Source organism: Astatotilapia calliptera, chromosome 23, assembly GCF_900246225.1.
Source record: "Astatotilapia calliptera chromosome 23, fAstCal1.2, whole genome shotgun sequence".
Lineage (NCBI taxonomy): Eukaryota > Metazoa > Chordata > Actinopteri > Cichliformes > Cichlidae > Astatotilapia > Astatotilapia calliptera.
Genome location: NC_039323.1, coordinates 7,862,778 through 7,913,713, shown reverse-complemented (window position 1 = coordinate 7,913,713; position 50,936 = coordinate 7,862,778). Strand labels below are relative to the sequence as shown.

Below are 50,936 nucleotides of genomic sequence, written 5' to 3'. Positions count from 1 at the left end.
GATGGTCTCCGTCTACAGTAACACTGATCCCCTCAATGCCATCTTTAGCTCAGTGATACAAATTATGGTGAGTGTACTAAAAGTCTGGCTTACCCCAACTTTCCATTGTGACTGTAGAACTCCAAGGTTCTTTTTAGCTTTTGTCAAATATTTAATGGGTAATTAAAACGTCTTCCCGGTACTGCTGGATTTGGCCTAATATTATATAAGTGTGTCCTGAAAAATCTTTTTTTTTTAAACTTAAGGCAGCTTTAATCAGTGTTATTACAATGACAGTTGCTCACATGACTGCTTATATTTAAGTGCTTGCAGTTCTGAACCTAAAGAGTATTACTGGCTTTGCATTGTCCTCACTCTGAATGTTTTACGATCCATAACTGCAGTTTAGAAAAATAAATATTACCTGCAAAGCATCAATCAGCAGACGATGTTAGCATCCAGCTGCTGAATACCATCAAGTGTTAAGGAGCTGAAAAGCAACGGTTTGGTGGTACCAGTGCATGATGTAGAGCTGGGTTCACATGTTTTTCCACCATTTTACAAAAAAAAAAAAAAAAAAAGGCCCCCTTAAATTGGGACCCAAAGTGACATAAGTGTCTACACCAAGACACTGTCAGATACAGCCTCAATTTTCCTCCCACAGAAACAACACCTACTTCTACTGGGAACACTTCATGATATTAGATTCTCTGCCAAAATGTGTGCTGGTTCTCAAAAGGCACAATGGTAGAACTGGCTCAGCACCTCGTCTGCGGAAGAGAGGTTGCAAATGAAATCCCAAATGTAACTCATACGTTTGTTTTCTAAATGTAAAAAGCCATAATATATCCATGTCACTGCCATCAAGGGGCCAAATAACGTTACTGCAGTTCTCACAAGACAATCTCAGACCACTCAGCACAGCTACAAAAAGCAGAGCAACTGGCTTCTCCCGATAATCCACAGAGCTCAGAGAAGGGTATAATGGAATAGGATGGGATCTTTGTATCGGGTTGACAGGATGACTGGTGTCTCCCAGAAAGTCCTAGAGAGAGTGGATGCTTTTTGTTCTGCGTGCCCAGCTAAAACAGTTAGATGCCTTAAAACTAGATCATGTCTCTTACTAAAGTATTTAATGGGTTAGTATTTTATATTTACATACATCTAAAAGTATAAATGTTTACAGGTGAAATAAAGCATCCTTGGGTGCCAACACAGGCGATATGGATGGCTGTGAAATGGAGGGATCTCAAGTTCTAAAAATTAAGAAATGATGATATGAAGGATAATGTTAGCAGATCTTACTGTTGCATATGTTTAGCTTAATGTTGCCTCCATTCTATTCACAAATCTCACACATTGATTTCAAGTCTTAAGTGCTTGAGCACATCTTTAAAAAAACTAAAGTATTTTTCTATCATTCTGTCGATAATTTTGTGAAGTTGTGTGAAAATAGGCGTCAAGGATTAAACAAACTGTGACACAACAAACAGCATCGGCACTGTCTGATGCAGACACACAAACAAACATCCCCTAGGAGAAAGGAAGTCTGTGAAAATATCAGCCACTAAGCATTTTCAGGTCTTTTTTTCTGAGTATTAGAAAAAAAGCATATTCAAAGCTGCAAATAACAGACTATGCATTTCATTTCATGCATCATATAAAATATTACCGTATTTCCCGGACTACAAAGCGCACCTGAATATTAGCCGCACAAGCTAAAATCAGGGGAAAATCCTGTTTTGTACATACATTAGCCGCACCTGACTAAAAGCCGCAGGTGTTTCAATGTTGACTTATCATATGTAAGAGAATATGCACAAAGGGAATTGTCAGGAAAGAGATGGCTGTTTGGAGACACACCCCTTTTATTAATATTTTGAAAAACAAGTTATGGGTACATATTTGCACATGTAGTACATAACAGTAACCTACAGCACACCAGAAAAATAGATTCGGACTACCTTTTAGGCTCAGGTGCAGTGACACGGCTTTAACAAGAAGAAAAGTCAGTCATTCACCATCTTTCTCTTCTTCCTGCGCTCTAAAACCACCAAAGTCCTCTTCTCCAATGTCGGAAACGAACAGGCTCAGGATGGCTTCGTCATCCACTCTCCGCTTCTCTCCTTCGTTGTCACTTTCAAAACCAAAGAAATCCTCATTGTCAGTGTCAGAGTCGAACACCTTCAGAAGGGCCGTGGCGGTGTCCTCCTCTCCATCATGCAGCAGTCCGTTGGTGGATGTTTTCGCACTTTTCCACGCTGTCAGAATCCACCGGTGGAGTTGGGCATAACTTGCTTTTCGCAAGTTTATCGCCGCTCGTCATCCACGCCTCCCGCTGAATGCGTAGCGCTACTTTGAAGTTTGTTTTTCGCGCTACTTCGTACGGCACTACGTTGCCTGGCGGACGGACATGTGACTAACATACCACTCTTGAACCCCGATCCTTCCGCCAGGCAACGTAGTGCCGTACAACAGCGGAACAAACAAAACAAATCGTCTTACGATATCACAAAAATCATGGAAAATCCATAGAAAAGCCGCACCTGACTAAAAGCCGCAGGGTTCAAAGCTTGTGCAAAAAGTAGCGGCTTATAGCCCGACAATTACGGTAGTTATTCTTCAGTATATTTACAGTATATATTACACATGATATTCTGTACAGTCAAAGTTCAATCTACACCACATTCTTAAAAATATTTTCTGACCCATAATTAGTTTTACAAGAAAAACATACAAAACAAACAATTGGTTGTTTTGTAGGACGTCCTCGAAGTGAAGCTCTCCACCGCACTGACGGGAGAACTGTGAAATAATCCTGTGAGGGTGACTAGAGCACACATGCGCGCCTGCACACACACACACACCCAAACACAGACACACACGACACAAGGGGAGGCGTAAGGGGGAGTCTTTTGCAGGCCTTGTATGGCCCTGTTTTCTTGGAGGGAAGGCTTCATTCCACAGCCAAACCTGCTGCCACAGCAAGCCCCATCCCGGGTTCTCTGGTGTACTCTGGGCTCAGGAGTGAAGTGCAAACAGCACAAGATTCGCGTGAGAGAAGCAGAGCAACAGAGTGTCCACTTCTCATCCTCTGAGGTTTCAGTGGTGCACTTTCAGCAGAACTGCACTTTACACTCCCATCAACCACACCTGAGTTTGGTTCACTGCACTTCTGATAGGCTTGGGCTAGTTACTGCGGCTGTGTCGCTGAGCGGTCAGACAAACTATCTGCTCTGTGAGGAGCCAGCTGCTGTTGCTGCTTTTGTTGTAACTGCTTCTGCTGTGTTTGATGCTGTTGCTGCTGCTGTTGGGCTGCTGCAGTGAAGGTACCCTGCTGCTGCAAAGGGAACGCTGCCTGCAGGATCAGCTGGGTGGACTGGTTTCCATGAAGGAGTCGAGGAGCCTTAAGTGAAAAAGTTACATTAGCTTAGTCGGCACAGCCTAACGAGCCAAGATGTAACTTAAAGCTGCAGTAACTAGGACTCTGCTGATTCACTGTAAAGCAAGAAAGGCAGGCAAATCAGTGTCTGTGTAATGGCTGAACAATACACAGACACTGAGACATGAGTGCGCATGCTGCGTTCTTCATGCTCTATTCAGGGTGGTCCCTTGGCTAAACCAGAGGATTTCTAACCATTTAAAAGTATCTGAAGCAGACCATTATTTAGAGATTACAGATTATTGAAATGTAATAGACTACAACAAGCAAAAGATCTGGACCGCTATGTCTCACCATACTTAGCCTTATGATTGTAGTGCGACCAAAAAAAAAACAGGCTTTTGGAGGCCATCAGTCAAAGCATATCAGTTCCTCCTCGTATATTAATTATATTAAAAAAAAATAGTAACTTGTGGCATTAAGTTAAACTTTAATTTCTAGATCTAATTTGTCATCCACCATCCTCTTGTTGTGGTTAGAGTCCGATTGAACAGTGAGTAGTGATATGGAACTGAAACATCGTTGTTGTCAACAGGAATTCATCTAAACTAAGCTGCATCTTTCAACATTGTATTTTAATCAAAATCACATTTTGAAAATGTCCTCGTCTGTCAACAGATCTGAAAAAAAATATTCACATTCAACTCCATCTCCTGTGTCAAGTTCTTTGAGCATACAAAGAATTTTCAATTTATATAAAATAAAATTCATTAGGATATTTTAAATCACGTAAACAGCAAGCTGCCTGTATGCGAGCCAACTTCATACAGTAAAACTTCACCTGATAAGTGGTTACTGTGTCAGTGTTACCTGTAGGAACTGTGTTTGCTGCTGGGTCAGTGGAGCTTGCCCTTGCTGCATGGCTGTGACCTGAGACTGCGGTTGAATCTGTTGCTCCTGTTGCTGTTGCTGCTGCGGAGCCTGTTGGGAAATGCTAATTGTCTGCGTCTGGCCCTGCTGCGGTGCAAAGGCCGTCACCACTTGACCCATAAACATGGTTGTGGGGACCATAACTGCCCCACATGTCATCTGCCCTGTCACTAGCTTGGTGAGCAGCTGGGGGCCTGCAGGAAACCTGTAAGGTTCAGGAAGTTAGTCAGGTCTGATAAGTCTAATTAACCCAAATTGACATAAGGTCAATATATATGACCTTTTTTCACTATAAAAGTGCACTGTACCTAAATTAGTACTACATTAAATTGAAGTATTATGCACCACAGAGGGTGCCATCAATGAACTCGAGCACTACTTAATAACATTTTCATTATGAAGAAATATAACAAATAGATTTATGTGAAGATTCACACCTAATCTGAGCCGAACGGTCCTGTGCAAATGTTGCCACAGCAGGAGTGTTGGGTCCAGTATTCTGCGCCAGGCTTGTGGCAATCTGAACCACGTTAGCAGGACTTTGCTGAGGGATCATCATCGTGTTGTAGAGAGATGCAGGCAGTGGATTCTGTTGAGGCTGCACTGTGTGCGACGACCTCTGAGGCTGAAATAAACAGAACCGGAGTCTATGACACGAGCATGCTGGATGGAAAAATCTATAACAAACACAGCTAAGCTATGAATTCAGCGGGTCAGTGAGAGGCAAAATGAGAACCGTTTAGCCTGTCTGACCTGCGAGAGTGCTGTGTTCTGTTCCCGTAGGAGTGTTTGCTGCTGGGATGGGGGCTGCACAGCATGTTGTTGCTGTATGCTGTTTTGCAGAGATCCTGCAGAAACCACCTGGCCCTGCATGCTGAGTGTACCCCCCTGCTGCCCACCATTCCCCTGGGCCATCTGTACAGAGCTCACATTTAGTCCTCCAGGCCCTTTCTGCAGGAACATCTGAGATACACATCACACATTCGAACTCCAGCTCTAATTATAACAGCAACACATCCATCATGTAAGCTGAATATAAAACAATTAAAAAGAAAACCTTTCATATATTTACTAGGCTATGTAATCATTCATTTGCAACACTTGTGCGCAGCTCTTCAGTCCTACCTGCAGACTCTGTCCCTGCACCCTCTGTAGCTCGTCCTGGATCTGCCGCAGCTCATCCTGCTGCCGCTGAATGTTGACCTCGATCATTCTGGTCCTCTGCTCCAGCTGCTCTTTCAGGTGCTGCATGGCTTCTAACTGGCTGGAGAACTGGACCATTGACTGTTAAAGAATAAAGACATAACAGTATGGCAGTTTATTTTAAATGTTCCATACGTATATTTTACAAATTGTTAAGGCTCAGGTCACATTCTCTGAGTACAAACAACTTCTTGCATGCTGACCACAGAACACATTTTAACCAACAGTGACCACTGGCTTAAAAATGTAACCAATTCAAACTGCAGCTCCAAGAATATCTGCTTAACGTTGGCAATAAAAGCAAGTGAATTTGTGAACACCCATAAAATTCTCAGCTTTAAAGCAAAAATAAACATATTTACAGCCTGCAAACTTTCCTTTGTTCTCTACAGCCAACTGACGGTTCATGACAACTGTGTGCAGGGGCTATATTTTTTATTTAACTCACCTACATTTTTTAAAGACTTAAAAATCCAACATGCTGACGGTCAGACTACAGGCTACAGTAGTCCACAAACCAATAGGTGGCATCATAGGGACTACGTCTACGTTTTATATATAAATATAGGCATTCCTGGGTTAACAGCCCCATCATGTCAGTGCGTGGGAGCTATACAGAGCTTTGCAGATCCATGTTCATTGGCTGTCCCATGTCATAAGGCAGTGTCAAACAGACACATAGGCTACTCTTGTTCATAATTGTGCTGTTGGACCTTCAGTTTATCAAGTGCCACACAGAAGACATAAGACATGATGGATAAAGAAGTTCTTTATAGTGAAGTGAAACTGAGCATTAAAACAAACAAACAAAAAAAAAAACGCTGTCCACTGCAGTCATTGTCTGCTAGTTATACTTAAGAATCAGCAATATTAGACAATAAAAAAAAATGACGTGAATATCTTACTTGGTTGTTGGTCGGAACTTGTTGCTGTTGCTGCTGTTGTTGTTGCTGTTGCTGCTGTTGTGGCTGCTGCGGCTGTTGTTGTGAAACCATGGATGACGCCACGTTCTGTCCTGTATTTTGGGAACTCATCGACTGCTGATGGAATTAAAGACACCAAACAAAAGTCCTAAGTCCTAATGAAATCCCTCATGACCCAGAATACAGGTATCGTGAAATTTAAGACCAGAGCGTGTGCGCTTGTCCATCCACTGACCTGACTGCTGATAGATGATCTCCGTTGTGATGTCATCTCCACAGCAGAGACCGACTGGCGACCTGGTGTACTCCTATCTCCCTGAAGCTTCATTTGTGATGCTGAAGGGCAAATATAAACATGATGCTCAGATAATAATAATAAAAAAAGAAATAGTTAATATACATCAAGCTTTGCTCAGTAGTGAACAGATGCTTGTACTTACAGGCTGGGTCAGACACAGCCGTGTGGGAAGATTTACGTGAGCTGCGAGACGAGGCCGATGGGGTCCGACTGTGGTCAAATCGCTCTAAGGCCTCTTTCAAGCTGAAAGTGTTGAGCTGGGACTCAGAGCCTGAATCCTGGGATTGCTGCAAACAATGCATTGTCACAAGGTCACTATGCTGTCCACTCTTTAATTTTTACAAATCATACCTCATGTTGGTCTGACCTTCTCAGCGGTGATTTGAGGTGGTGATTCTTCAATTCCCAGCTCTCTGCGCTGTTCTGCTCTTACTTCAGCATAACTGCAGCGCAAAGACAATTAATGACACACACAGTTAGGGTTGGACACAACTTTCATAATTATGGCTCTGGAAATCACCAGAATACACCTGAATTAAAACAATTCAAGTTCAGACTTTCTGATTTCAAAGTTTGAACAGAAGTATATGGAAAATTAACAAATCATGACTTTTTTTTAATATAAAGTTTAATACAATTGTAATACTACTACTACTAATAATAATATATATATTGCTGCATTTGGCTGCCTCTTATACATTTCAATATGTAAAAATATTTCCAGTAGCTTTTGTCTACTCCATAGTAATAAAAACACCACATCACTGGAAGCAAAGCATGTCATTATACTACCTCTAGGGTTTTACAGAGGACTGTATGTTTTAGCTCGTGAGCAATGTCATATCAAAGGGTCAAGAGGGAAATCTTCATGCACCTTACGACCGTGTGTGTGCAGACAATGAACTCTGGCCTGGAGTTCCACTGGTGATAAGTAATGTAGTAATGGGTCTGAAGCCAAATCCATTGCTGCCCTTTGGTGAGGAATCTGTAGTAGCAGGACTTTCCTTTCCCATATTGCATTACTACACAGAAGCAAAGAGAAGATTTCAATGCTCTGCTTTGGAAGCTCGAGAGGAAGTTGATAACTGGAGTTGACCATGCTTCAGTGATCGCTGACAGAAGTGTACTCACAGTGTTCGTGACACTTGGCTAGTGTCTCAAGGTCATCTACATGATAGTAGTCATATCCTGATGTACCCAGGACCTCAAATGGGAGGTAACCTATGATGGGCGGAGCTCTGGACAAACACAGTTAACGTTATTGAAATGATTAACTGGAAGTCAATCAGGAAATGTCTTGTTCTTACGTTAAGTCATACATCCAGCCATATTTACCCCTAAATGACAACATAAAGCAATAAAGGAGTATGTATGCATGTAGCTTCACCTGATGCTTTCACAGCATAAGGAAAATAAGTGTCTTTCTAAATGGTTCAGGGTAGCATGCCTAAACATTTTCAGTAATGAGAGTTGGGATAATTTGCTACTCCCAGCTCTCACCACTCACCAGGATGAAATGTCTGTATTCAGGTGTACAGTTTACCTTTCTACCAGCCCAGAAGAGCTGTTGTTGTAATGTTTAATGAGACTGATAAAGCTGATAAAGCTTCTTTTTTTTTTTTTTTTTTAATCCCTGAATAAGATCATTGAGCTTTTGTAACTATGAGAGCCAACTACATCTGTGTCTAAATTAGCTACTGGTTACAGTTATACCTGTAGTTCATTTCATTTGGCCTGTCCCAAGGAAAACACACGCGACGCCGTTGTTCTGAGTTCATGTTCACACTTTTTTTTTTTAAACATATTAAGTGGCGTAAGCTTGAAGGAGGAGCTTCAGCCCTCAGGCTATCTGACTTCTGAACTACCTACTATTCTTATCTTACACACCTTAACCTTGGACTTCTATCATTCAACCTTAACTGAATGACATTTGCACGTCACACTGTTTATTGCATCATTATGCAGGCATTATTTCGACACTGATTAGGATTTTTATTATTATTCTTCCATGCTGGAGACAGCTGTGGCCAGAACGGATCTTTTGGGTTGTCTATCCCATTCACGTAATATATCAGAAATGCCTGGAGGGAATGTCGTCACATCTGGGATAAATATTAACTTTGAATTAAGGATGAACTCATTAAAATGTACTCATTTTTTTTGGACAAAGGTCACTCTGATCTACCAAAACGAGATTTCAGCCAAAACTCAGGAATGTCTGCACTAATTATGAAAAACATCTTTGAAATAATAAAATTATTAAGTTACTCCATTTTATTTTTATAAAGGTAAAGAATTAGCTACACTGAAACATAACCTAGGATATCAACTGAAACGTGCATGGTTTCAGAGGCATACAAAAGTGAATGCTTGCTTACTTTCAAATCCTCTTATCCCCCCCAAACATCTATTTGTGTAAGAAAATATATACATAAATATTCCAGATCCATGAGCTTACAAACAATATGTTGTACAATATGTAGTTGTGTAGATAGTCAACAAAAACAAATATCAATCGTGAAGTTAGAGTGACTGACAGGTTTTGGATAGTGTTCGTGATATCACCCCGAGTCATCAGCACCACGTCGAAGGCCCGTGGGAAATAAAGTAAAAATGCTGGTGACCGATAGCGGGTCAGGTTGACCTCACTCTTCTTTTATAATAATAATTATGTTTCCTGACCACAAGCCTTCATAAAAGCAAGCCTGCTGTGTAATAAATAATGACAGAAGTGTTACAAAACACGAGTTTTTTCGATTTGGTCTCTCACAAAAATCAACAATTCTGATTTAACAAAAAAGCCACACAGTCACATACCGTAACCATGGTTAAAAAAAAAAAAAAAAAAAAAGGTCATTCTTTATAAATATAGGTCAGCAACTTTCACACCAAATCAAGTAGGTTAGGTTTGACTAAACACTTAATACTGATCCATTGTAGCACAAACTGGAAATTAAGTTATGCATTTACACTGATAAATTGGAAAAGAATTACCTGTGGTCCAGGAAGAGAAATTTCCACTCTAAACTATGTCTGGATGTAAATTCCTCATTAGGCTCTTCTACTGTGCACATCTCCTATTGGTGCAAGGGGAGAAAACAGAACTTAGAAGACATAAAAATACACATACACAACTCTAAACTACACACAGTATATCGTCTTAAAAAGAGCCTTTTAAACTTGTGCAGTATGACAAATTACATGATCAATCATCCCTGTTTGTTCAGCAATACAAGTTCTGGTTTATTTTCAACTTATTTTATCCATTTAGGTTCTGCCATCTCCAGTAAAACAGCCCAGGTTTCTACGACAGCGATATGTCAACATAACCCCTCCCCCATTTTTTAAATGAGGTAAAAAAGTTATTCCCAGCAGAGGCATGAGGGAACTACACATGATAAATGACAAGGGCCCAAATCATTTTTCCTCAGGTGACCATTACTGCTGAGCCCTGTCCTAATTAAAGCTACCTTAAGAGCCCTAAAGCAAGAAACCGAATGTGTGTCAACCAGATAAAAGGAGAAGCAGTTAAAGATTCTCACCTTGATAAACTGTGGCTTGGCTAGCCTCACAGTGGCTATGAGACACACTCTGTCTTCAAAGGCAGAGTGAAGTGATCGCTGGATCACTCCATCGAAACCATTTCGGGTACAGTTAGGCACTGGTAAAAAAGAATGGGAACAAAGCAAAGTTAATCCTTTCACACAACATCTCTGCTCTACATTCTGACTCCGTGTACTGTAACTTACCATTATTCAGGGACTTGAAGTTTCCAATAAACTTTACATATTCATACACGGGGGGCTCTTTGGGGTCGATTGTCCCTCGGAGCATGTGGCAACAGAACTCTAGCTGATTTTTTGCTATAACAATAATAATAATAATAATAATAATAATAATAATAATAATAATAATAATAGCTTAAACATAATAATTGAAGAACAAAAACAGCAGCTGAAGACAGATAACATATCCAACCTACTTTTAAGATACTCAGGTGTCAATGTTTCTCCTTCCATGACATGAGAGGACAGAGCCTTGTACACCTCTGAATGCTCCCCCACAGGCAAGAAATTTAACAAGTTCTGATCAACAAGATCAGACTGGGGAAAAACAAAACCAATGAATATGTTTATTACCAAATGTTTCATCAGTGAACTACTGACTTTATCTATTATTTAAAGCTTATACTCACTGGTAAATGTTCTAGTAGGGAAGTCACACTCTCAGAGACATAGATTATATTCCCATCAGCCATAATTGCAAGGAAAAATCCATCTAACGCCTAATAGAAACAAAGGTTAGATAATATTTCATCTATATTTTTGCATAGAAATACAAGAAAAATAAGTGCAAGAAACTGCCTTACCTCCAACATCAGCTGAGTGAACTCTTCATTACTAAGAAAAGGAGGTTTCCAGTCTTGTCTGATCTCAGTTGACTCTGACTGAGCTGCGATTTCTGATAAAGTAGACATAACGCATGTAACTTATAACTCTGCGAATTTAAAAAGGCACCCATTATGCTTTACCTTATGGACCATTAAAGTGGTCAGTATATGTAATCCCAGTAAGCCAAATGTTCATGTTTCAGAATGCACAAAGCAATCAGTTTCAGCTCATTTTTGTTCTACTTTTGGCTGTGTATGGTGGCCCTAATATGAGTCCACACAGAATTTGTTTGCAAGAGGCAGTCAAACAGAAGCAAGTTGGCTTGAAGAGAAAGAGCTAAAACATTTCATTTTAAACTAAGGATGAACTGAGGGATAAACCCACTACCATTATAATTAATTCTAGTGGTTATTAGAGTTTTTCACCTTTGTGTTTGTGCAGAAAGTCGATACTTTTCTGCAAAATAGTGGACTTGTCCATCTTCCGGGTGTTGCCCGGCAGCATTGTACCCAACTCCTTGATGAGGACATTGAACTGGTCTCTGCGCTTCTTCTCAGACTTGTTACGGGACACGCTGGTTATTTAGAAGAACAAATATTAGTAAAAGTTAGATGACATCTTAACTAGGAACACTTATCAAAATCTTGTTCACTGTAGCTGTAATAATTCAAAACGATATCTAAAATCAAGTCTTGTAACAACTACAATAGCAGTTTTATGGAGGATGTAACTTCACTGAATGCATTTGATATGAAAACAAACCCAAGATCTTACCGTTTTGCTTTGTCCTTTTCATCTTCTTCCATTAACCCATCAAAAATACTACTGTCATCCCTGCAGATTGGACAAACCAACAGTTATATCAGATCCTTTAACATTTACAGTGAGCTCTTTGATAAGAAAATCTCTCCTAGAAAACATGAAGACATCAAACTCAGGCACTGTAAATCCCTAAATTACTTTGATCTTAATCTTCAAAAAAAGGAAAAAATGAAATCACTGTTAATTAGATGCATGAGAACTGTGGGCTGAATGTGTTTTGGATTTTCTTCATGTCCCACTATTTTTTTAAATCAACAATAAAAAAAAAAAAACTAGCCAAATGTTTGACTCACTGGTCAATGCTCGAGGTCATTTTGTATCCTGTTCAGGGTCGCAGTGTCGGTGAGGGGTCTTTTAATCGTGAGGTAGACATTTGTGAATAAACCTTTGAAGAAAAAACACCCATAAAATGGCAGAGTGTCAAAGAATCAAAAAACTTCAGACACGAGCAAAGATGGTAAAGACATTTCACCTTACTGACAGTACAGCCAGTTCTGTGAGAGGATGAGGAAGGTGCTGCTGGGTGAAGGTAGAGTACAGGTGGACACTCTGTGATAGGGGTGTGCTTTTATGAGTCTTGGAGGATATTCTCTCAAAGTCTCTCTTACCAGGCTGCAGAAAATAGCTAAAAGTTCCTCGGGGTGCTGTGTCTTTCGTCTGCTTAGGGTGTAAGTCTGGCACATGGCAGCAACATCTGAGTCTATGAGACAAAAAGACACATCAACCGAGGCCGTTATTGAAAGATTAGAGAACCATGATATATGAGATTGATTTATATTTTAAAAAAGTAAAAATAAAAAAAACAAGCATTTATAAGAATTCTGCCTACATTTATGCCTGAGGGTTGAAATTACTCCTTATTCTTTCATAAATATAAATACATTATAACAATGGTGGATGCTAATATGATCAACGATCATGTCCCATGTTTGTTTAGATATGCAGCTGTGTGGAGCTCTCTCTCCTCTCTGTAAGTAAGTAAAAGTAAGTAAAATTTATTTATATAGCACTTTTTAAGACAAAAACGCTGTTACAAAGTGCTTCACAAGAAGACATGTCAAACAAACAATATAGCAACATAAAGGAAGTATAAAAGCATATCAAACAAGCAATAGTACAATATAAATATAAAATAAAACAACATTAACATTACCCAAATGCCTGTCTAAACAGATGAGTTTTAAGCTGTTTTTTTAAAGGAAGCCACCGTGTCGATGGTGCGTAGTGAGGAGGGTAAACCGTTCCACAGTATTGGAGCCAGGGTTTGAAAAGCGTGATCCCCCTTTGTTTTCAGACGAGTCCGTGGAATAGATAGACGACCGCTATCAGTGGATCTAAGAGTCCGCTTTGGAGAATAGGGCTGGAGAAGCTCCGAGATATAGATGGGGGCCTCACCTTGTAGAGACATAAACGGAAAGGTGAGGATTTTAAACTTATATCTATACTCAACCGGAAGCCAATGCAGGGATTTTAGTATAGGAGTGATATGGGAAAATTTATTGCTGTGGGTTAAAAGCCTTGCTGCAGCATTTTGAACCGCTTGGAGCCGATTTAGTGAGGCCTTAGGTACGCAGGAGAAAAGTGCATTACAATAATCCAGCCGGGAGGAAATAAAGGCGTGGACAAGCATCTCCAGTTCGGTTGTGGAGACAATAGTCCTGAGTTTGGCAATATTTCTTAAGTGAAAAAAGCAGGAGCGGGTCACGGATTTAATATGAACGTCAAAGGACAAAGATTGGTTGAAAATTATCCCAAGATTCCGAGCAGTGGCTTTTATCGACGATGAAAAAGCACCCAGATGTTGACTAATCTGGGGCTTGATATTCTCTGGGGCTAGGATTAAGCACTCGGTCTTGTCTGCGTTCAGCTGCAGGAAATTGTTTGTCATCCAAAGATTAATTTCCTTAAGACAGTCCATAAGAGTGGATAGCTTGTCTAATTCCCAAGATTTAAAAGAAATGTATAATTGGATGTCGTCCGCATATAAATGATAGGAAATATTTTTGAAACCGCTAATGATCCGGCCTAAGGGAAGAATATATAGTGAAAATAACAGGGGGCTTAAAACCGAACCTTGTGGAACTCCACATAGAAGCTTAGCCACGTCTGATTGGAAGTTTCCCACTGAAACTAAAAGCGTCCTATCTTCCAGAAATGAGGTGAACCACTTTAGAACAGATCCTGATATCCCTACCGTGCAGTTTAAGCGATGGATTAAGATCTGATGGTCAACGGTATCAAAGGCTGAGCTAAGGTCCAGAAGAACCAGGACTGAGCAATCACCCCTGTCTGCAGCCATCAAGAGGTCATTTGTGACTTTCAGCAGAGCTGTTTCTGTAGAGTGTAACTTTCTGAAACCCGATTGAAATTTATCAAGAATGTTATGCTTCTCCAGCGCTTTCTTTACTTGTAGCCAAACAACTTTTTCTAGGATTTTAGAGATAAAAGGAAGTTTTGAGATGGGCCTGTAGCTTGACTGAAGTGTTGGATCCAGGTTAGGCTTTTTCAGCAGAGGTTGAATAACCCCCTGTTTAAAGCACCTGGGGACAGAGCCAGATAGCAATGAATGGTTTATCAGCGTGACCACAGAGGGCCCGATGGTCTCAAAAACTTTACAGAATAAACGAGTAGGTAAGACATCAGCTAAACTCGTTGAAGGATTCAATTGAGTCAGTGTTTCCAATAAATCCTCTAAAGAAACTGGGAGGAAAGATTCCATAATTATGGGGTGTGGACGATCATGGTTGGTGGGGTTTCCTGAGGGAGTTATGTTATGTCTTAGGCAACTAATCTTATCTTGAAAAAATTTTAAAAGTTCACTGCAGTCCTTATCTGAAGAGACGGGTGTACATGGCGTTGGGGGGGAGACAATGCTACTCACTGTATCAAAGACAACTTTCGGATTTCTTTTTCCTACTGCAAGTAGTTGAGAGAAGTAAGTGGCTCTTGAGTCTGACACCATGTCATTAAAGGTAGATAATAGTTCTACCTTTAATGACACTCACCTACCTGCAAGGCAGGTAGGTGAGTGTGTTTGCTGCTGAGACCAGGCGAGACTGCTGATTGGCTGGTTTGAAGAAACTGCTGTGTACAGACTGGACAGCCACCCCTTAACCTCCTTGCCTCCTCTCCACTCTATAAAGAGCTAGCAGTTAGGCAGCTAATAGCACTGCGTGTTTGTGTGAGAACACTGGTTCTAAGAGTTGACTCTTAACACTAGGTGTGGAAGTGAGATATAGGTTAAGAGTTATTGATTACAGTTTATTTTAATACTACTGTATTACTATTGGCTCTGTATGATGTCAGTGACAGAGGATAAAGCTCAGTTTCAAATGGGAAGGGAGCTAAAACAGCTTATTTCAGAACCAGATGAACTAATGGGCAACACCAAGGTCCAGTATAAGATAAGGTTAAGTTTGAACTGTGAATCCTGCAAAACTGCTTTACCTGAATTCAAGAATAGAACTGTCGACCTGCAATTGTTATTCACTCTTAATGTGGCAGCACAATATCAGCACTCACATCAGCACAGTGAATTTTGCTGTTGCTGTTGAATGTATGACTATAATCACCTGCATCCACCACAGCTTATATTAAGGTGGTGCTTTAATAGGGGTCACATCCTACATGTGCAACAGAGACGCCGAGGAAAGCCAAAGGCTGAAATGAGTCAGTTTCTTTCTGCTGCCATGTAATATTAAAACCATTACATATAGTAAACAATTATGAGTGCTGATGTTCTCATCAATTTATTTTTTTGTGTTTGCAGTGGGTCAGCATCAATGAGACTGTTCTTTTTGTATAGTATAATGTGGTAATACATCCCTTTACTTTAATAAAACCAAGTGGAGTTTTGTACTACATCAAATAGTCATTGCGTAGTTTCTTTGGCAATTCTTTGTGTGTTTTGCCAATGAAACAGCAGCAGAATGTGTTGGGTTTGCAATAGCTGTAACCTCAAACAGCTCTGTCACAGAGAGTGAACAGTAAACAGTGAGGCTGTTATCAATTACATAAAATTACACTGGATTATATGCTCCATTGCTAACTGCAAATCACCCAAGCAATCTAAAGTAAGTGTGGCAAAAGTGGACTCTAAATACTAACAAACTCAAACAACAAAAACAAAAAGTAAAATAAAAATATATTAATAGATGTGCAGTTGCACAAAAAAAGAAAAAAAAAATCCTGTGGATTACAATTTTTGAATTAATTACTTAAATTGACGTTTGATCGTCATAGTCATAACTGTAATCAAATACATTATGGTTTAACTACAAACATACTTTTTTAGGCCATTGTAAAAACCTTGGCTAGTAGGGTTTGGCTCGAGTGCAACATCCCAAAAAAAATTTAAAATGGTGACAGAAGTAATTTTAAAAACGATAAAAAAATAAAAAAAATAAATTAGGGTACTTACTACCAAATATTTGCCTGCTTGTGTGCTGCTGTGTCAGATATACCAGAATCTGTCTTGATTTAAACAAGCCACAAATGCAACCATCAGTAACTGAAATACTCTTTCTACCACCCATCTCTACTATCTATTCTCTTTGCCCAGGTACACTAGATTTCAAATTAAAATGAGAAAGCCCGCTGGGTCTCTAGCCTAAATATTTGACCCATTTACTTCATGAACCAGTTACCGTCACAACCTATGTGGGAGGCTTTCTCAACATAACGGCCTATTTGTGTTGGTGAGAAAATCCCTTCAGTGTTTTTCCCCATGAATCTTGGTAGACATAATTTAAAGAGTTTAAATTAGGCCTGTTAACATTTGGTAAAGCCAAAAAGAAGAATTACACCTACACTCACCGATAGAATGAGTGAGTGTAGGTGTATTATTAGAGTAAACAAAGCTCTTCAGTTAATTGAAATAAAAAAATGAAAATGAATGAAAAAACCAATAAAAATAAAGCTACTTTCAGCAGTTGCCTTATTCACAAGGAGTCACCACAGAGGTAGCATTACATATTTAAACTGAATCAAGCAATCAACCCACCCTTGAAATCAACTAAAACTAAAGTGTATTGAAAATTAAAGCTAAAAAACAACAATAATAATAAACATAACTCTGGATCCAATATGCATATTTATGGTACGTTTCAAAAAATATACATCAGCCACCTCACATAATTAAAATATAGTTCTTTTTAATGTGATTTAAAATATTTCTGTCTTATTTACTTTTCATATTCCATTGAAATCTAGTCATCAAAATGTTGCAATTCAGAAAATGCATTGTAAAAAGAGTATCATGAGCTAGAGCTTCAATGTGCACATTTTCATTCAGTAATTTGTTCTTTCCATTCATTTAAAGTTTATATCTTGTTTAGCAGCACAGTGGTTAGCACTGTTGCCGCACAGCAAGAAGGTCCTGAGATCAATTCCACCATCAGGGTCTTTCTGTGTGGAGTTTGCATGTTCTCCCCGTGTTTGCGTGGGTTCCCTCCGGGTACTCCGGCTTCCTCCCACAGTCCAAAGACATGTAGTTTGTGGGGATAGGTTAATTGATTAGTCTAAATTGCCTATAGGTGTGAATGCGGGAGTGAGTGTCAGTGCGAATGATTGTCTGGCTCTGTGTGTTAGCCCTGCGACAGACTGGCGACCTGTCCAGGGTGTACCCCGCCTCTCGCCCTATGACAGCTGGGATAGCCCCCCCGCCACACTGAAAAGAAGAAGCGGATGGATCTTATTTATTTATATGTACAGGATTTTTGGTTTTTGTCAAAAGGGGGGGACTACAAATAATGACATAAAAACAATTTTCACCATCATATATGGTGATGCCAGAACTTCAGAAGCCTGAAACATTTTTAAACAGATGCAAACACTGTCTACTTAAAACTGATTAAAGTACACAAATAACTGAGATATGAACTAGCAGGTATAGTACGTGTGTAATGGAAACTTCAGTCAGCAATGACAATACTGGTTTAAAAAAAGGATTTCTATTGGTTGGAATAAACTTGCTGTCAAGTCAATCAAAATAAGGAAGGAAGTTGGCACTGGAAGTGTTTACACCTTAGTGTTGGGACAGTGGAAAAAATGAAGGTAAGAGGGAGGAGTAGGTTCTGTCATGGCCCACTGACTTTCAGCTATGCAGTGTTATTTTACTGCACCCTACATGTGACGCTTTTCACACAAATACATTAGAGAGTGGATGTCTTAACTGAGATTAAACCTTTGTCAACACAAGTGGCCAACTACACATTGGCACAGCACTGTAAAAGGGAGCGGTGAGTTGTAGTAAAGAGCATTGTCTAAAGATTTTGTACCAACAGACACAAAGAGCTTTTCCTTTTTGGCTGTACATCATCTTAAAAGCAGGCAAGCTAAACTGGATTGCAAATTAAGACTGGGGGGGAAAAAGGAAAAAAGAAAAAAAGAAAAGGCAACAGAGGCCATCGAATGTAAGACAATTTCATAAATAAATTGGCTATATTAGAGCACAATGAAAGACAGAAAGAAAACATTGTAGTTGAAGCAGTAGCTTTCGGCACAGAGCGAACGTTGTGTAACTGGGAGAACAGGCGTTGTATAACTGTGATGTCATCTGTGCTTCACTGACCTGCTGGCCCAGTGACCTACTTTCCTCCTCCTCCGATCTAACTTAATCACAGCTCCACAAGCAACACCTTCCTCTTCTCACTAATAACACTACACTCTGTCAACACAAATCCTTAGTATTCCACAGCGTGTATACTTCACAAAAGGTGTGAAGAGGGAGTCAAACTGCCTGCATCTCACGTTTCCTCATTTAATCACATGATTTGAAAAGGCTTCCTGGTGTTTCCTAAGCCTCAGCGGGGACCAACGTCAAGGAAGAAAGCAATGAAGATGTGCTGCATTTTCATCGGGCTTTAACAACATCAACCAAACAGCCTCACTCACATATGCATTTTTCACACCGAAACATCTCAAAAAGCACTGACTGACGACAGTCATTTATCATAATTTTTATGTGGCTCACACAACATTGTTGAATGCCTGTATGTGGGTGTGTGCATTCAGATGTAGGGCACCAGAGCTCTGAGGATATGAGTCACTCTGAAGTGGATCTATGGCGCCGCTCGTCACGCACTCCGCCACACCCCGGCGCTGAGATGCCAACACAGCAACTGTGCCAATGGGCAACACCATAGCAACCGGCCTCACCGTGCAGTGTAAAAATAGCTCAGCCGAATTCCTCCGCAGCTGATACTCTCTCCATCATACACTAAGAATTATTAGACTACCGCGAGCGACTCCTTTTGTCATGAACTGGAGTCTGTGGATGTGAAACACTCTGCAGGTTCCACCTGTGCAGCAGTGCAGTAACACATGTGTTCTGTAAACATTACTGCACTGTTGTCTTCATGCAGTGAACATGGCTACGCACCAATTCAAACAGTACTTTTTGTCCCTAACTTATAATAAAGCAGATTCTACTTGTGAGGCAGAGCACTTTTACTTCTCAGTTAAGGGGGTCGTGGAAAGCAGAGAAAAAGAGCCAAAGATCCAAAAATGGATAGAAGATAGAATACAGCAAAAGCAGCTTTCACATATGACTCAGTAAGCTCGGAAATTAACAAAAAAAAAATTAACAAAACGCTAGATTACTACAATTTGTCTGACCAGAAATACTCAGTTAAATTATTCTAAAGCCCTGTCCACATATAGAGCAATAAACACAATGCTAACCGTAGGTCACAAGTATGCATTAATGCCTTCAGCTGTGTCGGTAACCCAGTAATGTATTTACAAGGTTACCTATGCATTAGTCAGTGGTATCCTTTGTTACCTTTCGTGGTCATGTCACGAAAGATAACAAATCAATCACTTCCCCTCAGAGCAGAGAAAATTTTAACTTGCTGCTTCTAGTCATTAAAAGTTACTGTTCCTGCTGTCGCTGAAAGTCTTTGAATTTCACTAACATTCTGCAGTCACTGGTCCCCACATCACTGACAGCCTCTTCCTATGTGCATGTAATGTGGTTGTATTAACTTTCTGCACTGGTCTGTTGATGTTAACAGTGAGGAAAGCACACATTTTTATAACTGAAGAATGTTACTTAAGGTCCTTAAATACACTGATGATTTGTACAGATGTTGTTTGATTTAAAAAAATTAGACTGTCCTCGGGTTTGGATATTTTGTTTTGTTTGTTTTTTGGCTTTTAGCCCAAAATTCTATAATTCTCTCTCATTTATGGCTCAACCAAACTAGAGTAAAAATAGTCCACCAACCTCCTACAAGAGAGAAAATTAAATAAATAAAATAAACATCATCAGTGGTGATTGCTTTGAATATTTTCCACCAACTACACAGAGATTCTGAGCGTGCAGCAACCTCTCGGCACCGCTTTCAATCACAAAACTACTACAAAGGTCGCTAAGTGGAGGGAAACCTGTCTCAATCACAACAATTGCAGTGTGACATGGAATGACTAGAATTACTATCAGACAGACTGGTGAAAGTTTTATTATTAATTCTCATCCAATTCATTGCCAAAATGCTGCACTCAATCTTAGTCAGTCTGCACTGGTGAGCACAAATTGCCTGCGACATGTCTCTGTGGTTGTTTGCAATAATTTTGGTTATGCCGCAATTTCCGAATGCCTAATGTGACTATAGCAATAAACAACTGGTAAATTAGTCACAGGGAATATCCCTAGTTTACACTGGACAGTATTAAATAACTGTATAATGATTATATTCCACTCTAATGAGAGCAGGAACCATTTGTTCATATGCAGGCTGGAGCAGCAGCTACTAATACAGATGCACAATAAAGCCCCAGACAGCTCCACCTGTCATGGTTATTTAAAATGAAAATGTCAGGATGAAAATGTTTTCTCCCTCACAATGTTATTAAAACAAGACCTTTTGTTATGGTGTTATTCATCAGTATTCTGTCTTCGAAGCATTCAAAGAAGTCAAGAAGACTGCAGTTATGCGCAGCTTGCAGATGCGAATGAAAAGTTTTTGCCTTTTACATTCATAAAAAACAAATATATCAGTAATCTAGACAAGACAATCAGAAAACCCATCACTTATTTTCAGTGACTTATCCTGTGAATATGACGCTTTTAACACCAAATATTTGGGCCAAGACTTCCTGGTTTTATTAGATTGATTATCAATCACTTTTATTATCAAAATTTACACATTATATATTTAACTCAGCTATAATCTTACAATATTTAGTTGACTAAAACTAGACTAAAAAAAAACAGATGCCTTAATTATGACTAAAATTAAAATCAAATCAATTTAAACCAGAAAAAAACCCGGTATCAAAAAATCTCATCTCAAAAGATTCTGCATACCAGTCAGTTTATAACTAAATATTTAACTCAGGAAGTTGTCTGTGCACCAAACCAGACAGTCTTGCAAACAATCCTCATACTTTAAGTCCAATTCATTTGAACATTCTTCCAGCCTGTTAGAAACCTAATTTAATGGCTCTCTAGATCAGGGGTGTCAAACTCAAATACACAGTAGGCCAAAATTCAAAATGGAACAAAGTCACGGGCTAACATTAATATTTATTGAAAAAAAAAATCTTCCTCTAGATATAAGAATAAATCTTTTCTTATGGACTCAAACAAGTTTAGCTGAAAAACTGAATATGGAACAGCAAAGCTTAATACTAAACAATATATACATTAGCTGTATAATACCAGTAGGCCTGCTCTAATAGTAATTTGGTATGGCCAGAGTTTGACACCTATGCTCTAGATGCTTTTCTCAAGTCTAAAATATGACGCAATGCCCTAAATAATGTTAAGGCAAAACAGTTTAAAAAGGGACATTTTGTGAAACTTTGAACCCAAACTACAGATAACACTGTCCAGCAGGTCTTATATCACATGAGTAGATGAACTCTGGTTTCATAGCAACCTTTGTGTTTTCCCCATCATCTGTCAAAACCCCGATACCTGAGAACAGGGGATGGGTGAACTCTCATTGATCCCAAGTGTGGGAGCACAGACCACAGCTTTAACAAGATTTCTTGAAAGTCTGTCAACCACTTAAAAACCTGTGGTGCTTATAAGCCTCACCCTTTATTCTCACACAATTTTCAGCAAAACAGACACAATGCAGGGTTTAGAAAGCCATAAGGAAGAGAGGGTGTTCATTCTGCTGTAAGTGATAGCAAATATCTACACTGTAAAAAAGAAAAAGTTGAGAAAACTTAAAATTTCAAGGCAACATGATGCAAGAGATTTTTGAGTTTTCTCAACTTCTGCCAACTGTAGTTGACTTAACTAATATTTTCATGTTCTGCCAACTTGGATCTACTTGTTCACCTAATTAGGATAATCCTGTAAGTCTAACAAAGAAATTCTGGTTTCAATGCCATGTATTTCTGCCTTCACCAAACAAAGATATTCCTGTTGAATTAACATACAATCATTCCCTCCAAGGCCATGTATTCCTAAATTCACCAAACACAGATATTCTTGTTGAATAATCATACAATTCTTACTCCAGTGAGTTGAAAATTTACCAATATTAATAAAGAAAAATGTATGCTGTTATCGTACTTGAAAAAACACTCAAACAGATATAGAATAAAACAAAGCACAACTGAATGTTATGTAAAAACGTATCTATTTTTTTCAACAGTGCTTTCAGTATATTTCAGAAGGTCATGGGCAGTGGGGTGAATTTCTGTAAAAAAGCAAACAAACAGAAAAAAACGTGTTGCCAGTTTCTTTAGGGTGCTTTGAGCACCCCAGCAGAGACATTAAAATTCCAGAGTCCAGAAAAAAAGAAAAGTGTCCAGCAGCTTAGTCATTCACGTTCACACCCTGACTGTCCTGTAAAAGCTTAACTTAACTATTGCACACTAAATAGGGTAGTGCAACAAACAATTGCCTTTGTACCCAGACATTGACATTTTACATGGGCTCACTATGATGAACTACAGAAGTCAAAAGTTATTAGAAATGTTACCATCAATGAACAGTGAACTATCAGGTAAAATGAACGATTATATAGAGGGAAAGGGGTTGAACTACTGGGTTTTGTTTTGTTTTTTTACATGACTCTACAATGCACTTAAACATGTTTAAGAACAAGTTAAACTCATGTCTGGCTTCCCCGTTAACAGTCACAGCAAAAGCTTTGTTTTTAGAGACCTTATGCGCTGTGAGCATCGAGAGCCACCGAGTTCAAAAAAGATGACCTGAATTGCTTCAAAGGTAAACTCATCTGCTTTGGATAATCAATGTTGAGGGCATACAGAAGGCCAAAGAGGTATGCCAAGGCAGTAGAGAGGTCTGGAATGTTATGTAGCACGATGTCCCCTTCCAACACAACAGCATGTTCTCGCACAGACGTATCGGCATCGTCATCTTGCAGGATGGTGAGGATGGCAACTGATGCACCGTTCAACACTGGTTCCAAAATGTCAGTGTCCTGAAGAGAAGAAAAGTAAAATATGAATTATTGAAAGCTAAGAAAAATTAAAGACAAAATACATTTCTAAAGATCTTAACTTTAACCTCTATACCATGATGCTCATTTGACTCATGGAGGTTTTAAAAAGAAAAAGCTTATTTTCCTTTAATTAACGGCACAATATCTTTCACCAACCAACCTTGTGATGAGTTTTGTACAAAAATATTTTCTGCTGTTGAACACCCACTAACAATGCCCAGGTGCTCCTCAGCAGAAAAAAAAGCAGCGAGAGTTATGACAACTGCAATCCTCACCATAAAATTATCTGGACTGCACTGAGGAAGTGTACATTTCCATTTTGGATTAAATCATCTTTTAAAAACATCTCATAGCAACTAGTTTTTCTTGCATTACTTTTTTGTACTTACTAAGCACTTCAGGAAAACCTGTGTTGCATCCTCTCCGAGGAAAATGGGCAGGCCTCTCAGTGCTGCTGTCTTTTGGTGGGACACAATGTCAGATGTCTAAAGAGCATTCAGTGGAAAACAAGCATTTAAATTAGTATAGTAACGTGGTGTACCTACACACAATGCAAAATCAGAACTCTTATAGTAATGAAAATAAAATACAGATCAGGCCCAGCAACATGTAAAACTTAAAAAAACAAAACACCATTTTAACAATTTTACTTTCTTTTTACAAATTAAATAAAATACCGCCAAATAAAAACAAAGTAATGACTGATGACATTCATTTCCATTGATGTGTTTTGGCTGAAGCCAACATTTTTTTCTGTTATGACAAAGGTATACTCTCTTCTAAAAATGTCAGGTAAAGGAGCACTTACCTGTTCATCAAGTTTATCCAAGATGTCTTCCATCTCCTCACCAAGAGCTCCCTTCTTAGACCGGTATAGTTTCAGCAGGCCAGGCACAAATTTGTCCAGGGATGCATTGAACGTCCCCAGGAGGTCTTTGCTTGTGATCCGATGAAATTCTTCAGATATCTAAACAAGACAATAACCAAAATATTGCCATTTATTCAGCACAGAAAATTTCTGGGTAGCTGCCTTGTACAGTCTGCACCATGTTATATGCCTGACTGTGTTATCAACCGCAAAACCTACTTCAAAAATCTCTCATGAATACACATTTTGCACAGGAATAGAAACACCCTCCACAAAAAACAGTATCAATATGCAAATATATATTATGTTCACACTGAAATGTGGAATTTTTGTGGATTTTTACTATTGAGTGTGACCTTGAGAGGTGTGATCGTAATGCTCCAGGTGTTTTAAATACACATACAAAGTCTGTGTGAATGCATGGCCAATGTGCACCTTGTCCGTGATGAAGGCGGAAATGTTTCAAAAGAGTCTCTTGACTGGAGCTTGTGAATTTGCAAAATCGGCACTGCATGAACTCCACCCCTGAAACACAAGAGACATAGTCAATTTTGCCAAAAGCACTTTTGCAATGAGATAAAACATCCATATCTAACACACAGAAGGAATCCATAGATGCAGGAGCTGAATACATCAACAAGCCAAAACCAGAGACATCATGAAAAAAATATGTAAGGAATCATATTAACTTACATATGACCACTTGTCTACTATATCAAGTATATGATTGATAACATACATGACATGTAACATAAATGCAAGCTTGAATTCAAACATTTTTTTGTTACTATGATAAAAAAATGCAATAACTATAGAAAAATTAATACTATCTGTAACACAGTATACATCAACAACACACAATCATTCCTTTAATATTGTCTCCTTCCCCATTATGTAAAAAGCTCTGAAAATGTAGCAATCTTATAATACAGAGCATGAAGTACAACTTTAATTTGCGTGTGACATTAACTTACAGTACATTAGGCAATCTTACACCAGCTGACAAACTGTCAAGTCAGCTTTAAACATTACTTTAAAGTAACAGTGCTGCACCGGATAAACGGTGACTATTGAAAAAGTGAAAAAACAATATTAGACAATATGCAAGTTACTTATATCACTGTCATATAATTGGCGCACATATCCTACACCGACCCATGAAAGCGTCTCCATGACAACGCGTGCTTGGCCCAGTTTGTTGTCAAGGTTAACATAACGTTTTCATGCAAAGATAACATTGAAACTGGTTACAAAACGGGTAATAAGCTAATAAGTTTTACCATGGCAGAAGTGCTGTAAAAAGCCAGTGTGAGATACCGTCATTTAGTGATGTCTGTCTGAATTTCAGAGTGTTTAACATTAAACATTACTTTTTGCGCTGGCCACTACTCTGAGCTAAAACCTTTTTTTTATTTTTTTAAATATTAAACTTTATTAAGAAACAGTACACAGAACATGTATACAATCAGAACAAAATTAACACATGCCAGGGGGTGTAATACAAAGAATTACATACATTCAAATAATTTGTAATTACTACAAATGGTAATAGTTTTCATAGCCTTTTTGTTAAGTGATCCACTAATCAATTTTATGTAACATAAAACATCATTATAGTAATGTTTAAAATTAGGTTTTTTGTTACTGTATTTGCATTTGTGAAAATAAAATTTAGCTAAGATAACTAATAAGTTTATTATAAAGTAAACATCTTCTTTTTTTTGCCTTCGAAAGAAACAAAATACAACATTTTCCCATTTCACAGTAAAGTCATTATAGAGATGTCCAGCAATGAATCTACTGAAGTCTTTCTCTGAGCTAAAACCTTCAGAGGCTGCTTGTAGCCCGATTACGACACAGCGGCGCGACGAAGGCTGCCCAAATTCATAGTGGACTCCTCTAAATGCGTCCGAGAAATATGTCCTCCTTATAATAAGCATCTCTTAAAATGTTTGCAATATTGAAACATTTCAATATAATGTAGAAAAAAAACGAGAGAAAAAAGTTACGGATCGGACTCCCCGATCCTTATTGCGCATGTGCAAATTCTATCTGTGGAATTAGTTTTAATATTACTCTTTCTGGGTCACAAAATAAACTTTTAAGATATTTTCAGGCGTTAATGTAGCTGTGTAAATTGCTAATATCTGTTCAGTTTATTAAGACAACATATACTTGCAAAAGTGCTCCGACGCTTTCGGAGACGTCTGTTACCCACCAGCTCGATAGCTAGCCAAGGGGGGGGGGTCAATTAAGTCACTTAGATAACTTAAAAATGCTATAGTTGGCCTTTTTCAGTGTTTTACTAGTTCCATCCTCCCGGGTCCTCAGGAGGATGCAGCCTAGGCGCTTGTAGAAAACCTTAATAACACATGTAGTTAGCTTACCTGCTAGGGTAAATGGTCGGCAGCTCCAGCACCTGTCCAAAACTGCAGAAGTGAAAATCCTCAATGGTCGAAAAATTGCATTTTACATCCAAATCTAGCCACGATGGTTCAAATTTTCTTAGGAGGTTTTTAGTCTAGAACACATGGTAAACCACTATCACACAGCTCAGGTCTGCTCAGGCTCAGTTGAAAGTCCGTTTGGTTTAGTTCAAACTTGTTCAGACCACATGTGCCAGTCATCTACGGGGTTTCCCACTGGTTCCCAACTTGACTCAGAAACTCTGCTCAAAAGTTGATAATCTTTGTTATGCTGTCTAGAAAATCTTAGTTAGGACAACAATGAAAGAAATTTGTTGGGTAGACAAGCTTTTTTAGGTTGTAAATGGAAAGTTTTATTTCTAAGTCAGTTTAATTTAAAAACTTTAGTGAAATCAACAATTGCTAGTTATCGTTTTTACAGTGTAGGATAATATTATGCCGTTTTAACAAGCAGCAACAGCAACAGCCTCACTGCCAAGCAGGTCACACAAATCAACAACAACACTTTGGTGAATAAATTACTCAGTCACACATCCTGTGAGAGGCAGCTTCAAGGTCTGCACATCCTAGTGGCATTCACACAGCAATTAATGATGCGATTCTCTCAGTTTACAGGCAGAGCAGTCTTTCCTGTGGCTAGTGGAAGATTCGATGGTTTTAATAATGTCATACTCATTTGGCCTGTAAGCAATAAAATCCACAGCACAAGCTTGTCAACATTGCCCACCAGTCTGCTGCACAGTTATACCAACCAAACTAAACACAGGGCAGCCAGCTGTGTTTCCACTCACTGCACACACATCCTCAGGCCCAGCGGCACAAAAGGAGTCTTTGTTTTGCATTTTTAATCCACAGACAGGAATCTTTGAGACACAAGCCGCAGTAGTTGGCAGGGGCCCCTTGACTACTGCTGCCCTCCTCTCCCAGAAGAGCAGGACCTGAGCCAGGGGCCTAATCCTGACGCCAAGTGGGTCACTGGAGTTCAGGAGGACGACTGGCAGCATGGGGAAAGCAATCAAAATTAAACGTGGACTTGCAGCCCTATATGACCAACATTTGACCACAAGAAGACAACCACTTAAATAAGAATCAACACTGCATTCCCACCGTACAAGCAGTAGCCCTCTGAGCAAACTGAACAAGTAGAAAACCTGCACAAGTAATGATATTACTTGACTGCTCTGTCTGAGATTATGCGCTTGTCCTTTTCCAGATGACTTAGCAACATTATTTTCCACAGATTAATATATCAGGGCACACCCAAACAACTTTGCTCTGGCCAAAATCTCTCTTTATTGACTGGAGTTAATCTCAGATAAAGAGTGCACTCTTCCGTTGTCTGCCACTGCACAAGCTTAAATTAAACATCATTCATCATGCAGAACTCACAAACAAGTGACATGGGATCTAAAAGTCTAACAAGACCTGTGTAGATATGCAATGTAGCAAACATCCTTACACGTCAGTTGAGCTATTGTTTAATCATTAGAAATAAAGTAAACCGGATGCAGTGGGTATGTCTATCTACAGTGTTCTTTGGCATTAACTACGCTGGACTACATTTATTGATTGACTGAACTTTTCAGAGATAGCCAAAGATAGCCATATCTGCTTTTAGCTCAGCCTTTGAATGTAACAGGACATTTCTGCAATGCATGTACAAAAATCCAGTCTTAGTTTTAAACCATATTATCTTTTGACTACAGGCAGAAAATAATCATTCTGAAGATGTTACACGTTTTACCATTTTTCATTAAACAGTGTTAGCATAAAAAGGTAATGTTTGAACAACAAGAAATTGTCATTTTGATTAAAACTAAACAACCCCTCAGCTTCTAAACTATAAAACATCTACTGTCCACTTTTGTTTGAGCAAAACTTCCATAATAAAGGGAAATGCTTATATGCCATTAACGCCATTACGTGAAATGGGAATTGCACCGATTATACATATTTTTATTAAGCTGTGTGCAGTTGTATTTTAAGTCTCCCCATATAATTGCAGAATCAGTTGTGACTTAAAGTTTAAAAATAAAAGAATTTCGCTCCACACAAACTAAAGAGGAAATTGCAATAATAGTTAATAATCCCATGACCGTGGCTTGTGATAGCACATATAGTGTTAGATATTTCTATGAATTTCAGCCCTAATAATAACACTTGTTATAAAGACCCCCAAATCCAACGCCTTTCTGCACTGAATAAATAATTATAAAACATTATTTTTTACTTGCCGTTACTGGACAAAGTCAAATAATGTCAATGATGTGTGCAAATAAAACATTTTTCCCTCATGTACTGCACCACATTAAGTCTTTTTCAATGTGTATAATGTATGAAACAATTACAGCAAACACTAAAAAGAACAGCGAGTTAGAAAAGAAAGAGGCTACTAGCCCATTTGTACTTGAAGTTATATCAGTCACCGTTGGCATAACCAGAGTCATAAAGTGATATGGTGAATACAAAATCCAAAAAAATAAAAATATATTAGTCAATTCTATAACAGTCTAGTCTGATGATCCACAGACACTGAGCTCTGAATCAAGTTGTTAATAAAACCATGATGTTGTCAAAAACTATGGACACGTCTTGTAGAAGAATAACTTGCACCTTAATTTGGGCCAAAACAATTTTTTGTTGTTTTTTAATATAAAAATCTCAATCTCATTTGAGTGATGTTTCTGTACTTTTAGTTTTTAAGTCAAAGTGACCTTTAAAATTATTATACTCAGGCTCTCGCCTACTGATTCACAAAAGAGCTTCAAATAACTGCCTGGAGGCATTTCCAAGATGCCTAGACTTCTAGATTTTTCTAGAAGGATATTTGATATTTTTATTTAAACAACCCATCTTGGGTCTGATTTACCCAACAGTATGGCATCTAATCAGCTATGTCTATAGCCACGGACATAGCCGTCTTTAACAAAAGCTAATTATTATGGGTTAAGGCCACCTTAAACCTATACTTTAAGCCTAATCTAATTAATATTTAACAGAGTAACACAGGGAATCCAGATTAAAAATATGAAAAAGAGAGATTCAGTTTAGTTTTAACTATTAAGCAGGAAAAGATAAATACATACAATAGATTATACATTTACATTTATCCAGACTAGGCCTCTTGTAATATACCTTTAGAGAGCTTAACGAGACACAACATGTGTATAACAACAGTAGTGATAGAGCTTTTGTCTGAAGTTAATCAAGGTTATAGCAAGATGTAGTCAAAGAACTGAACTACTTTGCATCTTCGCATGACAAATTCATTTGAAATTCTCTGGTGACTCAGCCAGCACCATTCTCATTTCCATATTCATCATTTTCATGACAGACTGCAAATCAAAAATAGAGCACTACTGAAACATGGACGAATAATAGCTCTGTAACAGCTTCTGATGAATTAGACTTTAAACAGCCTAATTAACCCAGGCGAATATGCACAAGCTCTAAACAGTCCACTGCTGCAACCCGGAGCTAAATTCAGTGGTTAATTTCCAAGAAAGTCTTACCTTTTGTCTTTGAGTGGTGCTTAATTCGCCAACTCCTCCACCTCAATATAGTTAAAACTTGTAGTTAAAACTTGTCCGAATTCACCTGTTGAACAGAAACAAAAAAAGCTAAAATTACAAATTGGTGGCTTTGAGAAAAGAGTCATCACTGACTCAGAGCTAAAACATCTAGGTCATCACGAGCCTCCCACAGCACTGCAGAAATAAGATGACACACACTTCATTCACCAGCTTTGAAATAGTCTCTTTACAGATAACATAAATAAAAAAATATGTTAACCTGAATGTTAGTTTGTGCAATCGTAAGAAAAAGTGATGCTGAAGGAGTGTGCGAGTGTGCGTGTGTGTTTCAGCACCACACTCGTAAATTGTATTCCACTGAAACGGCCTTACTTAGAGTATCTAGTTATATAGATACTCTCTGGAGAGTACACAGTTCTGGTTCTGTTGGATCTCAGCTCTGCTTTTGATACTGTAGATCACAGTAGCATGATAAACAGACTCAAGAACTTGTTTGGGATTACTGTTTTAAAAATGGTTTATGTCATATTTGTCTTAGAGATCTTTTACTGTTTGCATGAATTATGTGACGTCAGAATCAACAATTTTGCCATGTGGGGTACCTCAAGGATCTGTCCTGGGTCCAGTTTTCTTTCTACTTTATATATTCCCCCTAGGCCAAATTATTAAGCGCTATAAAAATATCTCCTATCATCTCTATGCTGATGACATTCAACTATACTGTTCCTTCAGGATTTCTGAGTTTTAGAAATTGTTTAATTTAAGTAATTGCCTGACAGAAATCAGCCATGGTTAAATGACAATTTAACCACGGTTCCAACTAAACTGTGATAAAACTGAAACTCTAATTATTGCTCCAGGCCACATGGTCTCAGAAATTAGACAGCATATCAGCTTCCTAGACCCTTATGATTTGATTTCCTCCCGTTTAGACTACTGTAATGGTCTTTTTACTTGTTTTAACAAATCAGCCTTAAATCGTCTTCAGACTGTGCAGAATACTGCAGCACCTCTCTTAACAGGCATCAAGAGAAGATCTCATATTACTCTAGTTTTAGCCTCCCTTCACTGGTTGCCTGTAAGTTTTAGGTTTCATTTTAAAATTTTAGTTCTAACCTTTGGGGCCCTACATGGTCAAGCTCCCCAATATTTATCGACCTGCTGAAACCACATTCGTCTTCTCAAGCTTTAAGGTCATTATATCAGAGACTGCTGGTGGTACCGCGCACTTTCAGGCAGTGGCACCACGGCTGTGGAATTCTCTTCCACTGTCTCTACGCTGCACGGACTCCATTGATTCTTTTAAATACAAAAGCATTTTATTAATTTCCTCTTATGTTGTTTTTATTGTTTTACATTGTTGTTTTATTTACTGTTACATTGTTTTATATTTCCATTTCTTGTGTTGTAAAGCACTTTGTGATTTTTATCTGTGAAAAGCACTATATAAATACATTTTACTTACTTACTTTACTTACTTACAATAATTATTGTCACATATTATGCCTGAATGTCTATTTTCTTGTAACTGTGCGGACTCGTCCACAGAAAAGTATCCACTAACTATTTTTATTTTTCAGTTGCCAATTCATTAGTTAAGAAAAAAAGAAAATAGCGTCAACAAAAATGTCACATTTGCCTGAAATTAAATCAATATCTTGGTAAAAAAAAAAAAAAAAAAAAAAACTATTAAAAATCTTAAATGCATTAATTAAACAGAAAGAAACTGAGCAAAACAGAATATTCTAGAAAATGTGAAGCTGCAGCCAAAAGTTGTTTAATATCTCGCTTGGCGCCCAACTTAATGCTGGTAATTACAAATGTTAATTTACTTTATACGTGGAAAAACTCCACAGGTAATAATATTGTTTCAGCAATAATGGATGGATGTTCTAGTTACCGTCTATATTTAACTGACTTCTTATCATTAAATAGAATCATGATGCTTTTACAGCCTACAGGGTGCAAACAGTCATAACCTCAAACAAACAGTAGCATACAAATATGTGTAAGTACAGACTTGGAAGCATCAATGTAAAAACTTGGGTTCAGCTTAGGCAACATTGGCACAAGACGCAACTGATCAACTTCCACATTTTCCAACACAAAAAAAAACTTTTTACAAATCATCTATTTGGTTTTTGTCACATTTCTCTGTGCTTTTGTCTTTTACTAAAAAAATAACGAGTCATTTTCAGAAATACAAAATCATTAGTGAAGTTGCTGGTATACTAACGTCACTTTTAAGGGAAACCCCAGTAGACTTGACCTATTTTTTTCTTCATCATAGTAGCATCATTCTAAGACAGTTTTCAATTCCACCTAATCTCCATGTAGATCAGCTTCTTTATTTTTACAAGAATTACTTGCTGTCAAAAAAAGTTACCTTTGCTCTGTATTGTATATTTAAAGATTTTACTGCATTTAAATTTAATTTATGATGTTTAACTTACAATAATATCATAATTAAACCAACAGATTACTAGCAGCAAAAAGAAGGTGAAACATAAGCAAGACTGCACTGTATTTTTACTACTCACTAAATATCCATTCTGGTAAAGCACAAACAATGAGTATAATAAAAACATAAGTATATAGTTCAGTCCTTACACATTTTTACAAGTTCAAAAGTTCAACATCAAACAAGCCTCCGCCTGCACCTCGTCAGCTCCCATAACTCCGATATCACTGCGCATACTGAGCCAAAGAGATAAATTGTTTACTAAGAAATGGAACTAGTGTTTAGGTCACACAAAGAAACAACTGCTGACAAAGTCTGTGAATGAAGAGGAAAAATCCTCTCAGCTCTCAGTGAAAGGTCAGTGTGACACAAACAACCCTGTGTGGTGAAAGGATTTCTCTGCAACTAATGCTGCTGTCAGAGATCATTGTCCTCTAAAGGCTTGGGGACAGCAAAGAGAAATCTTCACGAGCTTGTTAATATTTCACTTGCCACTGCTCTGTGTGAAAAACTAATTATGAGCCAACACATAATTCATTAATTTGGTAATTAATATGTTGGTTTCAATAAAACTTCAAAAGAAAAAAATACTGTTTAACAGTGTACCATCTTGATGTCTGAAAATTATTTTGAGAATATTTACATCATATTTATTATAATACATTATTACAAAAAACAGTGATAAATTTATTTAGATCTTATAATGTGGTCTTCTTATTAAAGGTGGACTGTTATTATTCCACTGACCTCCAGTCTTTTTTAACTACCATCAAAAACAAAATAAAGTGTAGCCTGCTTTAGAACAGCATGACATATCACTTCATTACAGTCAACATAAACAATCTAGTAGCTGATTTCTTAGTGAGCTTTTGAATAACTGGCTTCATCAAGTGTAAACATCAAATGTTAGCAGTTAAAATGTTTGTTTGTTTTTAAACAAATACCACTTTATTTCACCCCAAGATAAATCGCTCTTATGTTAGTGGAAGGGGTTTCTGTGTCCCTGTGATCCCAGGGGCTATACTGTCAAGGGCTTTAGCCCTGGTTGGGTCTCCTAAGGCAAACTGGCCCTGGGTGGGGAGACAAATGAAGAGCGATTCCGAGTACCCTGTGAAAAGAAATTACTGTGGTTACTGGGGCCCAACCTTGGAGCCAAGAGAGGTAGCTCAAGAGAGAGCATCTAGTGGCCAGGCCTTAGGGGCCAAAACATTCTCGGCAGGAACCTACTGTGGATTATGGACAAGTTGTTGCCCCAAGTGGAGAAATTCAAATATCCTGGAGTCTTATTCAAAGTGAGGGAAGCGGGAGATTAAAAGACTGACTGTGGCATTGCACCAGTTTGTCGTGGTGAAGCGAGAGCTAAGCGTAAAACTGAAGCTATCGATTTAGTGGTCTATCTATGTCCCTATAAGCTTTGGGTAGTCACTAAAGGAATGAGACTGCGGATACAAGTGGAAGAAATGAGTCTTCTTTGAAAGGTGGCTTGGAGATAGGGTAAGGAGTTCTTACAAGAGGGAATCAGTGTAGAGCTGCTATTCCTTCACAGAGAAAGAAACCAGTTTAGGTGGTTTGGGCATCTGACTTTGCTGCCTGGGTGAGGTGTTCCGGGCATGTCGTACTGCAAGGAGGGCCAAGGGTAGACCCGGGACAAGTTGGAGAGATTACATCTCTCGGCTGGCCTGGGAACACTTTGTGTTTCCCCAGATTAGCTGAAGGAGTTGGCTGGGAAGAGGGAAACCTCTGCAGATAAACTGCAGAAAAATGGATCCATGGATAGATAGCTTAATGGATGGATATTGTATTTCAGCAGAAACAAAATCTTACACAACTTCAACAGGCAATGCAATCCAAATGACACAAGTGAAATCAGCATAATAAATGGCTGTAATGATAAGTTGATCTATCTCATTACAAAAGAATTGAAACCTCTGAGTCATTGTGAAATTGCATTTCACATCAAAAGAGGAAATACCTGTCAAATTTTTTCAGGTTTTTAGGTCAAGTTAAATGCTGACTTATCAACTCCTGTTTTCAGTAACAACTTCAGATGTAAAACCCATCAACAGCCAAAACTCTCATACAATAATTATTTGTAGTAATTGAAAGAAAAAAAAAAAAAAGCAACAAGCAAGAGATTCATCTGAAAAAGGCTTTAGAAGTCATCCTCTGGCAGAGATTGAAAACAAAGCAATTAGTTTGTCTGACAAAATGCAGCAAAGACATGGTTAAGAACTTAAGAAACATAATATTACTAAGACAGGGTTGGATGAAAGACTTCTGAATGGAAATCTGGTGCTTGAATTCTATAGATGGATGCTGTAGCACAGATTTTGAGAGGAAAATGACCCTGAGGACACGATGCTCTAGTAGTCATCCTTGACACAGTGTGCAGTTCACATTCAAAACAAATGCACCAAGTTCATGGCATCAATGATTACTCGAGCAAAACACAAACTCTGTAATGTGAACTGACTAATGCAACTTCCAAAATTCAGCACAGCACTCCAATCTGCTGACTAACAGTATCAACTATAGATATAAAGCCCGAGTAGTGCCATTACCTTTTATCTGTCCTCTGAATAGCTGAAAGCTGCCAGAGAACATTGCACTGAATCAACACAGGCTCCTCTCTATCAGGAAAACTTGATATGACAGGCGTTCAGTAATTACATTATTAGGCATAGCAGGTAATAATATAATCTGTATGTGTTCCTCTACCTCCGTCATAGCTCACGGTGTTGCCAGTCCCTCCTCCTCCGTTTAAAGAAAATCTGCCATGCTCTACTGCTGCTTTTTATTCCAAATAGCCACAGCATCTAACGCACAAAACACTTATTCCCTGTAAATGTAAATGTGCAGTTGAGGTTTTAGAATAAAGTAGAAAAAACGTGACGCTTAAATTAAGATGCCAAGTAGAAACAGATAACACAAGTAAAATCTAATCTACCAAAGCAGAGAGAAAGTGGAGAAAGAGAAAATTTCTGCTTCCTCCTTTTACCTGCAGCACAATGTAGTGCCAGCAACTAAAAAGGTGTCAAAGTATTTTTCCATGCTCTGCTAACAGCTTCAACATCTATTTATGGGTAAAAATGGAGTACAGAGACTGTACCGTCTGTAAACACAGCTGCCAAAGATTTATCAGTTAATACAGCTTGACCAACACTGGACCCTTTTTTTTAACTTAAAAATTCTGAAAACAACAAGTCATTTAGACACATTTAAAGTAATCAAAGGCACACACTAAGATGCCTTTGATCCATCTTTTTTCCGACCATTATTAGAACATTTTCCGTTGTAAGAGAAACAAAGGAAGAGGGAAACTGCTCCCAAATTACTTCAGGTTAGTACTTCTCTACAGTCACGGTTACTCATCAGTCAATGAATATCATGCCAAATAGATATATCTGTTACTTGTATATATCTATAGAAAGATGATAAAAAGGAAGATACCAACTTGATAGTTTAATTAGTTTAATGATTAACAATGAAATCAAATCCTCACTATTGCGTTTACTGCCCATCACCACAGGCAAAAAAATAAAGGGTAAGCATGGAAGAAAAAAAAAAAACACACAACCTTAAGAGTGGTTCTAGTTGTTCTTAATCACAACAGACAGCATTGTAATTAAAGGTATTTTTCAGCTTCCAGGCTTAAGTTAAAGTCTATGCCATTTGCCCACAATTAAAAAGCTATGACAGTGACAAATAATAAATACTGATTTGCAGTTGTGGTTCTCGAAATGAACAGAGTGCACAAAGTGAAGCGTATAAACCATTTCAATACCGTTTGTATAAAGACGCCAGGTTGGCATGTTAGTCACCAGTTTATGTACTGTATAAAAACAGATATGTCATGTTTTATTAAATCTGAACTTAACTAAACAGAATCAAATAACTTTGATTAGTGAAAGTCTTCTGTGTATCCAATTAGTGTCAAAAGGAGAAATACTCTTTATTCTGGGACAACAAAAAAGGAAGAAAAACAAAAAGTCTGAGAGAGAACCTTAGCTTTGAAGTGACCATTTCAGAAATACAGCGTGGTTACTGGTGTCTTGCTCAGAATAAATTACTGTAAAAATCAATTTCTAATTACAGAAAAACAAATCTTGCTTTATTTTTTATATCATAGGGCTGCCACAGCTCTCCACTGTGTTCAGTTTGCAGGCAGCAGTGTCAGCAACGCAGCAAGTAAAGCTTTGCTGACACCCGTATGAGACTATACAGTTTCTCATTAGCATCTACAAGCTATGATCCAGCTGTGTCCAGACACTTCTGGACCAGACTGACAGAAGATGAGACGCGATCGATTTTAGGACAGGTGAATAAGGAGCACCCGGGGCGGATATAGGGCTCGAAATCTGAGAGAAATGACAAGAGTCACAAAGATTAACACAGAGGGGGGAATAAAAGACATACGTCTAAATTAAAAAAATTTTAAAAAGACGCGTAAATATAGAAATATGTGCCGATGAGGTATTCACGGTGGTAGCGTTTGTAAAAATCAACTGAGCTTGAACCTTGACGCGACAAACACAGGTACAGCTCATGTTTCCTTCCGTCTCCTCCTGCCTGTGATGCCGGCCGGTACACCGGGTACTGATTGCCTGGAGGCTAACGCCACCTAGCTTGCTTCGCTAACGCCAATTACAGCAACAAACCAATAGCTATATACTTTAACACACTTCCCGAGACGTGTGACACACACTGGGAATATATGTACACCCGATTTAAAAAGAAGAAGAAGAAGATAAAACAACATACCTGTCTGTATCGTACGTCGCTGGCTCGCGACTTTATAATAGAAGGTAGCGCGTTTGACTCGTCGGCAACAATGTACTGTATGTGTGTCAACCCACTTTCAGCTGAAGCTAGCTAGCTAACGTGCAGCATTAGATAAGAATGTGGGTCACCGGGCCTTTGGCCAGTCTCTGTCACCAAAGAAGCCGAAGCAAAACTGTTCCGTTTACACATTTACGTCTGTCGATAGTATACACAGAAGCTGCGGATAAAAGCGACACAAATACGGAGCGGAACCAAACGGTTGCGAGTTGACACTTACCCCGAGCAGTCTCCTCTTTCATCGGGATATCCCTGCAGCCAGTGGCGCTGCAGACGGTTGACTGCGCAGCGCTCAGGCAGACTCACTGGAGCTGGAAACGGTGCCAAGAGAGCCTACCTCCCTACAGATCCACTGTTTACACATAAATTACACCTGGCTGGAGAGGCCTGATCCAAATCCAGATTTACCTACATTACATTACCCGTAAAAAGTTAATAGAGAAGTCCCAAAAATGAAAGTAACTATATCCTCCAGCTCAGCAGATTAATTTTTTTCATGCTTCAAATATTTTTGATTAACGTCTCTGTATTTTGATTACTGTGTATTCAAAATGCCTTTAAGGACAAGTCAAATGTTTTCCGTTGATTTATTTTCCCGTCGCCATTCTCCTAGCTTTAAACTTAAATAACGTGTAAATAATGAGTTGACAATAGTATTTTAATGCGTCTTTAACTTTGAAGTCTACTTGATTATGGCATATTTAATAGACTGGCCATAAAATAGGTAAAATACTGAATTTGTTAAACCTTTAAGAAGAAAAAAAATGTTTTAGTGGATTTTTTTTTGACATCTAATAAGTAAGTAATTAATTAAACATGAAAATAAACTAAGCCTACCATAAACTGGAAGGGAGTGAGCTTATATGCAGGAATGTGATTAAAGAAATTAGATCATTATGCAATTATTCCCTCTCAGTCCATCAAATTCCTCCCACCTTGAACTTTTAAGACTTACCGGGGAAAAAATTCCAGGAGTAAGCGACACTTCTTTGGAATACTGCAAGGTTTCCGGTCCTTCCTATTTTTGTTTTTAGTTTGTTTGTTTTTACAGCAGGGCCACTTTAATTCCATTATCTAATAAACATGAAGTTATAGGTCCATTGCTTTAGGGTAAATATATGTTACCATGATTTAATGATACTATGATGACTCAACTCTCTAGCTCAAGCTAATTAGTCCTTAAGATGTCCAGCCTCTGACAGCAGACTTGAAAGTCTGTGACAATCGTAATTCTGCGTGTAGACAATTGTTATTTGATTTGCAGAAGAAATTCATCTATCTTCAGTGTTATTCCCCAGGTACGACACCCTGTCACTTCCAAATCATCTTTTTTAGAAAGAAGAGCAAATTTCTGTTAATTGCCATTTGATGATCACTCTCATTTTCCCATTGTGAATTTTTCATATGCCTTCATTACACATAGCCTAAGCCCATATTACACAGAGCTAGAAAGACATCTATAAACACCTCCTCTAACCCTAAAACCTCTCCCCTGGATTCTTTTTGTCATTTTTCAGGGAAACTTGTAGGGAATTTTCTGTCTTCCCCCCCCCCCCCCCCCTTTTTTTTTTTTTTTTGATGAGCTGAGATGGAGTGACCCTATACAAAATCAAAACCAGGTCTCTGCATTACTTTTGCTTTGCAAAATTTGAATGTCAAGAGCTTGACGTCTATCCGGCTTTATTTTTACATAAAGCATGCAATACCTTGTCACTCCTCTCTGCACCAACCAGCCAACATTCATGACGTGACTGATGGTAATAAAACAAAACCTGTGGACACAGTTTAACAGAAACAGAAAGAAATGCACAGTATTCAGCTAACAACTAGCAGCCTTTCTCACACTGATGCATTCCCATCACTCACATCACAATGTTGGCCTCACACTCAACCTGAAACAATAAAAATGAGAACTGGGAAACTACACTTTTAAGTGAAGCTTACTTAATATGCAAATCAGTTCAAGTTAATCAAACATAATCAGTTTAAATAGGTAGTAAAATGAATTGTGTTATATATATATATACATATGTGTGTGTGTGTGTGTGTGTGTGTGTGTGTGTGTGTGTGTGTGTGTGTGTGTGTGTGTGTGTGTGTGTGTGTGTGTGTGTGTGTGTGTGTTTACTGAGACTGAGGTCTTTATATTACTATGAGTCAAAGGCCTTAAAATGTTAGTACTAAATGTTTTACATCTTGCACTTGACACATACCCCTCATTGGCTGGCTGCAACTAAGACTATAAACTAAAATTGAAACTGAAACTTAAAAAAGCACATTATGGAACAATGAAACCTAAACTAAAACGACCACACTTGGAAAAAAAAAACTGTGACTAAACTAATAAAAGTAATAACTCAGATTGTGCATACTTCAAAACTAGTCATTTGAATAATTTTCCTTCTTCAGTTTGATGTCCAAAGAAGATCTGCATGCATAGGAGTGTTTTTTGTTTGTTTGTTTAAAGAATATAAATTCCGCTTGCATTTGGCCTACGCTTTCTAAGTTTTCTCAAGCAGACTCACGTGTTACTTTTGCGGTAATTCACAGCCAGGGGACAAAATAAAAGCTATTGTTGTAATTTTATATGTCATTGTTTTATATCTTATTTATCGTTGTTGTTCTTTGTGTCAAGTTTGTTTGAAGACAGGATTATTTGTCGATAAATTATCTCTGTCTGCCCTTTGGACGTGTGTCTTTATGTTTATCGGCCAACTCCGGGGTAGCCTACTCATCTCCATGACAACAGGAAGTAGCAAACCCTGCAATGCCACCTTTGGCCACGTTAAGGATGTGTGGCGCTTTTCCGATACTTTGAGGGAGATATTACAGTTTTTTCTGATCTTTAGGAATTAGAAACAACCAATCTTTCCGAAATTGTACGCAATAAACATGGAGTAGTACACCAAACGATTCTAAATTAAATAGGAAAAAAATAATAATTGCAAAACTTATTAGAAAGAGTTTACACTTCGCCTAAGTTTGTCATACCTAGGCTACTGCAAACCCCAAACAAATTATAACATTTAAAACTCAGTCTATAACAGAGCATTCAGTTTGGCCTGGACCACAAGTATTAATGGTTTAGAAATTTAACTATTCGGGATAAAACAAACAGATTTTACACAGTAAATTATCTTTAAAACGGTTTTAAGATTAATTATGAAAAGCCAGGGACAAAGAACAATACTGTAATTTATAAACCCTATAAATTACAGCATTATCACCTTATCACAGTCTGCGTCTTCTTCAAGCCTCCCCTGCAAGCGTCTTAAATTTAAGCAAACATACAGAGGCAGCAATAAGAAAAATCACCACAGAGCTTTATTTACAATTTCAAAGCTACAAAAACAATTAAAAGGGCTATAATATGATTTCTTGCTCACATGTGCTCATCTCTAAGGAAGGATGGCAGACGGGCAATTTGGTCAAAAAACGTTTTTCGTTTTTCCAGTTATGTGATGATAGTCTTCAGTCTGGCTGGAACCCACTGAGTACACAGAAGAAATAGCCTTTCTGGAGGTTATTGATTGGTGTCCTGTGTGAAATGCTGCAGTTGGATTTTATTTTATTGACTTGGCAAGAGCTCCTGTGGTATTTTACACAACTGCTCTTTCTGTTTTTTAGGTTCGCACACTAATTACGCCTTAAAGATAAACACATTCTTATTTATCGTGCTGTCACTGTTTATACCCAAAAGACTGATTACAGTGTTTGCCCTCGATCATTATAGTGAGGTCACTCTTGAAAAAGAGTTGTTGTTTTTTTTTTCATCTCAGTGAGACTTGCCTGGATAAAGATAGGCCATAACAATAATATTTCACGATGAACTAAAGGAATTTGAACACTTTTAAATTCATTCACTTATCTCACCGGTAAAGGTGAGTAACTCTCTGTGAAATAATCGGAATGTACTTATTTATAGATCTATACAGCGCGTAAACATCATTATATACATTTCCTTCCTCTTTAAAGCGACACACCAGCATCGAAAACAGAATACAAAGAAAGAGGCTTTAACTGGCTGATGATAGCGACATCTACTGTTGATAGTAGTAATTACACATTCGTGTTCCGTGGTTGGTAATTTGCACTTTTTTTTGCACCAAATAAGTAATAAAATAAAATCCTGCCAGTAATTATCTAATACCTTATAACCAAATATCTAATCAGTCAATTGCAACTCAATGTATTTAGGAACGTAGACATGGTCGTGTTATTTGTTTATGTTGCGCATCAGAATGGGAATAAAGGGGAATTCAGGTTACTTTAAATGTGGCACGGTTATTATTTCCAAATGGGCTGGACTGAGTATTTCATAAACAGCTGATCCACTGGGATTTTAACCACAACTTCCTCTGTAAACCAAGGATTATCTGTAAAAGAGAAAATATCCAATGATCAGCAACTCTCTGGGTTGAAATGCCTTATTGATTTCAGAGATTAGAGGAGAATGACCAGACCGCCTTCCCGATGAATACTAAGTCAAATGGCTACTCATTCCAACCAAGGAATGCAGAAGAAGATCTCTCAATTCACATGTTGAATATTGAAGCATGTGATATCGACAGAAGACCACACCAGGTGTCACTGCTGTCATCTACAATCACACAGGTGGCCAAAAACTGGACAATAAAAATTGGAAAGCCATTGTCTGGTCTGATGAGTCTTGATTTCTGCTGAACATGCAGAGAGTAGAGTCAGAATTTGGTGTAAATAACATGAAAGCATGGTTCCAACCTGCGTTGTTATCAGTGGTTCAGGCTGGTGGTGGAGTTCCAGATGTACTTAATAAATTGTCTGATGTCACACACATGAAAAGTCACCACAAAAGGTGGAGAACAACAAAGAAAATATCCCAGCCAAACCCCCCAGAAAACCAAGCAGATATAGTGCTAGTTTAGTATCAGAGCCTCAACACCTGAGGCTTCTGCAGTAGGAGGAACTTACTTTACCATCTGTAACTTTATTATTATTAAAATTACACATTATACAACTGTACATCAAACAAAGCCATTTTCATGTTTAAATTACTCTTACTATTTTATGTAAAAACTTAATTCACCCCTTCACTCCTTCACTCTATTTTACACTGTTTTCAAATGTACTGAAATAGAACTAATCACACTGAAACAAAATTACACAACTACACCCAGCCACAGATAGCAGTTTTAATAACACAAAACAAAATATGGATAAATTAATAGTGTTTTAATTAATATCCATTGTGTACATTCAAACATCACTATAAAGCGGAGGCAGAGGGATGTGTTTGATGTCTGGATCACTCAGTGGCGGTACAGCAGCCTGGGTCTCAGGGTCTGTTTTGTCTCTGTACACTAAGCTTCAGAGGTGGAGACTCTAAAACACATGCAGGATGTGTATGAGTAGAAGATACAGATACATGCATTTGACATATAAACGGCATATAAACGCGGTCCTACGAGTCTAGTACAAAAGTCAAGAGGATAAATATCACAAAAACTCCAAAGCACTCTCTTTTCATGTAAAATTAAAATGCCTTTATGGAATAGATATAGTTTTTTAATTGTTGAAGACGTATATGCCAAAACGCACTGTGCATGAAAGTGCCTTTGGGTTTTTGATATTTTAGCTTATTTTAGCACAGTCACATAATCATTAATAAACTCCTAGAGCTTTTTCTTCTACTCTAAATTTCATGTACAATTACTTAATCTTTCAAACATAACATGAAGGCAGGAAAAAAACTATAACCAAATTTTTACCTTTAGTTCATTCATACTCTAAGGATCTTCTCCCATTCCGTGGCTGTAAGTGTAAACACAATTTTTAATTTAATTTCAAATTCTGCCTATTTTGTAGGCTTTTTAATTCCTTTTTAGTGGCATAAATGTAAACATACCCGATAGAGAAAGTAGCCTCTGCTCTGGATTCCTCCAGGTCCCTGGAGGTCGGCCTGTAAAAACATTTAAAAAACACACAATTTAGCCACCTGCAAAATTGCTCTTAGTGTTGTCTACAGCACCTCTTCACCACCAACATGTACCCACTCAAAGACTCACATCTGGATTTGAAAACACACACTCTCCACGTTTCTTGCTCACGTTTTATCGGCGTCCACTTTGTGTTTGTCAGTGCTTTGATAGTAAGTGGGGGAGGAATTCACCTGGCTTGCCACACCAATTATAGACCATAATAACTCTCAGCTTGGGAAAGAACAACTAATGTAGAGTGAGTTTGCACAGAGTGAGGAGAGCTCTCAGATATGCAACAGCATGATTGATGTGGACGCTCAGGATGTGGATAAACACACTGAAAACAATTACAGAATGGAGCACACACATTTCACTATAAACATTTGCAGCAAGCGCACAAAAGTGGAGCTGCTTTCATCGTGCCTGCTGCAATTATCATCATCTATTCATCACCTCTTTCTATACCATCCTGTTGCTCTTGAGATATCCAAATATATACGTTTAAGAAGTAACTTTGCATAATAGCTGTCCCACAGTGTAGGGGGATATTAAACAACACAGGATTTAATGACAGTTTGAGCCACTGATTGCATTTTGCATTCAAAAAACAAAGTATTTCTCTTTGTTTTATCAGTCAGTGGCTGTGGAGAACAGATGTGAGTGGTACATACGTGCATTGTGAGTCCTCTCTGTCTTCTAGTATTTAGTTGGGAAACTAGACGCAGAAGAGGGTGCAACTGAGGGGACTGACAAACATACACATATACAGACACATAGATAGATACAGGCAGATACACACACATGAATAACAGCAAAAAAGAAAGTACAGACTATGGAATGTACAAGGGCAAAGAGAAAAACAAGTTTTTTTCTCTCAACAGATAAACGCATGCTACACAGAAATACAAACGTACAAATGCTTCCTCACTGCAGCAAAGTGTGTTGCCTGTATAAATAGATCACATTCTGTGTCTCATTCTGTATCACAGAGATGGTGGAGTGAGAAAGCGAACAGCATCATATGTCACCGAAGCAAAATGCTGTGTTATTTCAGTAAAAGTTGCTGCATGTGCATTAAAGGATGTTTCCTGTCTGTGCTGGCTTCAATAACCATAAATCCACACCGAGGAAAAAAATATGATGTTTGTAAATATGACATCTGTTTTTCACACTGCGTATAATATTTGACGATGTAAACGTATCATTCTATTTTATATTAGCTGTAGAAAAAGGCTCCCTGCATCATCTAGCTTGAGTTCTGTTATGTGGTAAACAGCCAGAAAGTCTTTTGCATACAGAAACAACATGAACAAGGATTCATCTTCATCAAAAACAAACAAATAAATAATGACATATTTTCCTTATAGTTAAGTATAAAATTGTGCGCTAAAATATCATCTGCAACTTCAGACACAATCCCCTTTGCTTTTGACACAACATTTGTGTGAGGTGTCAGGTATGAAGGGCAGACAGGAAGGATCGCTAACCCTAATACATCCAGGTTCTCGTGCGATCATGAAGCACAGCCTCCTACTAATCTATGATCTATAGGTATTTCACATGCAGAGCAAACACAGAGCAAAATTTTATCATACATATGTACATATTTAGATATATTAGGACCGTGCATGTTTACATTTCCAAGTGTTGGTCTGGCATGCATTTGTGGTTAGGGGCATGACGTGCAGTTACTTTTAATTGCTGGTGTTAATAGCTCTGATAGGCCTAAATTCAGCCGATTAAGAGGCGTCACAACAAGAAGTGCAGATTCAGTTGTAAAACAAAAGAGGTGGTTTTTTTTAGGTCAAGCAGCATTCTGCAGCAATCCAGTTCAATCTTTTAACTTACCCCTCCCTTTGACAAGACAGAACCTTGTGGTCTAGAGTAATGAAACAAAAACTGCACATAGAGGGCAGGAATATATATATATATATATAAAAATAACAAAAATAACAACCAAACCCACTCAAAAACCAGCACAACACATGCAATGTTTAATCTATAATGATAGCCATATAAGGCAAAGCATTAAAGTGTGAGAAAACATTTACTTACCCTTTTGCTATTTTCTCTCACATTCAGCTCCTGAACACACAATGAAATATTGACAACTAAATTAGTCTTTGGTCTTTTGCATGTCTTTTTTTTTTACTGTTGACATTGTATGATGTTAGTGGGAGGGTCATCTCATGCGTTTGTAGCTGTGAGCACTGAAGCTCCACCCACATGCTGTTCACATGTTGCTTACGAGGAGCAGCCAATCAGAAAGATCTCGATAAACAGGAAGGCGGTGGAATATGAAACTGCTTGTGAGCCGGCACCAAATCCAAGTATAAGATCCTTTTAAATTATGAATTATGCAAAGCTGCTCTTGTAGAGTCCAAGATTAAAGACATCAGACTGGAGAAAGAGCAAAATAGATCCTTTTAAAATTATGACTGTTGCACAGTATTTGTGTCTTTATAGTTCCACGTATAGTTTTCATAGTGTTTTGTATTGGATAGGGAAAGCAGGGTATCTTAGTCCAAAGTCTTCATACTGTGAATTCTCTGAGTTATGGTTTGGTCGTTCTTTGTGAATTCTGTCATAATGCCATAATTAATGTTTTAATGTTGTGTACCAAATTCTGCAAAACAAAAGTGCTTCATGTTACTTTTCAAGTAAACAACTCTGAGGTACCTTTGATTTCTGAACCAGCATCAACACACAGAGTTCTCCTAAGACATCAGATGCCTGGAAAGAGACCAGAGAGTTGTTTAAATGTTTCAAGTTATTAAAATACACACACACACACACACACACACACACACACACACACACACACACACACACACACACACACACACACACACACACACACATATAGATATATATATATCTATATATATATAGATATATATATATATATAGATATAGATATATATAACTCACCAAAAACCTCAGGTCTTCAGAGAGGTAGGATGAGCACATGGCATCAATCTGCAAAGCGACACAGAGAATGGTGGAGGAGTGCAGCAACAGAAATGATTAAAAAGAATAAATCAGTGTGCTTTACCTCTCTGAGTAGCTGCCCCTGATCTGCTGTTGCCTGCTGAAGATCTGCTGGAGCACCTTTTTGTTTCATACAGAAACACATACAATATACAGTTAATACAGAAACTGACGCAACCGATTTACAGTTTTTCTCCCTTGCCCAATTTGTCATTTCTATGATTCAGGGGTCAGCTAAAACCAAGGAAGAACAGGAACTGTTATTATTATTATTATTATTATTATTATTATTATTATTATTATTATTATTATTATTATTAACAATAGTAATAATGATATGTATTATGTATGTGTTAGACCTTTAGACTGTATTTATGAGACTAAAATCTTTAAATGTATTCAAATACATGTATATAAATGTTCAACTAGGAGTAATAAAAAACTCTCTGTACAGCAAGTCAGTGTCTGAAGTATGTTAAACTGTATTATCCCCATCAAATAAAATTTTAATTTAAAAAAAAAAGACATTTAAAATGTTTTACCACATTAGGCAAATAGCTGAGAACACTTTTCTATATTCTGAAGAAATTATAAATTAATTGAATATGTTTTTATGATGAAAATCAATTTGACTTTTCCTCACTTGACAAATTTTATGCTCATTACTATCTCAGCATTATTTTACTGTGTAAGTGCTTGCTTATTATTTCTGTATTTATTTTTTACCTCTTATGTTGCCCTTACAATAAAGGTAAAACAAACCCAACTCCTCACAACACATATAAATGTAAGTCTATTTTTGATCTACAAAATAAAATCTTTTGTAAACTCCTTCACCTTGGAGAATGACTTTTGCAGAAGACAATAAGTCAACATTTTCCAGCACTGACACTGACTCCAAAAGATTACACGCAAACTCACAGATTACTCCGACAGCTGGAGAACTGACTGTCAATCTACATCTAAGTACATCTCAGTCATTTGTTACTTTCTGTGAGCTAGTAAACGCAAAAAGTCAGGGGTTTAAGATTTTTTTTCCTTTCACCAAACTGTCTTGTACAGTTTGATATCATATCAGAAACTAAATCCAGGTAATATTGATACAGAAGATAGACAAGAAGTTCATGTTAAAGTTAAGATTTAAATTTCTTTATCACAAATCATTTTTATTTTGTTCTTTCTTAGCTTACTTGGATAGATAGATAGATAGATAGATAGATAGATAGATAGATAGATAGATAGATAGATAGATAGATAGATAGATAGATAGATAGATAGATAGATAGATAGATAGATAGATAGATAGATAGATAGATAGATAGATAGATTTAGACGTTATTCTTTAACTTTTTTAATTAGGAATAAACCTGCTTATAAGGAAATAAGCTGACTGACTTACTTTGGCAGACTGGTATGGTGAGGATGAGGAGGGCTGCGAAGGTGATGCTGGCCGTGCGGAGTGGACTCATGGCGCTGCTGCTGAGGCTGTGCAGGGTACTGAAGGCTCCGCGCTGACTTTGGCTCTGAAAGGTTCTCATCTCTCTCTTTGGCTGGCCTTTGGTGTCTTTTGTCTTTTGACTTCTTGCTCTTCTGACAGCTTGTATCTCACGTCAGAGAAATATGAAGGCTCGTGTCAAACACCCGCCTCTCGTGCTGACACTTGACTGCGTCACTGGAGCTCGGCGCGCGTAAAAGTTGTTTGATTGCCGCAACAGGTTGGCGGAACGAGGTGCTTCGGGCAGGCTGATGAAGGATGGATGTAAAGCAGGAAGTGAGTAAAGTTGTATCACGTCCATCAGAAAATAAATCAATAAATAAGATAAACATGTTTTTTTTTTTCGTTTCGAACTTGAAAAATACGAATATGATAAAGTAGGCTACAGTATTACTCATGTCTTTGAATTGATATCTAGTTTCAGATCGGTGCCTATCTTCTTTTAGAATTGTAAAAATTCCCACATGAATTATTGTAAAGTATACAAAGTATTTATATCATAACAATCATGAGAAATTTTCTCCACTAGCTGTGGATTTTATTTATTTATTTTTTGTTATTAATATCATTAATAACTTATTTTTCCCAAAATAAGTTAGTATTCGGTCTTTACATTAATAATAATCAATTTGCACGCTTGTTGTTATTGCATCACATGAGCTCAGGAATCTAATATTAGCATGTTAGCGTTTTAAAATCACTTGTGCTATGCAAACTTTTTCAGGTGTGGTCTTGGAGAGAGGTCACAAGATTCAGGTTCAGCTAAAGTAAACAACAGATTTGAGCCTTCCTTGGCAAAAATAAATAAATAAATAAATGAAACAATATACCTAAAGCACAAGAAACACACAACATTAACATTTACACATAAAGACTAAAGGGCGATTTATAGTACTGTATTGAATCCATGGTGGGCAAGGTCATCATTTGACTTCAGAGCAGAGTTACGCAAGCAACAAAAACTGCACATGTCCACACTGGCAAAACACAATCTATTTTATTAGCATAATGAGCATGTTAACTGCAATCTTTTACATTTTGTTTCACTGAGGTAGTGTCCTTGTGCTATTCAATATATGATGTTTACACTACATATTGCCACCAAACAGACTTATCAAGGTTGCTGACGTCTATGCCGCCACATTGTGTAGTTACATTACTAGTAAGGTGCCCATCCCGTTATGGCAAAGGCTATGTTATGAAAAATAAAGTATTAGTTAAACATAACACCATGAAGGAGCCAGGGGAGACAGAAGGAAGTAGAAAACACAAAGAAATCAAAATAAATCAAACCCAATAAGGTCAAACCCAGTAAACAAAAGATCTTCATATTAACAGCAAACATGTTTTTGTTTTAGTTATCTGTATATCCACTGTGCATGTATTAATGTGCATCAAAGCACTTGTTTGTATTTCTTCCACAAGTAAAATGTTCTTAAAGGAAAATCCTAAAAAAACATTTTGACACAGACCTGTACACTCAGCTCACAGTTTATAACCTCTAAACTAACTATTGTTAAACAGCTAACACCAGATGGCCAATACTTCACTAAAATTGGGTCATGCAACAGGACAATGATCCTAAGCACGAGAGCAAATCTGCAACAGAATGGTTGAAAAATACAAGAATATGCGTGTCATGGCTCAGTGTCCAGATCTCAACCTAAACGAAATCCTGTGGTAGGTGCATTAGAGAGGTCAATGGACTGAAGCAATGTTTTAAGCAAAAATTCCCTTACAGTGATGTGAGAGACCAATAAGGTCATACTGAAAATTTTAACTTCAAATTATTGCTGTTAAAGATTGTTCTATAAACTACCAAAACATGGGCTATGCACCATTAAGTCCTATGAAAACTTGGTTTTTCACATGATTGTAGTTATTTTTAATCATATTTTTATGCTAAGTCACACTTTCATCGTGTGTTTGAACACAGGTGCCAGTAAAAAACAAGAAAGATGGTAAGTGATATAAGAGAGGTTTTAAAGGGGTAAAAAAAAAAAACACACACACACACTCAGGATAATCAAAACAAAAAGTTGAAAGGACTGAGAGTTGGTGTAGACCATAGCTTTGCTGGGAAGACATAAGCAGAGCTATATCCCAGTTACTGTTTATGACTTTTCACCTTGTTCCTAAAGCTTGAAATTGGTTCTGGTTTCATTTTATGTGGTCATCAGCAAAACATCACCTCACCTGTGAGATGGAAAATGTTATTTCACGCTTGAGACCCGCTCTAATAATCAGTGGTAAACACTAATGCAATATGATATTGTAGCATGGATTATTTAGTGCTGGTGCTAGTTATCCAACACACTGTTGTGCCCAATGATAACTAAAATAACAATGGCTATTAATTTTAATGAAAAGAGACAGAATATATGCAAAAATCCAGAAAAAACAAATTATATTACAACCGGTTACTTAATCAATCAATTATAGATCAGTCTTGAGCTCCATGCAAGATCTTGACTCATGGGATGAGGATGATCATGAGGAAGATAGTGGATCAGCCCAAAACTACATTACAGGAGCTTGTTAATGATCTGAAAGCAGTTGGGACCATAGTCAAGAAGAACACCGCTGGTAAAACACTAAGCACTAATCTTACAACATCTGCAACGTCTCCCTGCTCAAGACTGCACATGTACAGAACTGTTTGCCAGTGAACAGCTAAATGATTCAGTAAAGCCTTGGGGGGGAAAGTGCTGTGGTCAGAAGAAACCAAAGTGCAGCTCTTTGGCATCAACTCAATCCACCATGTTTGCAAGAAGAGAAATCCTGAGTATAACCCAAAGAGCACCATTGCGACCCTTAAAACCGAGATGGAAACATCATGCTTTGAGACTGTACTTTAGATGGAGGCATGTACTGGAACAAGTTGGATAAGAACCTCCTTCCCTCAGCTAGAACACTGAGGATGGGTCGTGGATGGGTCTTCCAGCATGACAATGACCTAAAACATACCGATAAGGAAGCAAAGGACTGGCTAAGGAAGAAACACATTAAGGT

General features: G+C 37.9%; 2 protein-coding genes across 7 annotated transcripts; both read right to left on the bottom strand.

Moving 5' to 3' along the window:
• Window positions 1-2,569: 2,569 nt before the first annotated feature.
• Window positions 2,570-37,827, bottom strand: clocka (clock circadian regulator a). 2 transcript variants are annotated; one of them, XM_026157730.1, is made up of 23 exons: window positions 37,705-37,827; window positions 30,164-30,248; window positions 12,401-12,628; window positions 12,222-12,313; window positions 11,881-11,940; window positions 11,532-11,680; window positions 11,085-11,176; window positions 10,911-11,000; window positions 10,698-10,818; window positions 10,465-10,578; window positions 10,258-10,376; window positions 9,710-9,792; window positions 7,847-7,953; window positions 7,590-7,737; window positions 7,083-7,158; window positions 6,858-7,002; window positions 6,653-6,753; window positions 6,400-6,534; window positions 5,417-5,575; window positions 5,045-5,206; window positions 4,729-4,916; window positions 4,232-4,496; window positions 2,570-3,385 (listed from the first exon to the last, which is right to left on the bottom strand). In XM_026157730.1, exons 4-23 carry the CDS (start codon window positions 12,239-12,241, stop codon window positions 3,173-3,175), a joined length of 2,547 nt encoding a protein of 848 aa, XP_026013515.1. In that variant the 5' UTR covers window positions 12,242-12,313; window positions 12,401-12,628; window positions 30,164-30,248; window positions 37,705-37,827; the 3' UTR covers window positions 2,570-3,172. The 2 variants fall into 2 exon arrangements, with proteins under 2 accessions (XP_026013515.1, XP_026013514.1); XM_026157729.1 differs by having other exon boundaries at window positions 5,045-5,254; window positions 37,705-37,826.
• A 4,881-nt stretch (window positions 37,828-42,708) lies between these two features.
• On the bottom strand, window positions 42,709-48,067 carry nmu (neuromedin U). Of its 5 annotated transcripts, XM_026159344.1 has the most exons (10): window positions 47,829-48,066; window positions 46,494-46,549; window positions 46,370-46,417; window positions 46,118-46,171; window positions 45,494-45,523; window positions 45,287-45,337; window positions 44,110-44,184; window positions 43,366-43,419; window positions 43,229-43,271; window positions 42,709-42,842 (listed from the first exon to the last, which is right to left on the bottom strand). In XM_026159344.1, exons 1-9 carry the CDS (start codon window positions 47,965-47,967, stop codon window positions 43,236-43,238), a joined length of 543 nt encoding a protein of 180 aa, XP_026015129.1. In that variant the 5' UTR covers window positions 47,968-48,066; the 3' UTR covers window positions 42,709-42,842; window positions 43,229-43,235. The 5 variants fall into 5 exon arrangements, with proteins under 5 accessions (XP_026015129.1, XP_026015131.1, XP_026015132.1 ...); XM_026159346.1 differs by lacking the exon at window positions 45,287-45,337 and having other exon boundaries at window positions 47,829-48,064; XM_026159347.1 differs by lacking the exons at window positions 44,110-44,184; window positions 45,287-45,337 and having other exon boundaries at window positions 47,829-48,060.
• Window positions 48,068-50,936: the final 2,869 nt, after the last annotated feature.

Bases quoted from the DNA above. Each gene is read 5' to 3' on its own strand.
- clocka (XM_026157729.1), bottom strand. From the start codon at position 12,241: ATGACCTCGAGCATTGACCA. The intron at 11,941-12,221 runs GTGAGTCAAACA...TCCAATCTGCAG, and splicing joins ATGACCTCGAGCATTGACCA to GGATGACAGTAGTATTTTTG. The intron at 11,177-11,531 runs GTGAAAAACTCT...CTACTTTATCAG, and splicing joins CTTTCTGCACAAACACAAAG to AAATCGCAGCTCAGTCAGAG.
- nmu (XM_026159343.1), bottom strand. From the start codon at position 47,967: ATGAGAACCTTTCAGAGCCAAAGTCAGCGCGGAGCCTTCAGTACCCTG. The intron at 46,550-47,828 runs GTAAGTCAGTCA...TGAAACAAAAAG, and splicing joins CACCATACCAGTCTGCCAAA to GTGCTCCAGCAGATCTTCAG. The intron at 46,418-46,493 runs GTAAAGCACACT...GTCGCTTTGCAG, and splicing joins AGGGGCAGCTACTCAGAGAG to ATTGATGCCATGTGCTCATC.